General features: G+C 45.0%; 1 protein-coding gene across 4 annotated transcripts; it reads left to right on the top strand.

Moving 5' to 3' along the window:
• The first annotated feature begins 304 nt into the window (after positions 1–304).
• Positions 305–39913, top strand: LPAR3 (lysophosphatidic acid receptor 3). 4 transcript variants are annotated; one of them, XM_077333149.1, is made up of 4 exons: positions 305–514; positions 9106–9322; positions 26124–26880; positions 37377–39913. In XM_077333149.1, the coding sequence occupies exons 3-4, from the start codon at positions 26145–26147 to the stop codon at positions 37706–37708; spliced, it is 1068 nt and encodes a 355-aa protein (XP_077189264.1). In that variant the 5' UTR covers positions 305–514; positions 9106–9322; positions 26124–26144; the 3' UTR covers positions 37709–39913. The 4 variants fall into 4 exon arrangements, with proteins under 4 accessions (XP_077189264.1, XP_077189265.1, XP_077189266.1 ...); XM_077333150.1 differs by lacking the exon at positions 9106–9322 and having other exon boundaries at positions 308–514; XM_077333151.1 differs by lacking the exons at positions 305–514; positions 9106–9322 and adding an exon at positions 21001–21126.
• The last annotated feature ends 32176 nt before the right edge of the window (positions 39914–72089 follow it).

Genomic DNA, 72089 nt, shown 5'->3' on the forward strand with positions numbered 1-72089 from the left:
CAATGCCTTGCCCCACCCCTGCCTGCAGACTTACTTCTTCTGCCCAACTAACCCATGGGAGGTTGCAGGGGGCGAGGTGGCACCCCCTTCCAGCAGAGCCAGGCAGCCCCATGGGGGAACCCAATTGGCCAAAGCGCCTAAATCTCAAACCGGCCCCCTGGGCGTTAAATCTGGGAGCCGGCAGGGGCGGCAGAGGAGGGTGAGCCCTCGCTAGTCCCCGTAGCCTGGCACCTGCCGCCTTCCAAGCGAGGCTCCGGAGACGCCGCCTTGACCGAGGGAGGGCGCCTCGGTCCGCCGAAGTTCCGCTCCCTCCCTCCTCCATCTCCCGCCCGGCGCTGGGGAGAGGCAGGTCCCCGCCCCCGCCCTAGCCGCGGAGCTGTCCTGGCCGCCGCCAGACGCCTCGGGCTGCCTCCGCCGTGCGCCTTCGGAAGAGCAGAGCAGAGCAGAGCAGAGCAGAGCGCGGCGGCCGGCCGGGCGAATTCCGGCGATGCGGGGAGGGGACTGAGCAGGAGTGGTGAGTGGCAAGCGAGGCAGGGGGCGCCCGCTGGGCGGATCCAGCCATTGCGCCGGGAAGGAGGCGCTGCTGTCCCGGGGTGGGGGGTGCAGGCAGGACCCCCCCCCCCCAAATCTGGATGTCTTCAAAGCACTTGCTCCGGATTGGGAGGGAAGGCGCAGTTGTTTCCCTAACTAAACTAAAGCTGCCGCTTAATTCGGAGTGAGGGGTTTCGTTGCATGGGAACGAATTTACCAACCCCTTTGGACTCGGCTGTCACTCCTCGGTCCGTTCCTGCGTCTGAACGCACTTGTTTCATTTGGATGTCGCCTCTGCTTCGGACTTCGTGGAACTTGTTTCATGCCCTAAGAGAGATTATTTCTTGTTCTTTGTTTCCCCAGGAACAGGCTTGGTTCTGATTCGGCGTTCCCCTCCACCCCTTTGCCCCTCCCTTACCATCCGCGATTTGGAATGTAAAAGCTTCATTGTCCGCTCTAAATGCGTTTCCCAAAGGGAGGCAGGACCATGCCGCCAATACGTGCGCGCGCTCGCCTGCCCGGATTTGAGAAGGGGTTCGTGCCCTTCAGAGAGACGGGGATGCCCTGAGTGAGTTAGGCTCATTAGTGGGCAGTAGAACTGGAGAACAGCCTGGACTGTGGCAGGGTCGGAACGATTTGAAATGGGCTGCTATGGCAGTCCCAGGAGGGGTACTGCCTTCTGTAAGTGTGCCCTGGACAGGGAAGCAGGTATGCAATAAAGCCCAGGCAGCCAGAAGCGAGATTTTTGCAAACCAGGATCCCTTACGTTAAATTGCACCGTTCCAGTCCCATTGTCTATAATCACAGAGTTCAATTGAGCTGGGTTTCCTATTGTACGGTCAAACCCTAGATAAGGAGCAAACTGGCTTCTTCCCTTATCACAGACCTCCTTTCTGATAAATGGAGGGCAGCTCTTTTAAGATAGAGCTTCCCTAGGGTGACTTTTTCATCCAGAATCCTGAACTGTAATATAATTTACAGCTACATCCAATCCAGACTGTGTGCTAACCTTAGCAATTGTACCTATATTAATATGCAATTAGATAGCACTTCTGCTCACCAATGGTTTATAATGCTGTTCAATGCTGATAGGCTGGGGTATGTGATTAATAAGGAGTCACTGAGGATTAAACAGGTTTTTAAACTCCTTGAGCCTTGTAGGCCAATAGCAGCTACTGCGAGGCAAATGGCTGATAGATAAAGAAACTTGTGGCTCTTGTCCCGCCATCCATGCATACAGCTCGGAACAGTTTAGAACAAACACAATGACAAACCCTACTCGAGCAATGTGACCCTCAGTCAGGAAATCTTGCTATGCCCTTAAGAAAGGAGTCCCTTGAACAAAGCAACCTTAGAGGCTTCCTGAAGGGCTTGGGTGGATGGAGGCTTCCAGGGTCAGCCCCAGGTGCCCATTCCCAAGGGCAGGAGCAGAGGCAAAGAAGGTTCTTGGGTGAGCCTGATCCTTGCAGTGCGGTGCAGTGCAGTTGATACAAAACAGAGCCATTGGGCCTGGTGAGCTGAACTGTTTGGCTTCCGATGGTTGAAAAGAGCAACACAGAATGGGACATGAATGCTCAAAGGGCCACCTTGGCTGATCTTGAAAATAGTGATACCAGTTATTAGTACAAAGCATGGCTAGAGCCTCGTATTCCCACAGGGTGGGTCTTCGTGGGCATTTTAATCCTGAAGTTTAAATGCATGAATCTGTTGCTGCTAAATAAGATTAAGCCATCGTTGTTGCCACTATTGTAAATTATTGGATCTTATTGTTATTTTATGGTTTTTAGGGAACAGGGTTATGTAAGCCGCCTCGAGCCTTCGAGGGGAGGTGGGGTATAAATACAACAACAACAACAACAACAACAACAATAATAATAATGATAATAAATAAGTTCTACCTAACACAGAATCCAGGCAAAAGCATAACAATGCAACTGGTTTCACAAGCACACTGATTTCACACACACACCTTCTAATTCTTAGAAGGCATTGGTAAATTCGGGCAGCAGTGTTCTTCAAATTATTCTTTGTCCAGTTATTCCTGCAGTAAATTCTAATGATGGGGAACAAATTAGATAAGGCTCATAGACACCAGTGATCGAGTCTTCCTGCAGGTTCTTTTTCATTAGATGCAGCTCTATGTGCCTCTGAATTAAATTAGGGGTAGAGTTGTGGGGTAGGATCACTTTCCCTCTCTTCCGTGTCATTTTCCTGGTTCAAATCACTGGGCAAATCAGGCATGAACCACCATTCTTTTGTTCCCTTGTCAGGAATAGCAACTCACATCAGGAAAATGGTATTTAAACCTGTCTGTCTTCCCCCAGGACAATTTCTGATCAAATCGGATGTGTGTGTGTGGGGGAGCTTTCATTTTTGTTATTTTTTTTTTAAGGTATACCATTGTCACATTTGTCTGCTGGTGTTAACATGTGGCAGAATAGGTCACATGACCAAATATTTACACTTGTTTATAGCCAGTAGCAGAAGATTTGTACATATGTTTTTAAAAAGTTTCCACTGATGAAAAATTCTATCAACAAAAGGCTTTAGGGCCGTTTAATGGAACAGCCCAGGCAAGCCTGATCTCATCAGATCTTTGAAGCTAAGCAAGTTGGTCCTTGGCTAGTATTTGGGGGGGGAGACCTTCAAGGAATGCCAAGATTACTGTGCAGAGGCAGGTGATGGCAAACCTCCTCTGAACACCTCTTGCCTTGAAAACCCTACAGCAGTGGTCCACAACCTTTCTTAGGCTGCGGATCGGTGTGGTGAGGAGGGTGATCCGGCAGCCGTGCATGCGCGGCTGCGCATGAGCAAATGCACATGCGTGGTAAGCCCATGCATGCACGTTTGCACCATGCACGGCCACAAATGTGCATGCAAGGCTATTTTGCGCATGCACGTTTGCGCCGGCAGCTGCGCTTCCCTCTCCCCCCCTCCCGCAGAAAGAAGCTTGCTGGGCCGCAAGCTGATCGGCTGCTTTGGTGGCCAATTTGCTTGCGGCCTGGGAAATTTCTCACTGTGGGGGGGGGGGAGGGAGCTGCGGCCCGGTGCCGGGGCCTTCTCGGCACCGGTGGTTGGAGACCAATGCCCTACAGGATCACCGTAAGTCAGCTATGACTTGATGGTACTTCCCACCACCATTTCATTTTAATAATGTGCCAAGTGTGCCTCTCTTGCTATTATAACAAAAATTCCTTTTAGCTCGTTTTGGGGTAAAGGGCCATAGCTTGGCAGTAGAGAACGTGCGTTGTGTGTTGAAGATCCCTGACATCTCCAGTTAAAGGGCATTTTGATGACAGTGTTGAGAAAGACCTCTGCTTGAGGAGCTGCTGCCGGCCAGAGTGGGCAATATCAGATTAATAAATCTGATTTAGTCCATGGGAGCTTCATTAAGTTGGAGCATTTTGCTGGCTCCTGAGCCAAACCTAGGAAGCAATCACACGATCATTTGGAGAAGCTACTTTCTCATCCAGGAGATGATGCAAGGGTTCACTCCTTGTTTCTCCAAATTGTTGTTTCATCTAGTTTGGCAAGTTATTTCTGGAGATCTTTATAGCCTGCTGGGGATTGTGCCATCCTGAGCCATTGCAGCCATGGCTCCCTGACTGCTCTCCCCTGACTTCAGCTTCTTGAAAGGATCCAAAGTCCAATGAACGGAGATTCCCTTTCTCTCCTGCCACTCCTCAAAGGAGTCTGGAGTACCCACTCTCAAGGGGTCAGCAGACCCCTGGGAACAATGCTATGTACAGGTCTGTTCTGGGACATAGGGATCAGCAAAAAACAATCTCCCCTGGCTCTGCTGGCAGAAGGGTCCTTGCTGATGATAAATAAGGTTTGGAACCAACCCCAAAAGTTGTCCAAGTCATTGTGACCTATTTGTTTGTAGATGCTGTAAAGTAATTCTGAAAGACTTATTTGTATGTGCCATGCTGATTCACTGTACATTTAACAGTCCAAACTCTGATAATGCTTTTCACATCGATTTGTTGGGATTGATGTTAGACTGATGAAACTGTAACTTCCTGGCTGTGTTTTTGGATTGGTAACTTTAAATCAATTTTACCCTAGCTACCTTCCAGTTTTCATGTAGGGGGGCTGATTTTTTAGTGATAACTTACCTCTCTACAATCCAGTCGTTAACAAACCCTGAACAGAGTTGAAATCAGCGACTTCAGAAAGGTATGAGTCTGCTTAGAACTGTGCTGTTAGTTTGTTATCTGGTTTTAAAAATATTCTTGATGTTGCTGCTTGTCAGAGTTCTTCACATGCTTTCTCTGGAGGCAGTAGCTCAGGTGCTACTTTCCACTGTATTCTACAGTAAACTCTGGTACAAATAATCAATTAAGCCGCCTCCCCCATTTTTGCTATTATCTAGAAGTGGCACTGCCCTTCTAGCTGGTTTTTGCCTTTTGATCAAGGCATTATATGACTAGTTTTTACGAGCTGCACCCAAACTCCCGTGCTTGGAAGGACTTTGCCAAAGTGGATCTTCCCCACCATACCTTTCCCACAGCAGCATCCAACACCCCAAAAACCAGCTGCTGAAGGCCAGGGTAGTCCCCTGAGCAGTGTATCATGTGGCTATGAGGAGCTGTGGCCATAAAGGGGAGAATCAGGACTCATACTTGTGTGAGGAGCGCAAGCTATGAAAGTAGCAAAAACGCAAGAGTGTGGAGAGATAATGTTGTCCGATTTCCTCTTTCTTGTCTCCTTTGTGTTGCATTGCTGAGGAGGGTTCTATGTAAGGCTGCCAGCTCTTGGAGGGGGGGGGGAGGCTGGCAGTGTCTGAGAAAAGTGGAGTTTGGGAAGGGAGCTCAGTGGGGGATGTGATGCTGTGGAGTTTACCTTCTGAAGCTGCCATTTCCTCTAGAGGAACTACTGATCACTGTGGTCCAGCAGTTAGTTGTAATTCCAGGAGAGCTCAAGGTCCCTCCTCAATGTTGACAATAACCTTACCCCTGAACTGCAGCAATGTTTTTTTTTGGAGGGGGGGCATGCTGCTGGGGAAAAGAGGAGTATAGAAAAGAGGAGTACAGAAAAGAGCTGCAAATTCTTTCCATTTCCAAGAATTTGGATCCAGCCCCACATCTTTAGCAATTTGCTCTTCAGATTCCTCTTTTGCTTGCACAGCCTGGCCCTTCCCTGCCAGCACCAAACAAGTTAGCATAGCAGCTCAGTTCTGATAATTTGTGAGCAGGCGACAGTGGCCTGGGCTGAGATCAGTGCCTGCTACTCTCTCTCTCTCATGGTGCTGTGGGAAAGATGGAAAGGGGTTACTCCCAGAAGCTGAATACTAAGCTCTGTTCTCTGTGGAGAAGATTTATTTATTTATTTATTTATTTATTTATTTATTTGTTTGTTTGTTTGTTTGTTTGTTTGTTTGTTTGTTTATTTATTTATTTATGTGGCTTTTAGGACACCCCTCTCTGAATAGTCTCGGGGTGACTTACAACAAAGCATAAAAACAATCCGAGTACAAAACATATATAAAACCAAAAAATTTCCTGCTAAAATTATTACACTACATTTCAGTACTTAATAGCTTTGTCTATGGATACATGTGCGGAAACCCTGCTTCTTCATCCTTCTAAGCCACTTGCTACAGACCCAAAATGGCTTCTGCTGTTAAAAGTCAGAAACATGGCTGCTTCCAGGGTATTGATGATGATTCATACTATATTGTGGGTAGGTGTGAATTTATTGATATTCCCTTATTGTACTGTAATAGTTATTTTAACATGACTGCTTAAGGGCCAAAACTTTTGCCATAATTTCACATTTCATCTGTGACATTGGTTGCTGCCTGTGGCTGGTTATGCATATATAGACAAAAGGGACGTGTTTTACAACCAAAAAGAAAGAAAAACCTATCCCAAGGCTACTAGCAATGTTTCAAACTTTATATAGAATAAATAAAATAAAATAAAAGGACTCTTCTTTCTGTATGGCTTTATTGCAGGATCCAACCAAAATGGATTTCTAGATATCTCCCGTTTTCAAGGTAAATTTTCTGCTCCCGGAGCAGTTGCATTATTAGCATCCCTACACTGCAGAGCCAAAGGCCAGGGTATACTTTAAACAATTTCATTTCATAGAGGTATTGAAGTACCAATTCATTTACAAGTGAGAGGAACAACCACTGAGGAAAATGTACCTTGAAAATAAAGGTATAATAAAGGTATAAAGTTTGCAAACATTGCTAGTAGCCTTGGGATAGGTTTTTCTTTCTTTTTGGTTGTGGCTGGTTATGGACAAACAGGACCCAAACTAAGCCTTGCTTATATATTCTAATGATAGAGTTACCAGACCCCCCTGGAGGAGATGGGGGGTCCTCCACTTCCAGGCCCTGCTCATCCAGCTGGTGATTAGCTGGCTGACTGAGGACTTACCAGTAGAAAGAGGAAGGCCTAGGCCATGCTACCAGCATCACACCAGAAATGAGGTCATAGCAGTTTCTGGGTGATACTGGACAAAAATACTGTGGTAGAAGCCAGTTTTACTTTTTCTTCTGACAAATTCCCCCCTTTCCTCCACTGGTTACCAGAAAGGATCGGCCAACCCTATCTATTTCTAATAAAGAACATCCCAACATAAGAGAAACCATGGTGGATCTAGTCCAGCATTCTATATCACATGATGCCATCAGCAGTTCCACCAAGGGGCAGAACTCCAGAAACTCTTCCACTGTTGCCCCCCAAGCACCTAGAATAGAGAGCAATGCTGCCCCAGACATCGGAAGGTGTTCCATCCCCTTCCTTAAAATCATAGAATCATACAGTTGGGCCACACAGGCCATTTAGTCCAACCCCCTGCTCAACGCAGGATCAGCCCAAAGCATCCTAAAGCATCCAAGAAAAGTGTGTATCCAACCTTTGCTTGAAGACTGCCAGTGAGGGGGAGTTCACCACCTCCTTAGGCAGCCTATTCCACTGCTGAACTACTCTGACTGTGAATTCCCCCCCCCCGATATCTAGCCTATATCGTTGTACTTGTAGTTTAAACCCATTACTACACGTCCTTTCCTCTGCAGCCAGCAGAAACAGCATCCTGCCCTCCTCCAAGTGACAACCTTTCAAATACTTAAAGGTAAAGGTAAAGGTATCCCCTGTGCAAGCACCGAGTCATGTCTGACCCTTGGGGTGACGCCCTCTAGCGTTTTCATGGCAGACTCAATACGGGGTGGTTTGCCAGTGCCTTCCCCAGTCATTACCGTTTACCCCCCAGCAAGCTGGGTACTCATTTTACCAACCTTGGAAGGATGGAAGGCTGAGTCAACCTGGAGCTGGCTGCTGGGATTGAACTCCCAACCTCATGGGCAAAGCTTTCAGGCGGCTGCCCTACCACTCTGCGCCACAAGAGGCTCTCTTCAAATACTTAAAGAGGGCTATCATGTCCCCTCTCAACCTGCTTTTCTCCAGGCTGAACATTCCCAAGTCCCTCAACCTATCAATCTTCATCAGTTTAATTGCCCTTTTTGACACCTTTTCCAATGGGTGACCTTGGGCTCGCCACGGCACTGATAAAACTGTTCTGACCGGGCAGTGATATCAGGGCTCTCTCAGCCTCACCCACCCCACAGGGTGTCTGTTGTGGGGAGAGGAAGGGGAAGGCGACTGTAAGCCACTTTGAGCCTCCTTTGGTTAGGGAAAAGCGGCATATAAGAACCAACTCCTCTTCTTCTTCTCTTCTAAATGTTGGGCTCCAATATGTATTGGACGATAAGGAAGGCCGAGCGTCAAAGAATTGAGGCTTTTGAACTGTGGTGCTGGAGAAGACTCTTTCGAGTCCCTTGGACTGCAAGGTGAACAAACCGGTCAGTCCTAGAGGAGATCAGCCCTGACTGCTCCTTATAAGGCCAGATCCTGAAGAGGAAACTCAAATACTTTGGCCACCTCATGAGAAGGAAGGACTCCCTGGAGAAGAGCCTAATGCTGGGAGCGATCGAGGGCAAAAGAAGAAGGGGACAACAGAGAATGAGGTGGCTGGATGGAGTCACTGAAGCAGTAGGTGCAAATTTAAATGGACTCCGGGGAATGGTAGACGACAGGAAGGCCTGGAGGATCATTGTCCATGGGGTCGTGATGGGTCGGACATGACTTTGGACCTAACAACAATAACAAATATGTATTACTTTGCGCTTGCCCATGTTGAACCTCAATTGCCACGTTGATGCCCGCTCACTTAGTCTCAACAGATCCCTCCAGAGTGCCTTACAGTTCTCCCTGGTTTTTATCCTCCTGAACAACTTACTGTATTCTGCAAACTTAGCCATAACACTGCTTATTCCCAACTCCAAATTGATAACAAACAAGTTTAAAAGCACTGGATCTAGTACTGAATCCTGCGGTATACCACTGCTCACTAGCTTCCACTGTGAAAACTGGCCATTTATACTCACTCTCTGTTTACTGTCAGTTAACCAGGTTTTAATCCACAAGGGGACTTGTCCTCTTATTCCATGACTGCTGAGTTTACTTAGGAGCCTTTGATGAGGAACTTTATCAAAAGCTTTCTGGAAGTCTAGATAAACACAGTCTACTGGGTCACCCTTATTCTGTTCTGTTCTTGTACCAGGTGCCATGGAGTTATTATGCTGCCAATGAGGGGTAAAATAAAACCCCAATGACCATGGCAAGGTACAGTGCCATGCCAGAATCTGATGAATGGTCTGAGAGAAGGAATATATCTTTAAAGCAAACAAGGCTGAAGATGCAGACCATCAGAAACCTATATCTTTCTGGGCAAAAGATGCATACCCTCTTAAGAAACCTGGTGGCGCCTCAGAAGTCAGGTGAGAAACTTTGAAAAATTGTGCACTCTGGTACAACCACATGTATGCGCACAGCTTTCAATAGTGTTCCATTTCCTTAAGCTTCATAGTTGCTAGCAGGAAGCTAAGGTAACTCTTTCTGAATTTGTCATGGAGATGCATTATTTAGCTGATTTCTGTGAGTGTGGCCAGATAAACCCTGGGTTTGACTGCATGCTGACTTTGCAGGTATGCACAACATCTTCAATCACTGATGAGCCCATAGAAGGACAGTTTGCCTGAAATTTTAGTCACGGAGAAGGCCCCAACCTTTACAGGGGCCACTTTCTGGGGTTTTGTGGAACTCAATGGTATTTAGCGCATATTACCCTTCCTCAACGGGTGAGCAGACTAGGTATCATGGGCAGTTCTGTCGAACAGCACTGCGTGTCCTGTAATACCCAATAATATTTGGGTATCTGCTTTTGAGGGAGCCAGATGATGGGTGATGGAGAAGGTGAGGGAACAGACAGGCAGGACTGTCTTCACGACGGATACTTGAGACATCTGGACCACATTTATAGGATGCATTTAGATTAGGGTTACCAACTTCAGGTTCAGGAATGCAAGGAGATTTGAGGGTGCAGCCTGGGAGGGTGGGATTGAGGGAGGGTTGGGACCTCTGTTGGGTATAATGCCATAAAGTCCTCCTCCTAAAGCCGCCATTTCTTCTAGGGGAAGTGGAACAAGTGTTTTAAAGAAACAAATAAAGCAATCTATGTTGTTGGAAAATCAGTTGCAATTCTAGGAGATCTCCAGCATCCACCTGGAAGTTGACAACCCTACAGTAGGGTATCCGTTGGGACTTTTGGACTAGCTTGGTCCTGAGTCCCTCCGGAAAAATAGAGCTGCAGAGTAAGAGAGCACTTGAAAGTATGTAGTTATTAGTTACCCTTGTGGATGAGGCACAGATTCAGTATCACAGCGCTTTGAAGCATTCACACTCTTTACTGTGTGGTTATTTACAGAAATATATCATATTTATCTGCTTAAGAAGAGTGCAAAAGAGTAGCTAAAAAGCAGCACATTGCATGCCTCTTGTGGTTCGGCTGCACATAGACTATATCCCACACATCAGCAGAGCTGAGAGCCTTAATGGCTGTTGCCTCTTGCTTGAGCAAAGCACACTCAGAGCCTTTTCTTCCTGAAAAAGCAGCAAGTAGGCAGTGGTGCATCATCAAAAAAAGGAGTCAGACCATGTACTGGCGTTTTCCCACTGCTCATGGCTGCAATTCCCAGCACTGGCCATCTGGCACCACTAGTGAGCACACAGGTGCACCTTATCTACTTAAATAGCTTAAGGACAGCCCTTCAAGGCTAACCTCACCCAATTACTTGCTGATTGTAATTCCAATAGTATCCAATAAGTGAAAGGGGGGCAGTAGCAGGGCAAGGTTGGTAAGAACACAGTGCAGATGGGTTGGTCCTAGAGACATCTGAGGAAGGGCTAATCCTATCACAGAAGGTGACCAATAATCAGAAGCAGACCTACATGAACCCAACCTATCAGAACTGACTATGGAGCAGGAGCCCCAGGGTAATGAGGGTGAAGATCTATCACAAAACAAATTCTGAAATTACTGTTCCTGCCTCCCCTATAATTGGGGGAGAATAAGAAAACTGAATTCCTTCAATGTATTTCTCTGGTTTATTCTTGTTTTTATATGTAAAAACAAAATCTCTGCTTGGGTTTTATATGCTGGATGCTGAGACTCTGCTTGTAGATCATCTGATAGATGCATCAGTTACCCAAGTCCATACATTATCCAGTAACTCATTCTGGCTTGTGATAGTTCTGCATGCACAAATAACTCCCTTGAAAGTTAAGAAGGGGAGCATTCTATACTTATGACGGCAGCAGAGGGCCATGAATAGTTAGTAACCTGCGCTTGTCCGAAAATCTAAAAATGATGCAAAAAGCTTCATACTAACTTAAATACTGAGATTGTTTCCATATTACAGGCTCAGCTGCCAGCTTGTCCTTTAGAATCCTTCTCTTGGAGTCTTTAAATGAAAGCTTTGCTGCACTTATTTTAGTTTGGGAGACCATGTATAGACTTCCTAAACCATAATTTCAGAAGATCTTAAATTATAAAAGCCTCTAGACTCTAAATTAGTGGTAACTGGAGTTCTACTAGTGTCTGCCCTTAACAAATTTTAGCGTGGAAGAGACTGTTTTGAGCTAGAAAAGAATACAGCGTGAAATATTGTATATACCTCTTCACTTGTCAAAACATTGTCTATGTGACTTGTATTTTACAGTAGTTCCCAAGTATCAAGAAGGATGAAGGGAAGAGTGGAATTTTGACAGTTCTTTGTCTTTTACATTCTTACAGACATCTTTACAGGTTCTTCCCGGGGCCTGGGGACCAAGCCCTATGAAGAAAGGCTGGGAGGGACTTGGGAATGTTCAGCCTTGGAGAAGAGGAGGTTGAGAGGGGACATGATTGCTGTCTTTAAGCATTTGAAAGGTTGTTACTTAGGGAAGGGCAGGGAAAGATTCCTGTTGGCAGCAGAGGGTAGGACCTTCAACAATGGGTTTAAAACTAGGTAGAGAACAATATTGTCTAGATATCAGGAAAGAATTTTTCACAGTCTGAATAGGTCAGCAGTGGAATCGACTGCCTAAGGAGGTGGTGAACTCCCCCTCACTGACAGTCTTCAAGCAGTGGATAGATACTTATCCTGGATGCTTTAGGCTGATCCTGCGTTGAGCAGGGGGTTGGTCTCGATGGCCCTTCCAACTGTGATCCTATGAAATGGTATACAAAATAATCTGTGTCTGTCAGCATTATTTGTAGAGTACAGCTGCAGCTTCTTTTATAGACAAACATGAGTCACACCTATGGACGTTTAAAAATGCCACAAAGGCCCAATCAGGATTTTCCCACAATTGTTTCAGCAGTTGAAAAGGCAGGGTGTGTGTGAGTGTGTGTGCATGCATGTGCGCACTGCCTATGCTGCTGCTGCTGGCCTGATTAGTACTGGGCTCTAATGGCATTTTTAAATCAGTTTAAAATGGGGCCCATGGTTCAGACCTATGGATGCTGTTACATATAGTGGAGCCCTTCGAAGAGAGCTTGTACCCTAGTATTGATTTGTACTATAGCACTCAAGCATTTATTAAATAAGCATAATGACTAAAAATCATGCAGAGGATTTGCTACAGGAAAAGCAGCTAATGCTGTGAATGCATATTCATGTGTATGGCACATGCATTTTAAGGAAACTTGCTTGAGTTGTGCTATGAAAGGCCAACAAATAAGCTCAGAACGTGTACAGGACTCTGAAATATGTAACTGCAGCTGATTCCAGATCAGTACTGCCTGAATGTGATAATGGCCTGGTGAGAATGAAGCCAGCAGAATGGATGTGGTTTGAACTGGCCAGATAACATCCTCCTCAACTCTGAAATACCAGCTGAGTGGGAGGGGTTACAGCTCAATAAGAAAATGTCAAATGCAGAAGTTCCCAGGATGAATCCTGGCATCTCCACCTGAAAGAAATTCAGGCAGCACAGCTGGCAAAGTCTTTGCCTGATACTCTACAGCTGCTTTCAATCAATGTAGGCCAGTGATTACCAAACGTTTTTGTTGCCAGCCTTTTGGTCTACTGCAGAAAGAGAAAGAGAGGGGGGGAGGGAGAGGCTAGGAGCAAGCAGGAGAAGGCTTTTCCAGCCTCTGAAAGATGGAGGCTTTTGGGGAAGGGTTACCAATTCTGGGTTAAGAAATTTCTAGAGTTCTAGGGTAGAGCCTGGGAAGGAGGAAGGGAAGGATCTCAGTAGGAATATGATCCCATTCAGCCCACTTTCTGAAGCTTTTGTTTTCTCCAGGAAGTTAAGCAGGGTTGGCTCTGATCAGCACTGGGATGGGAGACCACCAAGGAAGTCCAGGGTCACTACTACCCAATGAGAGAGGGTCACAACTACCCCACCTTGGAATGTCCCCTGCTAGCAAAACGCAGCAGGAAGAGTCAGACTGCTGCTGTCCTTCTGCCCCCAAATTCCTCACAGTCCCCCTGGATTCTTCCATTGCCACAATGGGGGCATACTGTCCATTTGTGAACCCTTAATGTAGATCATTGATCATTGTAGATCAAGCCAATAGTCTTACATGATGTAAGGCAGCTATATATATTTAAGGGGAATGCCTGTGGTGGAATACATGCTTTGCAGAACATCCTATGTTCAGTCCTTGGCATTGCTGAGTAAAGGATCTGAGGGAGTAGGTATTGAGAGAAAGGCCTTTCTCTGCCTGAGTGCCTCGGGGAGAATTACCACGTGGAGTCAACTGTACTGAGCTTGGTAGACCAACAGTCTCATGCAAAACGAATCAGTTTCTTATGTATACATGTACATTAAGATACACAAAGAAGGTATATGAAGGTGCTGACCATTGTGTTTATTATTTGTTTATCTTGTCTTTCCTTCAGGGAAGCATAGATGCTCATTTTTCTGTTCCATTCTGAGACTGATACTCTGCTTATCAAATCATACTAATTATTTGGTAATAATCGGGGGGGGATTCCATCCCACTTGCAATTTTTGGGACGCAACACATAGAGATATAACTCTATAACTTTGGACTTTCGCAACATTGTCACCAGCACATTAGTAAACTATGTCCCAATTCACAGTCTGTTAAAGTTTTCTTTTAATAAGCAGAGAATTACCTGGGGCATAGAACAACGTGATAAATCTGCTGACTTCTGAAGCTGGAATGTTTTAAAATGTAAGATATTGAGGTAACAATGCCCCATGAAGTTTTTCAAGAAGAAAAAGCACTGAAGTGAAGTATCAGTAGTCAGGTTTTCACTGGAGAATGGGGTGGGGGGAGGGCTGTAAACTATTGGAAGGGGGAGTGGGGATCAAGCCCTTCTGGGAATTCTTGGAGGGGCCAGTGTCCCTTCAGCTGTCAGGTAGCATCATGAAGCTGCTTTAGGTTTAAACTATGCAGTCTTATCCTCTCTACTTGCACAGAGACTACCAAATCTACTTTCTTCCTCTGGGGCTTTGGGGTATTTACTTACGTACACAGGCACACCCCTCTACTACTTTACCTTAATTTTTTTTTGTTGGGATCTTTGGAAGTTCTGCCTAAAGCCCTACTTTCAACCTGTGGATCATTGAAACAGACAGCATACTGGAAATTAAGATGGTTTTGATATCTGGACCTTGCAGTGTTTACAAAAAAGAAATTGAGGGGATGGGAATATCTCTGTCTTTAGCCATATATGTTTTGGGGGGAGGGGTGAACAGTGACATGACTCAAAGTTAAGGTGTGTTTTAGTATTCTGAAACTTATAGCTTTAGAGAAAAAAACTGAAGATCTGGGAATAATCATTTTTTCTATCTGTCTGTACATGGTGAGGAGGAGATAAACCTGGGTCCATTCCCCACAACTTAAATGTAGCAGAAGTCTTACCTTTGGTAAATGCTATTAATTCAACATTCCGCATGACGTCGTACACAATCTGCAACACTCCTACAACACTCCCACAAAAATCGCTTCGTTGTAGTGCTTTTCGGGAAATCCAGAAAAGCGGATTCACCCTAAAAAAGCCGCTAGACTCTTGAGAACAACCTTCAACACATCTGAAAAAGACATGTGCATTCTCAATGTAGCAGTAGAAAGAATGTCCCCCTCTTGCTCTCGCCCCCGAGCTTTCGGAGACGCGATCGCCATTTTTCCCCCTTAAACCGGCGAAAGCGATGAACGAGCGAGGCTTCTCCAGCTAAAGTTCCTCCACAGAAGTGATTAACAGTAAAACAAAGCTCCCTACTGCAAGTGTCTTTAAAGTTCCCAAGCACAATACAATCCCCTGTTCAACACTGGCTGTAATTTCAGCCACAATTTTTTTTTTTTACTTGAAGAGCGTGTAAACGATTGCCAGCTCCTACGCCAGCGAAAAAGGTCTTTCTGAGACAATGAATGAATAAATATTCGTTGCGACTGGTGTGTTTGGGTTTTTAAAAAACAGTTTTTAAAGGGAAAGGGGCTTTTCGGGAGCACGAACACAACAGTTCATTGGCTGTTCTGTTGGTTGACGGCCAGGGGCGGGAAGAAGCATGGAAAAATATCGCTTCCTTTGTTGCGATTCCAGCGAGACCGGAAACCTGTGGGGAATGAATACAATGCTACTGGGACTTCAATATTCCACTAAAATTAATGTTTTCTTTTAATAAGAAACCGTTCAGATCCGCAATTAGCCACAAAGCACACTATGTGGCCTCGGGCCAGTCACACACAGGTGTAAATTATGAAGGGGGAGGAAATATTTCTTTCATACATTAATGAACATAGTTGTTCTCTCTTGCCCTGGAGGGACGGACCAGAACCAATAGGATGGAATTTATTCAAAAGAAATTCAGTCTACACATCAGGAAGAAGTTCCTGACAGTTAGAGCAGTTTCTTAGTGGAACAGGCTTCCTCGGGAAGTGGTGGCTTCTCCATCTTTGGAAATTTTTAAACAGAGGCTGGATAGCCATCTGACGGAAAGGCTGATTCTATGAAGCTTCAAGGGGGTGGCAGGTTACAGTGGATGAGCAATAGGGTTGTGAGTGTCCTGCATAGTGCAGGGGGTTGGACTAGATGACCCAGGAGGTCCCTTCCAACTCTTTAATTCTATGTTTCTATGAAATATTTACTCAAATTGTCTCAGTGAAATTTCCACTTCCTTTGCTTGAGATTCAGACTACAAAAAGTGATAAAAAACACACACCCCCCCCATGTTTAATTGTTGATGGCTTGTGAGTTTTGGAACTGTAAATAATTTGATATTTAAATATTTTGATATAGTTTATAATTGCAGACCTGGAACAGGTTTAGCCTCCCCCCCTCCCCAGGAATAGAAAAGTCTGTGCCCCTGCTAGAGAAGAGTGTTTTACAATGCCCAAACTTTGAACACAAGATGTTAGAAAACCAACATAAAGAAAAATAAATATAGGTTGGATCCAACTATCCATCAGCAGAAGGCGCAGAGTTGTGTATCTTCTTTGCTTCCCCCCTCCCCCAAGTCTCTTCTGACCTGAAGAAAGTTGATTCCTATCATCACTGGATAACTATGGATCAATAGACAAATGGGTCAGACTGACACAGTGGGGAGGGGAAAGGGGTGAAATTGCACTTCCTGCCTCTTCTGTCATTGCAGCTCTGTGGACACTATAGTCCTCCAACTTGCATGGTCTCATGCAGGTTTCACAACCCTGGCCTGATAGGTAGAGGGAAAAGTGGGGAAGATCCATGGTTCGTGCATGAGCAGATTTCTGGATCCAACTGGTGTTGTTAGTCAATGCTGATGCTGGGATTCTTTCTCTGTCCTAAGCACATACCTGTCTGTGGTGAGGTAGGTCATTTCTGCAGCCACAAACATGTACTTGCTTGATTGTTGCTGGAATTTGGGAGTAGTGAATATATCATAAGCACAACCTTTCCATGTTTTTCATAGTGTTTCTGGCTAGTTGAACTTGTACTGTTTGGTTTTTTTTGCAGACCAGTAGTATTAAATAGCGAAGCCAAAGTGTTGTTTAATGATGCACCAGAAACTTCTAAATTCCATGATGACTGATGACTGATCACTAGTCTTTATCTTACATTAAAAAAATTAGTTGGCCCATCCACAAAGAGTTTTTTTGTAAGAAATATTGCATAATAGTCAGGGAAACCAGAAATGTTTTGTCTCTTCATTTTTTACCAGTGATACAGAAATCTTTCCCAGTCCAATGTGCAGAGCAGTTACGTTCCTCTGTCCCTTGAGACATTCTTGACTAAGCCTGGATGTTCTGATGCCAAAAAAACAGGCCATTATTTTAGCAAACTGGCATCCAGCAAGAGAGATCTGGTTGCAAACCTTTTCACTACATCTTGGATTGCTTGTCATATTGTTGCGCTGAGTGAAGAGTTAATGGCTCATGGTCAAGTATAGAGATGCCCAGATAAATTTAACAAGAACATAATTAACCCCCTACCAGAGTATTTGTCTTTATGTGTCATGTGTGCATGTTGTTTCTCAACATTCTTTGCTCCAGCACTTTCGTGCTGCTGCTTGTTTACTTACCTCATGGTTTCTCGATGCAATTGTAGCCCTGCTTTTTTGAAATGGGCAGTGGAAGTGCTGTCTCTCCTGCTCCAACGTAATGATATGCAGAGACTAATACTGGCTTCCCGCCTCACAAGTCTTGGGAATGCTTCATATAATCCCATGTTCCTGTCTAAAACTATGGTTGAAATACAAAATATGTTTCCATCACCAGCATGTGTTACAGACCCTTTCAAGGGCATGGATGGGTGAAAATTAGAGCTGTTTAGGGGAAATTGAACATTTTGGGGAAACCAGGTGCATTTCAGCACATCGGGAAAAATAGCGTTACACCAAGTAAATAGCAAAGCGCTAAATATTATCACGTTTCCCAGACACTCTGCACTTTTTTGCTGTCTTGCTCTAGTCTGCTGCCTTTTTGCACTTCTTACCCTCTACAAGTGCTGCTGGAAATGGTGGAAGAGAGCAGTGTGCTTTATACGTGACTCTCTTCTGCCTGTCAGTCAATCCAGGCAGCCAGTCTTCTTTCTCCAGTTTTTAAAGGTCCTGCGATACCCGCTAAATTTTTTAAATTAATAGTTCTCAGTTTAAATGCATGTGCATCTTATCATAGAAGTTGGAATATAGTGTCTCCAAATGGTATGATGCTAAATTTATAGCATGCAGAACTGCCCCAGTTTTCTGTCAGAGGAGTTAGGCAACCCACGTGCTTCTGGTTCAGCAATATTGAATACAATTAGGTATCCTGAAATTAGGGTTACCAAATCCAGGCTAGGAGATCTGGGGGTAGAGCCTTAGGAGGGCATAATTTGGGGAGGGAAGGGACCTTAGTGGGATGTAATAATATAGTATCCATCCTCAAAATCAGCCATTTCATCAAGGGAAAAAGATCTCTGTAGTCTGGAGCCCAGCTGTGATTCCAGGGGAACCTTTGGGCCTCCCATAGAGGTTGGCTGCTCTACCTGGAATAGGCAAGTGCCCTTTCTCCCCAAACACCAGGTACTCAGGGACAATCAGGCATTAACATACACATTAACTACACCTTTTTGCTTGTTATTGCCAGCCCTGTTCTGCACTGGTTCTATATTCTTTAATTGGCACACAAACCTACAAGCATATCATTTTAAAAGCTGGAGAATAAGAATTGGCCAAGAACCTGAGCCTAGCAAGCCCTGAAGATGCTGGGAAGCAAAATCCAAGGAGCCAAGTGCAAGGAAAAGATGGCTGATGGACAGAGTGCTCTTTTGAAGATCTTTCCCACCCCAATCTGTTATTCCTCCCTCCAAATAGCAGTGAAGCTGGCTGGAGAAACAGCACCCATCTGTCCCCTTTGCCCAGTCACTGGCTTGGCTATTGGGAGAAGGAGAGCAGAAGTAGGTATTGAATAGTGGGTTCAGTAAGAGTAAGGCACATGTGTGCCATGACATCAGCTCATTATTGATCATACACAACTGAACTAACAACCAGCCCACCACCCAATCTTATGTACAGTTTAGAGTTCCCACCAAAGCCTGTGATTGGTCCTAAGTAGAATCCCCTCATTGGACAACTGCAACAACCAATAGCAGGCTGGATCCTGTGTGCCAGCCAATGGAAATTAGGCAGTCCCAATGCTAGCGCTGAGATTCCCACTCTCAGTCTCCACCAAACCCTATACACAACTCCCCCCCCCCCCAGTATGTTTTCATCAAGTGGCAGGGGCATGTCAAGATCCATTGAGAATGATAAGGCTCCAGAGGAGTTGGGATTGCTGTGGTCAGAGTGGGAACCTTGGGCATTGCAGCTTGTTCCACTAGTTCCAGGATGTCCATGCTCGGGCTGAAGGGTTGAGTCTCCAGGGTTGTAGGTTCTAGAGCTGTGATTTGGGAGCTGCGGCAGTCACTGGGCCAGGGTCCTGAGTGCCTGGCATGCACCACTGCATCTAGTCCACATGTTGTCATAAGGTGCAGCCATCCGGAGACTTCACTTGGTATGACACAGGACCTGTAGCCCTGGTGACCACTGTGGGAACCTAGTCTGGACTGCTCACATAGTTGTGGACATAGAAGGAGCAAAGGAGCAGGGTGCTATGACTTCCACTTGGTGCAGCGGCCAATGCTAGGTGAGATCAAGGTGGATCTAGTCCAGGCTTGTAGCCAGCCAGCGGCCCATCAACAGTTCAGCAGGGTTCTGGCCTATCATGGAGCTGGGTGTGATGTGCTGTCGGAGTAGGAAGTCCACTAGCCTCAGGAGGATCCTGGTCAGTCCCTCCTTCATGGTCTATTGCCACATGTGGGCTATTCTGCAAAATATCTAAAACAGCAGAATGGGCCCATACTGACAAAAAAGATGTTACTCTAAACATGGGGACCCTCCAGGTTGTAGCAAAATCTTAAAACTTACAAATATTTTACCTGGATTAACCCCCTCCTCCCACAATGTTATCTGCACATGTGCAAATGACTTGCCTAGGCTGCTGACACATCATCTTCCAGGGGCTCTGCTGGCTGCTGAGGTCCTGTAGCCCCTGAGCAAGGGCAGCTCAAGCAGCTGAAGAAGAGGTCAAGATAAGTAGAGGAAGAAAAAGAGATACAAGAATATTGAAAATGAAGGGGAGGGGGTAGGATTGTCAGGGAAAGGGAGGGGAGAAAGGAAGGGTGGAAGATTGTTAGAGAATGAAGAGTAGGAAGAAAGCAAATGTGGGGGATGGGAAGTACCCTTCTTCAAGTTTCTTGGGGGGTTCTCACCTGCATTTTTAATAGCTATTTGGCTAAATCTGAGGATTCTTAAATAGGGTGAATGGAGTGGACAAGACAGATTTTACAAATCCCAGGTTTGTAAAAACATCTGAAATCTATAAATAAATGGGGGGTAAAATCTTTACACCGCCCGTGGCGCCACAGGCGCCACGGACTAAATAAAGCCGTAAGGGCTGTGTAGGAGGAGTTAGGGCGGGCTCGGTCCGGGATGAGGAAGGGTGCCAATTGGCCCCTTCCTCTTGACGGACCATCGGTCGATTCCCACCCCACTCACAAGAAAGCAAGTGCGAGCCGCGCGAAGCGCGGCTCGCAGTTGCTTCCTTGCTGGCGGGCTGACGCGTCGGAGGCGCGAAGTGCCTCCGACGCGTCAGCCCGCCGGCCAGGGAGCCCCCGGCAGTCGCGCGAAGTGCGGCTGCCGGGGGCTCCCTGGCCGGCGGCTTGGCGCGGCGAGAGGCGCAAAGCGCCTCTCCCCGCGTCAAGCCGCCGATCAAGCCTTCCCTGTTAAGCCGCCTCCGCCCTCAAGCCTCCGCCGTTAAGCCGCCTCCGCCGCCGCCGATCAAGCCGCCTCCGCCGCCATCAAGCCGCCGCAAAAAATGGCCGCCATTCTGAAAACACAGCGCCGGGTAAGAAGTCTCCCACTGCCTACTCTCCCACTGCCTCCTAGCGCCCATTGTATTTAGGATACAATGGGCTCTTTTACTAGTCATAAATAAATTATTAAAAATGCCTGTAGCTTGAAGAAACAGAAGGTCACAATGGCCATTGCTAGGCAACCATTCTAGGCTTTGTTTCTTGCAGTAAGGGGAGGGCCCTTTCCAGGACTGTTTTGGCTTTTGAGGTTTGGGCCTGGCAGCCACCACCAGGCTTCCTGTAACTACACATCTTATATGACACACCAAAGCTTGCTCCTGTTTAACAGCAGTCACCATGTGAAAGCCAGTGTGGAGTAGTGGTTAGATCTTCAGGGAGACCCAAGTTCATATCACTAATCTGCCATGGGAGCTCACTAGGTGATGTTGGGCCAGTTACATATTTTCAGCCTGACCTACTTCACAGGGTTGTTGTGAGGATAACAAGATAGAGAATGATATAAGCTGGTTTTTCCCACTGTGGAGGAAGGTACAGTATAAAAGAAATAAATGAAAACTAAATATAGCTGAAAATGGAAGGGAGATAAGTTGGAGAATGGCTGAAAAAGCGAATGGGCAGAAGACAGGGCAGATAAACGTAGGTTGGCTGTTGGGTAGAAAGGAGAGAGCGAACAGGAAAAAGAAAGAGGCTACTGTAAGGTGACCAGATTTTTAAAAAAATAAAGCGGAACACCTGGAAGCGAGACACCCAGAAGGGGGCCAGCCCGGCCCAAAGGTCACGTGGGCGGAGGTGGCAGTCTGGGCCTTCCTCCGACTGGGCTCACCATCGCCACTTGCAAGGATCCATCTGGTGTGTGCCCCTCCCGAGCGCAGAGGTCTCATCCTGTCGTGCTCACAGGAAAATCAGGACTTTGTGCCGAACTCCCCCACCCCAGCAAGAGCCCTTTCCCCTTGGCTCCTTCCCCCTGCCGCGGGCCTGCTCCCTGGCCAAGTTTCCGGGAGCAGGGAACTTTTGGGTGCAGGCCGCCGAAAGCGAGAGCGCCAGCCCTTTCCTTTGTCTCCCATGATCCCATTGGTTTCCCGCCCGGTCCAGGCTGGATGCTCCACTACCGCCACTGCGGCCATGGACCTCGCCTCATGGTGAGGCAGCCAGGGCCAGGCAGAGCCGCGCAGAGCCACAGTGAGACTAGCCACTGGCTGCTAGCTGCAGCTAGTGGGACTTTTGAATACTCGGGCGGGACACGGGACAATGTCCTCAAAGGCAGGAGTGTCCTGTGGAAGTCAGGACAAATGGGCAGTTTAGGCTACTGGGTACTTTCATGGAATGAAGTGTGTGTCTGGAGGGAATTAGATACTCCGCAGCAAGCTCTGCAGATGCGTGCTTGTGATCCAGTGATTTTTAAAAGGTGACTGCCAACTTTATGTAACATGTGTACCAGGTTGAAGAATTTAGGGGTCCTAATGTATTGTAGTTACCTCATTTCAAAATTGTACATTTTAGCACGGGGGTAGAAATCTGCTTTGAAAAAAGAAAGAATCCTAAAATGGGAATTCTAGTGAACATTTGTTAGAATCTGGAGCCATGGGTGAAGGCAAGTATGCTGTGTCTGTTTGGAACAGGTGACATGTTCTTTTGACAGTGGCCAACAATGAGTCATGTGGGCAGGACCGAGCCAGGTGTAATTTACGGGATTAGCTAGAGGGCAGAAAATAATCTGGTGCCAACAATTGCTCTAATTCTGTTTTACGGTAATGTGCTGAATTTCACCTGATATCTTCTGCATGTACATTAAGGTGCACTCAGCTGAAGTAAAAAATCCAAGAGGGGAATCTCTGCTATGGTTAAAGAGTCTTTTGCTGATTTAATCTTTTCACTACAAGGCTGCATGGGAATCTGAACGGCTGGATAAAACTAATAGATGGCTGTGCTGGAAGACTAGAGGCAAGCAGTACTAGGCTTCTTCATCTGGCTATTTGCGGTTCCTGATGACTACTTTCCAATGGACACTGCAGTCCTGATAGATTCAGGTGGGGGTAGCAGTGTTGCTATGAAGCAACAGTTTGGGTCCAGTGATTTCAGCCTGGAGAAAAGGAGGTTGAGAGGGGACATGATAGCCCTCTTTAAGTATTTGAAAGGTGGTCACTTGGAGGAGGGCAGGATGCTGTTTCTGTTGGCTGCAGAGGAGAGGACATGCAGTAATGGGTTTAAACTACAAGTACAACGATATAGGCTAGATATCAGGAAAATAATTTTCACAGTCAGAGTAGTTCAGCAGTGGAATAGGCTGCCCAAGGAGGTGGTGAGCTCCCCCTCACTGGCAGTCTTCAAGCAAAGGTTGGATACACACTTTTCTTGGATGCTTTAGGATGCTTAGGGCTGATCCTGTGTTGAGCAGGGGGTTGGACTAGATGGCCTGTATGGCCCCTTCCAACTCTATGATTCTATGATTCTATATAAGCTTATATTCAAAATTAAACTTTGTTGGTCTTAAAGGTGCCACTGGACCCAAGCTTTGTTCTGTTACAGTCCAAAATTACTCAATCCAATAACTTCAGCCAATTGTAATTTTTTTGCAGAACAGAAAGATAAAAGGTTGCTTGTATTTATCCTTATACCCTCTTGAGTAGTAGAAGGAAGGAATATGGATGCTGCAACTACATACACTGGAGGGATAAGACACTTAAGCTGTAATGAAGCACGTTAAAATGTCCCAGGGGCTCAAATGATTATGCTATCTAAAAGGACTTTGCACTCATACCAGTTCTCTCTAAATATACACAGAGCTAGTTTGTAGTTTAAACAAGGCTGATTTCTGCAAATTATACAATGCTTGTGAACAGTGGTTGTTTGTGAACAGAGATATAACTTCTTGTTGTTGATTTATTAACATAAAATTGTAATGTGTGTTTAGTAGCGGATCTGTGCCCAATCCATGATGAAGCTACAGGCACTAGACACATTAATGTTTTTTTAAAGACATCATCTTTAAAATATTATAGGAACTTTGGAAACAGGACTAACAACCGTGGTTTGCTTTCCCTTCATGTGTGTTCAGTGTGGCAGGGCTTTTAAAGACAAAGCTTATAGTTGCTACAGTACATCAGTTGCCACTAATATCTTGTCTGCTCACTGAATGCTAGTTTATAAGTAACAACCAGCCTGTGGTTTGGCTGTTGGTGCCTGAGATGTAGGCTAGTACACGCCTTCCCTTCTCTCCTCTTTGTGCTTGGATTTTCTTGCCTTACTTCCTCTTTCCCAGAAAACCACAATTTGTGCATAATGTGCACACGGGGGATGCCTGTGTGGTGTAGTGGCACCTGGGTTCAAGTATCCACTTACCATGGAATTTACTGGCTTATCTTGGTCCAGGCATTTCTCTTAGACTACCCTACGTTACAGACAGAAGCCATGCAATTAATTTGTATTTATTTGTTTGTCTGTTTGTTTATACATACATGCCCCAGTTTATACTGCCCAAATGAAATTCAAAATGGCCTACAACATCGTACCCATCTCCATTTTATCCTTACAACAACAACAAGAAGAAGAATAACAAGAACCCTATGCTGTGACAGTGACTGGCCTAAGATCACCCAGTGGTATCCCATGGGGGTTTCCCAGATTATCATCCAGTATTCTAAGCACTGCACCATTTCAATGAGGTTAAATAGCACTAGTATCACTGGAATATGGCCTGGTCTTTTAGAGCAATATTTCTGATGTAGAATACCTCTGTAAAGCATAGGGATGCCAGTCCTCATGTGCGATCTGGAAACCCCCTGGAATTACAGCTCATCTCCAGACTACAGAGATATGTCCCCCCCCCCATAGAAAATGGATCCCTTGGAGTGTAGACTCTAGGGCACAGTACCCCCCTGAGGTCTCTGTCCTCCCCAGGCTCCATCCCCTAACCTCCAGGAATTTTCCAACCTGGATATGGACCCCTATCCCCCCTATCACCCTATCCCCCCATCCCCTGTCAGTGGTCAGGGACTACCTGGCAGCCATATCTCATGCTGAATGGTTCCTTACTAGAAGCCTCGGATGTTAATGCTATGGTTGTTTCTGCCCAGCCAGATAGCTGTGATCTACAATCTGCTAAACAAGATAATAGTTTGTTTTGAAGCTGCAATACTTTGAGCTACCACATGTCATAGAAAGCCAAAGGTTCTCTTTACTCCTGGCTAAAAACTACCTGTGACAGAGTTTAGTTTCCCTGGAGAAGATTAAAATTGGGATATCTTTGCAGTCATTCAGTAGTTTCCAAATGTGATGCAGGAATTGTGGGTGAGTGCTGAATAGAATTGGTCTAAATGCAACCTGGTTCTCTTTTTGTAGTTTATGCCACCATTTATTGCTCTGTTTGTTCTGTAATTTTATTGGGGGATTATGGGGGTTTATTGTTATTTTTATTATTTTTATATTGTAAACCGCCAGAAGACGGCTGTCGGCATGAGTGGCAGTATATAAATTAAAATATAAATAAATCTAAGAAAGGGGGAAGGGTTTGCAGGCCTACTACAATATGTTCTGTGTACAAATGCCTAGCAGAACCAAGTGTCATTATAGCAATGCATATAAAAGGAGACTAATGTCAAATTAGAGAATGCCTGCAGTAACTGAAAGGGGGAAGTTTTTTTTCAAGCCCAGCACAATGTTCAGTATACAGAGTGAAAAGCAAGACCAAGTGCCACTGTAACACTGGAAGCTTGAGGACTGATCTGAAAGCATAGTGTCACAAGAAATCCAAATGTTGTGCCAGAAAGTGGGAAGGGAACTTGGGCAAAGGGAGGGTGAACCCCTCTTGAAACTGACAAGATTAGTTTGAAACTGACAAGAGTGTTTCCAAGACTGGATAATTTCTGAGCCCTGTTGCTTTGCAGTTTGGTAATCATTTTGTCTGACCAGAGGTAGTCTGTCTGGAAATGTATCCATTGATGAACCTTGACAAACTGGTAGAAAGATTGTGCTGGTTGACCTGCTAAGAATTTCAGTTTGTAAACCATGAGCCAGTCAAAATTTATAACAAAATTTTGTTCATGAGCTGGTTCATATCCATGCCTACTTCTCAAACTGGAGTCAAGAGACCCCCACAGAGCCCGTAAGGGTATTACAAGATATGTCAAATTCTGCTCAGCAGTTTATGTTGGATCCCCAACAGGGCAAATAACAAACATCAGGCTATTTCAGGTCGGAGAAACAGCACTGAGGCTGTATGTGTCAAGACCTTTTTTCTGATGCACTGCAGTCCCAATTCAAATCAGACCCCATACTCTTGAGAATCAGGAACTCCCAGCACACATCTGCTTGACAGGACTTGGGGATGGACTTTGGAACAGTGTATCATGTAGTTAGGGCCTAGTGGAGAAAAAAAAGGGGAATAGTTCTAACCTCCATTTTCATCTTTTTCTCCTAGGATGCAATACCCTCCTCCAGGATGAATGAGTGCCACTATGACAAACGGATGGACTTTTTTTACAACAGGAGTAAGACACACACAGCAGATGAGTGGTCTGGAACAACTCTGGTCATTGTTTTATGCTTTGGCACTTTTTTCTGCCTCTTCATTTTCATCTCAAATTCATTGGTCATAGCTGCTGTGGTCAAAAACAAGAAGTTCCATTTCCCCTTCTATTATTTGCTAGCCAACCTTGCTGCTGCAGATTTTTTCGCTGGCATTGCTTATGTATTCTTGATGTTCAACACTGGTCCAGTGTCCAAAACATTAACTGTTAACAGGTGGTTTTTGCGCCAAGGACTTCTGGACACCAGCCTGACGGCTTCACTGGCCAACTTACTAGTAATTGCTGTTGAAAGGCACATGTCTGTGGTGCGGATGAGTGTTCATAGTAACCTCACAAAGAAGAGAGTCACCTTTTTCATTTTGCTGATATGGGCTGTCGCTATTTTCATGGGTGCAGTGCCCACCTTGGGATGGAACTGTCTCTGTGACATTTCAACATGTTCTTCCTTGGCACCTATTTACAGCAGGAGCTACCTGATATTCTGGACAGTCTCCAACCTGGGAGTGTTCTTCATCATGGTGGTTGTGTACATCAGAATCTACATGTATGTCCAGAGGAAAACAAATGTTTTATCTCCTCATACTTGTGGATCCATGAGCCGCAGAAGGACTCCAGTGAAGCTTATGAAGACTGTTATGGCTGTGTTGGGTAAGATAATAATATCATCATTATCGATTTGATCTAATTGTTCAGATTGCTGACTAAGGCCTTATCAGTTTGAGAGACTCTCACATTCCTAACTAGATATTATTGTATAACTGGGAATGTGAGACATAGCAACTTCCTTGAATGCTCTATGTTGTCATGGTAACTTACACTGGTTCTCTTTGGGACTACATCACTTATGCTCACAGGATCACCCCTCCCTCCCACTCACCTATGTTATGTGGACTGTTCTAGAATAGGTAGTGGTCAAACCAGATGCACTGACTCAGCATGTCAGAATTAGGAATATTTATTTATTATTTGGACACTGAGTGTGATAGGAATAGGAATAGTAGTACTACTAGTAGTCAATATATATATGGGCTTTGGCACATTGCAAGGGTCATTAAACTATCAAGCTGAACTTTTGATAGTGATAACATAGAAATAGAAACCTGAATTCTTTTCTAGCCCCTGCCATTTTCCAAACCAGTATCTCAGTGCTATATCCTCTGATAATTTAGTGATTTTTCAATGGATATAAAGTTATCAACTTCATTCCTACTCTTTCTGGAGGACACGCGGGTGAGGGGAGCAGAGGGGGATATACTTACCTGGCAGACCTCCCAGCCACGGGATGAGCTCGCCAGACGCAATGCAGACCGAGGATCCTGTGGGAAGAAAGAGAAACAACCTTACCAGCCATGGCGGGGGCCCTCGAGAACGCCGAAGATGGGCAGGACCGGAACGGCCGTGAGGGAGGGCGGGTTTAAAGGCGGGGGCGTGGACAAGGTCAGGAAATATAAGGAAGGAGGAGGAAAGAGCACAGGGTCTCTGTGTGATGGGTGTGCATGTGACAGAGGACTGGAGACAAATCGTGGTGTCTGTTCCGGGTGCTTGTAAGGTGGAGGTCTTTTGAGTAAATAACCTATCTGCATTCCGTGAGTGGTGTGTTGTTTGTCCTGGTGGCCGGGGACATCTGGAGGAGCAGTGGCGGGCAGGGCGGAGGCCCGGAGCGGAGACCCTGTGGCCTTACACTCACCATACAGTCCTTGTGGAAGAAGGATTGCACTGGTAGTCTATAGTTGGTTAAGAAAGTCAGATTTCTTGTATTCTAAAGTTTTTCCTCGCCAATTTTGGAGTTATAGTTGTGTAAATTGGGTGAATTCAGCAAGGAAAAGGTCTAGTTATTCAGATAATGGCCACTTTTGCAATCAAATCACAGCTGACTTATGGTGACCACATAGGGACTGCCAAGGGAAGAGACGTTCAGAGGCGATATGTTACTCTCTGCCTCTGCATAGTGACCCTGGTATTTGTTGATGGTCTCCCATTCAAATACTAATCAGGTCTGACTCTGCTTAGCTTCCAGGATCCTATGAGACTGGGCTAGCCTAGATGGCCAAATTGGAAGTTTTCCAGAGTGCTTCATTTATATTATTTAAATTGCTGTTTTGTGAAAAGTAGAACCCATGCTGTTCTTCTCATATTATTTATCTGTCTAGTATATTTTTATCTCACCTTTCCCCCCAAGAACTTCAGGGAGGCATATATTGTGCTCTCCTCTCCATTTTATCACAATAAAGGTAGGTTAGGCTGAGAGTGTGTGACTTCCTCAAGGTGACCCACTAAGTGTTCAACTGATTTCCAAAAACACAAAGTTCTCCTGGAGAAAATGACTCCAGCGAGTGACCTATTTGGCATCATAACTCCTTCTCTGAACCCTCTACTTCCTAGCCTGCACCCCAAATAGCTCCAAGATTTTCCCAAGTTGAGTTGGCGGTCCTACTCAGTCTTTTACAATACTGACCAGGAGAGCGTGTAGAATGAATGGCTGATAAGCACAGCTTTATTTAAATAAACAATAACTGCAAGTGCCTCTGGATGAAGGCTTTAATGCATGTATTTGCACTGCTTCTCTGCCATTGGGCGAGAAAGGAAAGCTTGGTGCTGTGATCTGCTTGTAAAATGACACATTGGTATGACTTCATACTGAAATTCATGGTTACATTTTGAATTATTTGGCAGAGCCATAGGAGGTTTTAATTAGCAATAAGTTATAACCTGTTAATTTGTTCGGGTCAGTGGCTCTTTTCTCCACTGGGTCATACGTCATCCTGATTGCTTTTCAGATGTTTGTGATTCCTTTTGCTATTATGTTAGGAGATTAAAATCTCCCTATGTATTTTTAACTAGTTATTTCCACTCTCTGAATTTACGTACTTTTTGGAGGAGGTGGTTGAAAAGTCATTGGATATTATGTTTTTGACACATTTAGACTGCTACAATGCCTTCCAGTTATTCCAGATGACTCCTCTCCCCAATAGTAGGCATTTATTTGTAGTGGATTGCCATTGAGAGAGTTTCTGCTTGCACAAGCATTTATTTGTTTTATTTAAAACTTTTTCAATGTTGCACTTATACCCAGCTTAGGGTCCTCAAGGCACAATACAAACATTAAAACAAGTGTCTTAAATTACATGGTATAAAAACAACAATTAAACAGATCCCATACTAGGGCTGCCAAACCCCCACTGGGATGAGGTATCCCTCAGATCCCATTGTCTGCTACCACTAGTAGTGGTGAGAGAATATTAAAAAGAAAAATAAGGCCTCATTCAGTTAGAGGAAGTCCTTAGAGTTTCTGATAATTCTTAGAGCCACCAGTAAGTGCTCTAGAAATTGACAGGAACTCTGTGGTGAGAACTTCCTGTAAATTGATGAGAACCAGTGTGGTGGTGGTGGTGGTGGTGAAGAAGAAGAAGAAGAGTTAGTTCTTATATGCCACTTTTCTCTACCAGGGGTCTCAAGCGGCTTTCATTTGCCTTCCCTTTCCTCTCCTCACAAAGAAACCCTGTGAGTCGGGTGAGGCTGAGAGTGCCCTGATATTACTGCTTGGTCAGAACAGCTTTATTAGTGCTGTGGCGAGCCCAAGGTCACCCAGATGGTTGCATGTGGGGGAGTGAAGAATCAAACCCGGTTTTCCAGATTAGAAGTCCGCACTCCTAACCATTACACCAAGCTGGTTAAGAGCGGTTGCTTCTATGTAGAACCAGATTTGATTCCCCACTCTCACATGCAGCCATCTGGGTCATTTTGGGCTAGTCAAAGTCCTGTTAAAGCTGTTCTCCCAGAACAGGTCTGTCAGAGCTCTCTCAGCCCCACCTATCCCACAAGATATCTGTTGGGGGGAGAGGAACATAAGGCAATTGTAAGCTACTTTGAGACTCCTTCTGGTAGTGAAAAGCAGGGTATAAAAACCAACTCTTATATTTGTTTCTTTTTACATTTTTCTCATTGGAACTACCCCCTCCCACAATTCTCCTGCTGACTGCCAGGAACTGCCTAGTAACCCTACCACATACACAGGTAAAACACAGAGTGACAAACACCAGACAAAACAGATAGGTCTTCACCACTGGTGGAAGACAATTTCCATACCAGTTTCCCAGACAAGAGAAGAGGGATCGTTTCACATTTTGGCCTAGGGCTGCAACCTTCAAGTTGGGCTAGAAGTTATTCTGGAATTACAGCCGACATTAAAGGAACAGCTAGATACATAGGGTTACCATGCTTCTCCCCTGGGATTGCTCAGCTGGCTGGGAGACTTACTAGCAGCTAATGGAGGTCTTGGCTGGCATCGCTGGCTATCCAATGATGTTATTTCCTGACAAAACCAAGGGGAAAATCACTATGACTGTGGAGGTTTTGCTTAAATACCAGAGCCCCCCAGTTTTTCTGGTGACATGATGACATTAGTATCAGTGTAGGATGCCAGCCTAGGCTTCCATTCTATGAGTCCCCCCATTCCCCGCTGGCTTCCATGGAGTACCTGGCAATCCTAAATGCGTGAGTTTGAAAGCTATAAACATGTAAAGGTTTCCACCTGCATTTTGAAACTGCATTCTGTCACCTCAGTTCTCCTTCTCTCTGCCTTACTTGACTTTCAAAAATGATTGCATGCTTTGTACCAAAAATGAGAGGTTCTTAACTTCCTTGCTTTTTGGAATTTATGAGGTTCATATTTTTGCCAACCTTCTGATCATAGTATTAGTATATTTATGTTATATTTATGTTTTACAGGGCATTATCCTTATCCATGGTTCCTCTTAATATTTGTGAAACCGGCTTGGGGGTGGAGTGGGTCCGGGGTGTCTGAGATGGAATAGGGCCAATCGGGGTGCGGCCAGCTGTATTGAGAATACAGCGGGCTTGACAGCTAATATTATTATATTTATGTTATACAGGGCAGATGTCTCAGGCACTGAGACTCATATGCCTGAGGGTCATCAGCCAACTCCTTAATGTCTAATTCCACATGGAGGATTTTGTCTGTTACAGCCACCTGACTTATGTACTGTTCTTCTGTTTCCATGTGATGTCCTCCATTCCTCCACAAAACATGTACAGCTGAATCTTGATTCAGGGGTGATGACATCTTATCACATGTGATTCTCACCCATCAGTCAAAGAGACAACTTCTCTATTAACTGGGGGTCAACCCACTTCCAAGTTCATTTCCTACCTTATCAGGGCCAGCAGGCTTTTTGCCTAATGAAACTAATTCCCACAATATGGCTTAGAATTGAGAAAAGGAAGGGGGAAATGTCTTCATGACAGACATTAGTAACTTATTATTGTGTGATGTGGAAATGATCCCTATGTTTCAAAAAGCACTTGACAGAGGTTTCACCATTAATTTGTCTGTTTAAGATCATAGTCTGATGAAGAGTGCTTGCACTCAAAAGCTCACGCCCTGAATAAATATTTGTTGGTCTTAAAGGTGCTACTGGACTCTGATTTTATTTTCCCAGTTAAGTAAGTTCTCTGTATATTAACTGTATGCTTCTTTGCAAGACACTAGGGTTGAATATGGGACAGCCAATGGGCTATGCTCATGAGTTTCCAGGCATCTAGTCAGAACCAAAGAGCGAACCCTTGCTAGGATCCTGCAAGACAGTCCATATGGTCTAGAGTAGCGATCCCCAACCTGTGGGCCGCAGACCACATGTTGTCCGTTGAGTAATTGGAGGTGGGCCGTGAAGGACGCCTTCTCCCCCCCCCCCCCGGCCCTTTACTTCATCAACGATCTGGCAGGCACACATGTGCAGGCTCAGAGGTCTGTGCCTGCGCTCGCTGGCATGCCGACGGCTGTGCCTCCCTCCCCCGCCCCAGCCACCCCACCTCCCTGAGCAGAAGCGCCTCCTCGGCTTCCCCGCCCCCCCCCACAGTCCCAGCACTTAGGAGCGCTCACTTGATTGCCAACGGCTGTGCCTCCCTCCCCCACCCCAGCCACCCTGCCTCCCTGAGTCGCCTCGGCTTCCCCGCCCCCCCGGAGTCCCAGCGCTTAGGAGTGCTCACTTGATTGCCGACGGCAACCCCCCCCCCACTGGGCCTCAGTAAAATTGTCAAGCATTGAGTGGTCCCCGGTGATAAAAAGGTTGGGGACCACTAGAGGCCTCCCTCTTGAGGCAGCATCCTGACTACCATGTGAACTAACTTTTGAGAGGGACATATCTACCATTCCAGGCAAGTCAGCACATGATTTTCCATTTGTTAAGTTGAAGAGTGTTTGGTAATCTATCCTAACGTTCTTATATTTGAGCAGAAATATGACTCCTATACAAAAAGAAACTTTTCAAATATAGCTTAACTTGGTAGCTGTACGTGATTTTGAATGAAGGCTGTTAAGAATTGTGCTTGCTTTGTGTGCAGAAATCGGAAGCTAATTATCAGCTCTGGAGAACTCATTGGCAAGGATATATAGGAACATGTAATATGTGGATCTCTTTTTAGAGATCTGGATCTGGCTGCAAACAGAAGTAATGTAAGTTTCAGAAAAGTGATTTGTGGCTCAGTTGACAAGGGGCTGGCTGTGAACAGTCCGGTGATTACAGCTCATCTTGTATCTGATCTGTCAAGTCCTTATCTCAAATGCTCTTCTCATCCTTCAGCGTTTCTTTTTTATTAGAAAAATATGTAAAGAATACAATATCCATATGCATAAATATAAACATAAATGTTGCTATTCTCATGCAAATTAAATAGACAATAAACCAATCTATCATCACCTCAATCTAGCCAGTCAGACATGGTCTAAAATGTCTTCCCTTGCATGCTCACACACTGGAACACTATTCCAGTACAGACAAAAAAGTTGCCAGGTATTGATTGATAAGATTCTTACGTAAATCCTTTTCTTCCCCAAAGATGGTTGGATGCTGGTGCCTTGTTCAGCAACATGGTATACCACATCTTACCCAGCCATAATTCAGTTTGGGGCTCTCCTTGCCTTTGTCCAGTGCGGAGCTGCTACCCTTGTGGCTGCCAACTTGCATCTTTTTTGCACTGCCACATTCCTCACTTCTGCTGATTTTTCCTTTCCAAAAAATTAATCACATCTCGAGCCTGGTCAGGATGGCTTTCTGCTGGCTGACCTTCTTCCAAGGCCCTCATCATTCTGAAGGAGAATCCGGAACAAATCATTCTGGTCTGAAGATGCTGAGACCTAATCCTGAGCAACGTAGCAGAGCAAATTTCTTTGCATTTTTTCCCTTTTAGGATCTCTTCATATGTGGGTGTAATGGGCATCTGTTGGTCTATGATGTCATGCATGCCAGATGTTTTCATCTGAGTCATTGTGTGGATTGTTTAAATTGTAGAATTTAGGGCAGAGTATTTCCCCTGTTGTACCATAAATCACTCAAAAGCTCACATAGTTGCAACAATATAAGGCTTGCTTCCCATTCAACAATATTTGCCATTTTCAGCATCTCTCTATATTCCTGAGGCTTAGTGGTAGAATATCTGCTTGGCTTGCAGAAGGTCCTAGGTTTAGTCCCCAGCATCTCCAGTTATGAAAACCAGGAAGGTAGGTAATGTGAAAGACTTCTGCCTAAAATCCCTGGAGAGCTGCTGCAAGTCTGAATAGGCAGAAGTGATTTTGACAGGCAGCATAAGGTAGCTGCATGTGAATGCAAGTGCTTAGTGTGTTTAGTAAGGTGTGGGTGGTCCCTACGTACCAGAGCTGACTCAGCAACTTTGAAACAGTGAATGGCAGTCTTTGTTTAAGACTATCTCCTGTCTGTTCTCACCATTCAGCAGCACAGTTGACCCCATATACAACCCTGCGTGTGTACATATAATTTAGTTGCCCTTTATTGGAACATTTCACAGTGTCTAAAATGTGGAACACTTTGACCAAACTTCTGCACGAGTCCTTCAAGATGAGGCTAAATTTGGTGCCAGAGACCGGTTTCTGTGCTCAGTGGGGTATATATAAACTTGATCAGAATAGATTTCTTTTCTGATTCCCATTTTGCAGGCAGGGCAGTGGAGCTGAGAAATGGGGGCTTCTCTAAAGAGCAGCAAGTTCATGACTGAGCTGAGATTTGATCTCTGGTCCATAGCTAGATATCCCATACAGATAATGCTTGCCAAGTCGTATGATGCAGCATGGTCTGTATGCTGCAAAAGGCTACTTTTGAAGGATGCTCGAATCATTATCTTTGTCTGGTCAAGAGATGCTCAGACCACCAGAGAAGGCCTCCCTTTGTTCCATAGGCATAATTGCTGGAATACTTACTTATTTGGAGGCCTAGATGGGGTGGGGGGGTGGGGCGGCTTCCCAAAGTGTATGCTTTTAAAATAAATGAGCAGCATTTCCGCCAAGTATCTTCTACCATCTTCCTTTTCTGTGCAGAGCTGTAATTTTCTATTTTTGCATGACAAGCAGCAATTGTGGCTTCAGCTAAGTGCATGTTGGTTTGTGACCAGCTTCTCTGCTTTTTTGCACTGAGAAGCACCGAGTGACAAATGGGGATTGTTGTGGGGGAGGGGAGCATGGGTGGTGCAGTGCTGGCTTAACTCTTCTACTTTACACACTGGTGCTGCATGACTCATCTGCCCAGAGAAGAGGAGAATTGCCCTTCCCTGGCCTGGATGGACAGTGTAACCTTGCTTCTCATTTTCTCCAATCTCCTTTCCTCCTTTCTGTCCCACATCGTTACTAAAATAAGCCGGCCGGTTGGTGATGTCAGGCGGGAGAAACCATTTGCTGTGTGCTTTAAGAGAAGTGGTTATGAAGCAGCTCTGGAGACACTGGGAGAGATATTGGAAGGAGGGAGGCTAAGGATGGTCTGAAAGATGATCCAAATTTGATCCCGTCCTGATTATTGAAGTTGGTAGTTATGCATGGTGTGTATTTGTGTGTGTGCCACATGCACAAGACAGTCATCTCCATCTAGGAATGCCAACTGGTTTGGAGATCATGGATATTTCATATGTGGAAATGGGCAACAGAAAGTTTTCATGGCATGGACGTAAACATATCCTGGTAGCCCTCTAATAAAGAGACAGGACATTTTTCTTCGGTACTGTTAAGAACCTTCCTTCCATCCCTGCTGCTCACTTGTCATGCCAGGCCCTGTAGGGCTTGGGTAGAGTGCTTCCATCAGTACTGGTACAGTGTTCAGCTTCACAAGGTCTTTAACAAGGAGAAGTATACAGTGAGAGCAGAGGGCCATTTGTAATAGTGGCCAACATATCTTGCAGCAGCGAGTTCCATAACTAAACTGTGCTTTGTATGCACAGTTTACTGTTCATAATGTTTATTTTATATTTACCAGCATTGCATAGGGGCTGGTGAACTAGGGCACGGGAGACCCTCTCTGCCATGGAAGCTCGCTCAATGACCTTGGGCAAAGAATTATCTGTAAGGTGAACATTCCTCACAGGTAGGGTGCCTCCCAACCAACCAGGTGGTGCTTGGAGATCTCCTGGAATCACAACTGATCTCCAGACAACAGAGATCAGTCCCTCTGGAGGAAATGTCTGCCTTTGTGACATTATATCCTGCTGAGGTCTCACCATGCCCTCCCCAAATCCCACCCTCAAAAAACTTCAGGAATTTCTCAGTCTGAAATTAGCATCTTTCCTCCTCACAGGGTTGTTCTGAGAACAAGATGGAGGAGACTTGAATGATGTTGAGATCAGGCTTTGGGTTGCCCCTGGAGAGAAAGCCGGCTAGAACTATCTACAGATAGAAAGGCTGCATTGCAATGCAAGTATTCTCAAAGCAGTTTGCATAACAAAGAAAACCCTCATAAAGCCTAAAGGCCAACAACACAGAAGAATGAATAAGAGCACTCTTTATAGATGGGCCTGAGGCCAGGCACAAGTGGGAGCTGCCGGGCTTCTGCTTTCCCTCCCTCTGGTGGCCTTGGCTGGGGCCAAGGCTGAAAACTGAAGGAAGGAGGGCCTCAGGTGGGGCAGGATACAAGCACTGCAGAGAGAGAGCTAACAGCTTCCTGCCTCTAAGACCTGCTAGGGCCCACTGGAAATGCAGGAGGGGTACTGAGTTCGAGCTGGAGGTACCTATGCTTGCATGGGATCTACGGGGCTCGATCAGGGCCAGAACTCTCAATACAAATGCACTTAAAACAGAATTTCTTTAACTCAAGACCCTCCACCAGACAGAACAATACAACACAGACATATACCCTGAAACACCCAGGCATCACAGAGAACAGAAATATCATACAGCACTTCAGTTAAACATGAGTTAAACTGGTTCTTGCTGGTGGTTCTCCAGTTCTCCAAAATGCTGGATTTCTCCCATGCACTCTTCTTGCAAAAAGTGTTAACCTGTTTGGACGACACGGAGGCCATACTGCAACCAGCAGCTTGAACAACACATAACTTTTTTGCAAGGTGTTAAAAATCTCAGCCAGGGCATGTTGCGCTGCCTCTTCCCACTCCTGCATGGAGGAGCTTTTGGCCCATAGCTCCTCATCTGCCCCGGATTTGTGCTCCCACATGGCAGCTGGGGCAACGAGATTCCGCCAGGATGGCCCAACACTTCCCTTCTGGATGGCTCTGGCCTGACATAGGCCCTGTTGGCGCCCCAGGCCAAAAAGCGAATGTGGATATCTGCATTCCCTTGCCGTGGGGCAACTGAGGGCCTGAGTTGGGCCATGCCTGGGATAGCTGGCACCGACATCATATGGAGCCAGGAATTTGCCCCGCCACCAGATGAGCAGTGAGTTGGGGCAAATTCGTGGTGTGGAAAGGTCCAGGAGGCTGATCACAGGGGTGTAACTGTTAATTTAGTACTGTAAACCATCCAGTCCCTGCGGGAGGGCGGTTTACACAAGCATAATGGAAGGTTTCCTGGCAGAATTGCCAACCTGGGACTTGGGAAATTTCTGAAAATTTCGGGTGGTGCCTGGGGGATGGCAGAATTTGGAAGAAGTGGAGAGCTCTCCAATGGCTACATTGGAGGGTTATCTCCATGTGAGACCACACTAAAGAGCTGCCGTTTCTTCCAGAGGAACTGATGTCCAGTCTGGAGGTGGGTTCTTCCCTCCCTTTGGACAAAATATTTTGATTGTCTTAAACTTCTATATTTTGTAATGTTTGCAGGCTGCTTTTAAGGATTATGCATACATTCCCATAGCTTGATTTCCCTCCTAATTCTTCCTTTTCACCCCTTTTCCTAGGTGCCTTTGTCGTGTGCTGGACTCCTGGTCTCGTAGTTTTGCTCCTTGATGGCTTGAATTGCACTCAGTGTGAGGTTCAGAATGTAAAGAGATGGTTCCTTCTCTTGGCTCTGCTGAATTCTGTCATGAATCCGATTATTTACTCTTACAAAGATGATGAGATGTCCAGTACCATGAGGCGCATGATCTGCTGCTTAACTGAGGAGAAGAGCCAGGAGCGACATTCTTCCCGGATCCCTTCCATGGTGCTCAGCAGGAGCATAGATTCTTCCAGCCAGTACCTAGGGAATGGCATCAGCCAGGGGACTATCTGCAGCAAAACCTGCACATGAGCTGTTCTGTTCTGGACTGCAGCAGCGACAAGTGAACTTGGATCAGCTGAAACCACTGAACCCTGAAACCACAGAAGAATTTGTTCTCTCTGTACCAACCCCCCAATCTCAGGGTGACTTCACATCCTTGTAAATAATTACCAGATGAAAAAAAAGAGGAACTTGGAGAAGTAAGGATATGAAAGTACTCTTGTTAGATGAAGAGTGAGTTTATAAATCCAGAAACATAGCATGAGCAGCGCGTATGGAACTCCTGTTCCTCTCAGCTAGGCAGTAAACCTGTGCCTGGCCTGTTCCATTTCAAACTTTGAAATAGGCTGACATGATTAAATACTTTTACACACAGAAGTTGATCCCAGCTCATACACACTAGGATGTAATGTGAAATGGATCTCTCTGACATTTACCACATGGAGGACGTTGCACCAGGCTGCCGCCTTTTGCCACATGGGGGAGCATTTGGCCCACTGCACCTTGTCCGCTCTGGATTTGTGCTCCTGCATGAGGCAGCCAGGGCAGCGAGGTTCCACCATGCTGCGGGGCGGTGTGGACTTTTTTTTTTTGGGGGGGGGGGTAAGAACTTGTGGTTGTGTTGTTAGGCAATCACACATTCTTACAAATAAACAAATGTCCCGGGTGGTTCCACTGTGCTGCACAGTGTGGTGGAGCCACTGGGGCATTTCTTTTTATTTTGAGGAACATGGTACTGCAGACAGATGGGGGGAGAAGCCATGCCAGGACAGCCCGATCTTTTCCCTTCCAGGTGGGCCAAGCCTGAAATATGCCCTGAGGAGCCTGTGGAAAAAAAGGGAATGTGGATTTATCGGTGTTCCCTTGCTGTGGGCCGACTGAGGGCCTGAGTCACGTCAGGCCTGGGACTGCCCTGACCAAGATCACCTGGAAGCGGGAACTAGCCACATAACTGGACGAGCAGTGAGTTGAGCCAAATTCTGGGTACAGAAAGGGTCAATGAGTCTTTTCCCAGATGTGCACTGTGTGAAGGGGATTCCTTGGGCTTTAGAAGAATCTTCAGTCATGACAGCACCTGCCTGAGATTGCACCACCCCCATAACTTAGCATCACAGCTGCAGCCTGATCTTAATAATGTCTGCTTGAAGGTGCACCCCATTTTGGTTACAAGGACCTGCTTCCAAATTATGAGCCTGGGAACAGACCCTATCGAACTTGGTGAGAATTGCTTCTGAATGCATAGAAGGAGGCTTCTGTGGATACTCTTCAATTAAACTTGTTGATAAAGGTCTTTCAGGATGTAAGTGAGTCCTAAAGGGTTTAAATATGTCCCATTTGTTTTTATTTTTTAAAAAACAGTATAATGATCTTTAAGCATGCTACCTTCCTTTCTAAAGGGATAGCTGAATGCATTTCTACAATACACGTAAGCATGCAACAAGCATTCACTTGGCCTCTTGGCAACAAGTCATTCTGTGTATATACAACTGCTGTGGGTTATTAATGGACAACATTTTTACTCAGGAAGAAGCAAGCTCCTTCTGCCGTGTGAGCTAAAGGAGTCTGTGGGTGGGCTGGCAGAAGCATTTTGAAGCCTCTCTCTTGTCTTACAACCACTATAACGCTTCCTGCATGCCTTATTAATCCAAGAACATCAGAAACTTAGTTATTACATTGAGCTCTCATTCACTGGCTTTTAGAAGTATGAGTTGAGTAGATTTTATGATAAATATGACTGGAAAAAACACAAACAGGATTATCTGTGTACTTGTGGTTTATGGATTTAAATCCTTTCATTTGATACTTGACCTCTGAAGACTCCTGCAAAACCATGGGATTGCACATAATTTTATTTCATTTTATAAAAATTTCTTAAGCAACATGTACAGAACAATTTTCAAACTGTATTTCTTAAGTGGTTTCATCATCTGTGGACTGTGTGAGAGATCAGGGGTATATTTAGTGTGGTGGTCTGATATTTTTAAATAAATGCTTTGTATCTGAATTTTGGATACCTCTTTGTTTGGGGACCATCTTGAGGGATTGGGATGCTTTAAAAAGCGGTCTTGAGATTCTTGTACAAAGTGCCATTGGATAACCAGATGAAGATTTGTATCTTCCCTGTTGATCAAAATACCATTGTTCACTTGCATGAACTAATTTATTCAAATGCTTGTATATTTTAAATTATGCATTACCCAATACTAAGAACTAGTAAAACACTGGGAAAAGAGAGAGATTTTTCGGTTCCTGTCTGTGTTCTCCATATTCACATAAAAGCCACAAATCTGTCTGTCTGTCTGTCTGTCTGTCTGTCTGTCTGTCTGTCTGTCTGTCTGTCTGTCTGTCTGTCTGTCTGTCTGTCTGTCTGTCTGTCTGTCTGTCTGTCTATCTATCTATCTATCTATCTATCTATCTATCTATCTATCTATCTATCTATCTATCTATCTATCTATCTATCTATCTATCTATCTATCTATCTATCTATCTATCTATCTATCTATCTATCTATCTATCTATCTATCTATCTATCTATCTATCTATCTATCTATCTAATCCATTTGCAGCCATGGAATGCAGATGGCTACCTATATTATGTCTGATGCCCAATAAGCAGCATTGATCCATATAATATCAACACTCTGACCAGCACTTGATGTCAGTCCTCCTGGGCCCAATTGGTAGGTTACTAGGATATAACACTGGGGCCTTGGTGTATCAGTGTGCTGCCATCCTGCTTTGGCCCACTTTGTAATCTTGAGTTGATAGCTATGTATATTTTTGCAAACTAGCCCTCTGAAGTTAAACTCCAAAGACCATGATTTTGTGTTGAACCTAACTGCAGTATGACCTCCTTCTACTCAGTGGTAGCATTGGCTGATATCAACTGAACTGGAACCAAGACCTGTCTATCTCTGTGCTCCGTGGTAGGTCTGCATCCACCTGACAACCCAGGTATATGAAAAAATGTATATGGCAAATACAGTGCTTGTATATTTATCCTGACAGGGCACATAAAAACTCCACAGGTGGCTGTTTCAGGTTGGGAACACAGCAAGAGGAGATGGAATGAAGTCCCCTCCTGCTTAGAGTTACCAGCCTCCAGGTAATCCCCATTAAAATCCAGCATATCAAACCCACAAGATTAGCGGCAAATAATAACCATCCCCGCATCCCAGTCCAGCAGCCTGCCACCTGCCATGGGGAGGGAGTGGTGACTCACCTGATGGGCTGGCATAGTCTGTTGAGCTGGTCCAGCCTCAGGAGGGGCCTCTGATCTGAGGAGGGGCCTTCACTCCCCAGTCTCCACACTGTTTTCTTGGAAGTGTGGATTACAGGACTCACTGCCTCATGTGTTGGTTAGTCTGAGGCCACTGCAGGACTAGCATAGTTTAGGGTTGCCAGCAAGCCTGGAGAAAAATAACTTGTCCTTTTAATAGCAGCTTAATGTTTAGCTATGGACAATGGGAGTTTTTCATGGTATGGAGCTACGTAACATCATCTGGTTACAAAAACATCCTATAAGCCTCTGTTAAAGGGTCGGGGTGTTTTCCTCTAGGCCTGTTGGCAACTTTCACACACAGGTGGCCTAGCCCAGGAGTAGTCAACCTGTGGTCCTCCAGATGTTCATGGACTACAATTCCCATGAGCCCCTGCCAGCAAACGCTGGCAGGACCTCATGGGAATTGTAGTCCACGAACATCTGGAGGACCACAGGTTGACTACTCCTGGCCTAGCCTAGCCAAAAAGGATGTTTCTAATTTGGCACTTCAGTTCTGAACCAGGTGCACTGTGGCAGTCCTCGTGAATACTGAGCAGCAGTGCTTAAAGCATCCATCCGTATTCATTAGAGCTGTTTTTTGCTTGAAATTCTACCTTTGCTGGAGGACCAATTAAAAAAAGATCTATCAATTGCAAACAAAACATTGTCGCAATGGAAAGATTCACACGTATTCAGCGTTGTTCTTTTAAGCAAGGCCTCCTGCTTAGGCGTGGTATCTTGAAACTCCTGGAAAAGGGAGCTTTTTGTTTGCTGAGGTGATAGCACGGTAAAATACCAGACTGAAGTACTTCTTTGCCACTTGATGCTACGTAAGAACCATGCCTGTAATATTTGCTCCTGCAGCCTTTGTGAGATGAAGCCAAAGGGGACTGAAGTGGAGAACAAACAAACATTACTTACCTGAACATGAACTGAATCCTTACAGCAACTGATCTAAGGGGCTGCTGCCCTCTGTTTCAGTTCTCAGCTGGTATCCCCCTACAACGGCTTCTCTCGCTCACGTGCTCGTACTGCCTTGCTGGGCAATGATGCTACTTCAAACTAAGGTGAAGGGTGGAGAGATCTGGCCATGTTGCTGTTTTATACTGCTGGAAGACCACAATTTGTTTTTATCAGCCACTCCCCACACCATGACCCACAAAGTCACAGTTTAATCACAAGAATAGTGATTAAAGTTATCATTTTAAAGAATATTAAAATAGTAGTGAGAACAATGTATTTGCTAGGGAAATGTGAACCATGCTAGCCTGATCAATCTTGCTATAGACTGTATACAAAAGTGCTTCCAAAAGACCATATTTCTGCTTGACATACTAAAATTTCCAGGCCACCATATATTATTTCAGAATCCAACTGCATTGAAGCTCGTGGGATTTACTTATGCTAAAATGTGCATTGGATCAGCCTGTGTAACTATAGTCCTAGAAAAGGGCCAAGCCAAGTGTTTTGTGTGAGATTTGTGACTGGCTCTTAGGGATGCCATTCCCAGGGAGGACCTGGGGATCCATCGGTTTTATAGTTCATCTCCTGGAGAAAATGGCTACATTGGAGGGTTATCTCCATAGTATTATACTCCACTGAGGTCCCTCCCCTGCCCAAATACTGCCCACTCCCAGCTCCACCCCCAAAGTCCCCAGGTATTTCCCAACCCAGAGCTGGCAACTCTACTGGATCTCATTCTCTTGATTGTGCTTTTGGCAGCTGGGGAAGTCCCTATTTGATAAGAGATGATAAGATGATTTGACATAGGGGTTGCCAGGTCCCTCTGGGCAGCTGGCAGGGGATGGGGAGCCCTTACTAGAGGTTTATCCCACATGTCAGGGATGTGCCCTCGTGACTTCAAGTGCCTCCAAAATAGACATGTCAGTGGTGATGGGACAACACTCTTGTTTGGGGGCAAAAACTCTAGTAGAATTAATTAGCTTTCTACCATAGAGTTTTTACCCCCAAACTAGAGCATTGCCCTGATATTCACAACATATCTACATCACTTCTGGGTTACATTGAAGTCATCTAGGTATCATACTGAACTGTCCAGTGTTCCTCCCTTTTGGGGGGATAAGTCCCCCACCCAGCCTGTTGATCAGCAGCAGAGAGGTGAGGCCTGGCAGTAGGGCGCCCCCACCAGGGATCTGACATCCCTACTTGGACAAGAGAAGTAGAGGCATGTTTTACCTTTCTAGATATCCCCAGTAATTCTTCTAACCTAGATATCCCCCTCCATTAGCTTTGTGTAGTAGTCAACTCTGTTAGGAAATTCCTAGAGATTTAGGCGCAGAGCCGGAGAAGGGCAGAGTGTGGAGGAAAGAGGGCAGCAAGGATATGATGCCAAAGCTGCCATTTCCCCCAGTGGGACTGATGTCTGTAAAATGATGTCAGTCTTAATTCTGGGAGGGCCCAGGCCCCACCTGGAGGTTGACAGTCCTGCATGGGTGGAAAATACAGCTTTAGAATGAAGCTTTACTGAATGCAGAAAGACTCGACTTGCTGTAAATAGGCACAATCATTATTAGATTGCAAGAACGTGAACCGCTGCTAAGCCTACTTTCCATTACAGAAGGCTTTTATTTAGGGAAAGCCCACTGTGTGTTTTTAAGGTTTGTTTCACAGCTGACCATACATTTCTCCATGCTGGACCTACAGGAAGGCATCCTCCTGGAGAGTTGGTGTGCTGCAAGCTACTCCAGAATGACTTTAATCACTAGAAGCCACAACTAGGCACAGTATTCCCAATAAGCGTTAATGCTTAGATTTCTATGGCTTCCCCTGCTATGCCCCCCTTAACTGCACCACAGACCCCTGAGCACACCTCTGGCCCAATAAAAGCCTCTTTGTTCCTAAGGTCTATATTTGTAGGTGTGTCTTCACCCACCCCTGTCAAGACCTTAGTGTTAAAATATGGTCATGGGTCTGTGCAGCGAAAAGATGGTGAAACAGTTTTGCAATGACAGACTAGAGGATTCTTTTTAATCACTAAGGAAGGAGTGCTGCTTGTTGGGTAAAATCAGTTTGGTAACTCTCAGGTCCATTCCGCACAACTTAAATATAGCAGAAATCTTACCTTTGGTAAATGCTACAAATGTAAGGTTCCGCATGACGTCGCACACAATCTGCAACACTCCTGCAAAAATCGCTTCATTGTAGCGCTTTTTGGGAAATCGGGAAATGTGGATTCCCCCTGAAAAAATCACTACACTTCTGCGCACAAGCTGTAACACATCAGCAAAACACAGGTGCGTTCTCAATGTAGCGGTAGAAAGAATGTCCCTCCCCCGTTCTCGCCCCCAAACTTCCAGAGAAGCGGTCACCATTTTTTTCTCTTAGACTGGGGAAAGCAACGAATGAGCAAGGCTTCTCCGGCTAAAGCCCCTCCACAGAAGTGATTAACACAGTAAAACAAAGCTCCCTACTGCAAGTGTCTTTAAAGTTCTCAAGCACAACACAGCCCCCTGTTCAGCACTGCCTGTAATTTCGGCCACAAATCGCGCTCGTGTAGGGGGGGTTCTACTTGAGGAGCGTGTAAACGATTAATCGCCAGCTCCTACGTCAGCAAAAAAGTCTTTCCGATGCAACGATTGAACACAGATTCGTTGCAACGGGTGTGTTTGGTTTTAAAAAAAACAATTCTTTTAAAAAAACAGGAAAGGGGCTTTTGGGGAGCATGAACACAACAGCCCATTGGCTGTTCCGTTTGATTAATGGCCAGGGGCGGGAAGAAGCACAGAAAAAAATCGCTTCCTTTGTTGCGATTCCAGCGAGACTGGAAACCTGTGGGGAATGAATGAAACGCTACTGGGACTTCTATATTCCACTAAAAAAAAGGTATGCTGAATGACGAAATTCCACTATTTAATATAGTGTTTCTGCATTCTGTGAACAATTGGCAACATTGGTCCTTGTGCGGAATGGCCCTCAGAGTTCATCCTAGAGACTACTTTAATTTTTGGTGGGCTGTTTTTTGTGGACCTCAGTCAACGACAGCCTTGCAGTTCTTCTGGAGTCATTAATTCCATAAGAAAATGTGCCATTGTTGTAATAGACAGAGTTCCTCAACCTTTTTGGCCTGGTGAGCACTTTTGATTGGCACTACCACAGGGTGGTTGGCACTTCCACAAAATGAGTGTCATGGGAGTCAGGGGCATACATACACACAGAGGAAGAGCAAGTGTGGGGGAGAAGAGGGGCAATTTTAAAAATACATTGGGAAAGAGGAGTAAGAGAGAATAAAGCCAACAGTGGCAGCAGCTGCCACTAGAACAACATTATTTTAATCTGCAGAGCCAATCAGCTCTCTCGTTGCCTTTCAGAAGCTATGCTGGAAAAACATCCCACTTGACTCCGCCCACTTTCTGAAAACACTTGGCAGACACCAGGTGAGTTGTCAGCGGGCACCGTGGCACTCACTGGCACCAGGTTGGGGACCCCTGCAATAGACCCCTGCAACAGTCTGTCATAGATTAACATGTTAGAAAGAGACAACAGTAAGGAACAAATGGAGCATATTGATGGCATATCTGCATTTTCTTTTTTAAATGTTTGTCTAGTACATTTTCTCTTGTCTTCTTACCACTACGATCTTTAAATTCTACTATTTTCCATGCGTATAACGAGGTCCATCAATGAGCAGTACATGAGCGTATGTAGAAAGAGCCTCAACTCACTTCATGGCAACTCCAGTTAAAAAGCTGTGCCATGAGGCTCTGGGACCGTCTCAAGGACTATAAAGTCATATGAAGCACTTTGGGCCCTGCAAGTGATGCATAAATGCTAAATAGTATTTCCATACAAGTGGTTTAAGAAAATTGCTCTCCGCGATGGGGACTCTCTTCCCTCCATTTGCAGCAGAAACGGTGACTGGTTCCGTATTTGTAAACAGAATGACTTGCTTATTCTTAATGTAAGCATTTGCATAGCTGTTGTTTAGCTCCAGGATACAAATATATATCCCCTATATAAATCTGCCTTGCAGTGCTGGGTGTATATATAGCTGCTAAAGGTGCACAGCTTTACAAAGAATAAATCTGAAACTGGCGGTGCACTGAAGAAGCCGTACTTTTTGAGGACAGTAATTCAGGAGTTGCCATCTGGACTGCTCAGTTTGCCCTGGCAACCTTAATGTAAAATAGGCAGCCTTTTGATGAATGTTTCTCTCTCTCAGGAGCCTGTGGCAAAATCACAGCTCACCAGCTTCTCCTGTGCCATTTGAGGGAGTGCTGATCTCAATGGGAGGAAGCTCTGAAATGAATGTCTTCTCTCGCCTTCAGCCCTTCCTCTGGATCTTCTCTTTCGTGGCCTGCAAACAGTGCACAGCAGGACTTTGTTCATGCCATCCAATTTGGCTGAATCTGGGAAGGTCCTGCCTACAGGCAGGGAATCCTGTTTTTGAAGGCTCTCCTGTGTAAACCCGTTAGCTTTAGCAGTGAAAGGATATGGTTATTTTTAAATTGTTCTGCTGGTTTTCTGCTTTCAGGGAGGCTTCTTGTTTGACATGAGAGGCCATTCTGCTGCAAAAACAACTCCAACAACCAAACAATTCAGCCCAAATATCTGGACTACAATCCATAACAATTGTGGTGTGTGTGTGTGGGGGGGAGGGAGGGTTTCTCTCCTAAGGTCCAATGCTGGCCTTGTGACTTTAAATGGAGAGAGATTTATTTCCTCCTGGAGGGTGTGGTTTTAGTTGTACATTTACTCCACTGACTGGTGTGAGGAGGGGGACTGGTGTGATAGATATGCTTCTGTATTCCTCAGGCGATGTTATGTAGAAACTAATCATCCTCCATTCTAGGCATCAGCCCCAAGAATGCATTCTTAGGATTTGTTCCCACTGGATGAATTCGGTGGGACTTTTTTTTCTGAAGCAATGTGATGAAGATCAAGCTTTAAGTGTGAGCATGGGGCACTGACGCAGTCTCATTGTACAGTTAAGTCTGTTGCCTACTTTTGCCTTCCACTTCTTACTGCAGGCCTGTGCTTTTCTATGTGTCATTGTTCTCACTTTGTTTGCCTTGAGAGCTCGCCAGAATCAAACCCTCTCCAATGGACCGGACTCTTCTGAATGCAGTGCACAGCCAAGGTTATGAGGTGTGGGCCCTGTTGCCCCTTCCCACTTGACAGATGTTGTGATCTCCATGTGGGATTTATAAAGTGCCTTCATTCAGTTACCCAGCACTTTACCAAGGCTTCTGCTTAGGTCCTTGCTTCCCATTATGTTATGTCATTGTTAGCCAGGCCCAGTTTTGGAACTTGATGCATGCTTCTGCTAGCACTGCATGCCTATGGACATTGTTGGGGCTTGGCTAGCTATCCATCACACCCGGTGAACAATAGAACCAGCCCACTTACAGGCCAGTAACATGAAGCAGGGATTGGATTTCTGGGAATGCCATCTGATCAGTGACTGGGCACAGCTTTACTCAGGTTCCCTTCTTTACCCCTGGTGCTTCATGAAGTGTAAAGAACAGCAGAGGTTGGAACTGAGTCAAACTTCCCAGCATTTATAACACACGCTGTGACATGCTCACTCGGGAACTGTATTGTTACCGTCTACCCAAGTGGGAGAATTACAGGATTTGAGGTGTGTTTTTTGGGGGGGGGGGAGTGGGGTCATGTTAGTCTGCTGTAGTCAGAACAATAGAGTCTTCTGACACCTTGAAGACAACACATTTAGTGTGGCATAAGTTCTAGAAGCCAGATTTTTTTTTGTTTTGATGACCAGATTTAGTACCCTTTAGTACCCTAGAGAGAGCTCTAGACTGTGTGAGACAGAGTGATGGGCTGGGTGGACCATTGTTCTGATTCAGCATGGCTTCTCTTATGTTCTTAATGGTGTCTTTGTAACATTTTCCTTACTTATAGAGGGAGAGCCTGCTGAGAACAAGCAGATGCTTAAAAATGGAAAGCAGAGCATTGGAGAAGGCACATAATGACAGATGGGTAGCCCTGTTACCAATTAAATGGGTATTGAGGCACCATAAAGACTAACGGAAGTTATTCCTGTATAAATGTTAATGAATCAGAGGTCACTTCTCCTGTTTACCTTTGATGTGTCAGATTATGTGTGCTCTGACTCACAAAAATTTGTGCTGGAATAAATGTTGTTAATCTTCAGAGTGCCAGTGGACTTCTGTTTTATTTAGCGAGAGGGAGAGTGTGCGTCTGAAGATAGAATTTTAAAAGATTGCAGAGCACCAAGCTATTTAAAAGAATACAATTGTTTTATTAAAAAGAGGAACAAGCTGTGCATAAAAAACAGGAGAGTTGTCTTCATTCTGTTGAGGAGGCAAACAGGGAGGAAGTATGCTCAAAGGAGCAGGAAGTCTCCCATTGAAACCATCAGGACATAAAAGGAGATTATTTGAAAATACCAAGAAGTTCCTAGTCAAACTATGCTAAATACATTTCTCCTCTGATGCTTCCTGCAGGGCACTCTTCATATCAATCATACCCACTGCAGATCTTGCATGCTGTAGCACTGAGTCAAGGACTTTTGCTAAGGTTCAGTTTGCACTGCAGCCAATCTCTCTCTATCTTACACACACTGCACGAACCCTACTGCAGCGGTCCCCAACCTTTCTGAGGTCAGGGACCACTTCCGGGGGTGAGGGGAGAGCGGACAGCCCGGGTGCTGCGCACACACGGTGGCACCAGGTGGCACTAACGTGCATGTGCGCAGTGGCAGCGCATGCACGTTTTTGCCACCGGGGGCGCAAACACGCATGCGCGGCAACTGCGCACATGTGCATTTGTGTCGCCGGCATGCCGGTGGCTGCGCCAGCCTCTTTCCTTCCTTCTTGCTGTGGGGGGGGGGGGAGGCAGGTGCGGCTGCCAACGGTCCGGTACCGTGGCCTTGGCGGGCCGGTACCGGGCCGCAGACTGGAAGTTGATGACCCCTACCCTACTGTACAGCCCTCCTGTTTCCATGTTCCACAACTCATGTATGCTACTTTATCTTTGGGAACTTTGCAGCTGTTCTTCCCTGTATCTGACCTCATTACTCCAAATATGTGCCTTTGACTGCTCGACTTTGATCTCCTTTAATTGATTGAAATGGAGCAAGGATAAGGTGACCAGGTTGTTCCACTTTTGGAGGGACATCTGGGGGTACCTGGCAAATTGTACTTATGTTGAAATTTATATATATATATATATATATATATTACAATACTATTTTTGCATTCTATGCATTCTTTGAAACTTTTTGTTGCTCCATATAGACCAAATTTTAAATCAAGACCCCCCCCCCCTTCGGTCAATGGTGTCCCGCTTTACCAATGTTAAAATCTGGTCACCTTAAGCAAGGAGCCACACGCAGATTCCCCCCACTCTGCAGGTGAGGTGAGCATTCAGGAAGCATCCCCTTGACCAAAAAAATATTGCAGTCCCCTGATTCCTATCAAACAGCAATCCAAAGCTAGGATCCAACTGGCCCCAGTCATGAGAACTCCCAATAGTACTTTTGCTAAAAATGGCTCATGGAAGAGCTTGCTCCTTCTCATGATGTAAGTGACACAATGCCCACAAGTGGTTTATTCAAAGTGTGACCTCTGTGGAATGTTTGTTTTTCAAAACATATATTCCACTTGAGGACTAGTATAACACAGCTGCTAAGCATCCAGGGAGATGGGACCAGTAATCAAATATTTCCAACAGGTTACAAAAGGCAAATAGTGGTTGCACAAGACTGGTCACAAGGGGAAGTAGGGTCTCTCTCCCCCTCCCCCCAGACTGTTTTGCCAGTCAGAACTGCACTCCCCAGCTGTTCTTAGGTCAGGAAAAGATGATGGGCAAGCATCCTCTTATTGTCTTTTCTTTCCTATGGTCTTTTCTTGCCTTTCCAGGGAGCCTAGGGCTGAGGCCGAAAAATGACATTGTTCACCCTGTAGACAAACCCTCTAAGGATTCCATAAGGACCCCTCCCCATTCAGTAACTACATATAAGTTCCTCCGTAGGCTTTGAATCAGCTGAGTTGATCATTAATTTTAATTACTGATTTTTAGAATGTTAAATTTTAATATTTGATTTGTTGTGTATTTTAAACCTTTTGTGAGCCAACCTGATCCTCTGTGGAGGGCTAGAATATAAATGTTAAAATAAATAAAAAGCCATTGCTTGTGGTGGTTGTCATTGGCATAATGTTGTGGGGTTGGAAGGGCTAAACTATTTCTGCCCAAATATCTGAGACTTGAGTGGAATATATAGCCAGTGCTGCTGCTATTGGACTTTTTGAAAAATGCTAGGATCTAGTCATAGATCTCTCAGGGTTTCCTCAAGGGTCATCAGATATGCAGACTTCTTTGCACTTCTGGCAAATGTTCTTCTGCATTCTAGGCAAGTCCCGTCTGCAGTCAGTACAGCCTGGTGGTTTCTGTTCATACGGATGTGGCTGAGCACTGTCGATGGGTGCTTTCTTATGTCAGTGGTAGAGATCATTTTTTTTGTCTTGTCAGCCTGTAAAGCAAGTGCCTCAATGGACCCTAATCATTGTGTTGTGTTTCCAAGCATGCATCAACAATCTTATTTAGAAACACAAGTGCAGACCTTAAGACTGAGCTTGAAATGGTGGTATAAAAGTGATGGTGGAGAGGTCTGTGGAGGGGGGGAGAGTCTAATGTAGGATAAAAGGATAGCATGAGAGAGGCAAGAGATTGATTCTTGAATGTTGTGGGAGTGTGGCCAGGAAAAGCATAAGTAATGATGAGAGGAAACCACTCCCATAATATTTTCCTCTGGGGTGGAGAGTAAAAAGTACACACCTACCATATAAAGTAGGCATCAGCAGCGCTTCCATGGCAGAGTGGGGATTCAAACCTGGGTCTCCCAGATCCATCAGACATTTTCACCCTATACCACACTGGCTTTCACAATGTTTAGGCTGATCATAATTATTACTGAGAGAGCAAAACCTTGTTGTTGCCTCAGACAGATTGGCTCCTAGGCTGAATCTGCATGGAGCTTTTATTTCAATCCCAGGTCAATTCAATCCCTGCAGTCTACGCTGAATTCGATTTCCATTTTGATTTTGGCCGATTTAAATTTTCCCTCTGCAACAAGCAAGATTGATCCAGAGTGACCCATGGAAACCTTGCAATATCCTGTAGTGTATATAACCCTTGATATTTGAAAAATTGGCATGAGAAAGTGTGCAGCCCTCTGTTTGTCCTAAACTAACTAGCTGTCTCGAGCCTCTAACACTGTGCAAAGACCTGATTGGCCAGGATGTCAGTTCAAAGACTTCCACGTTGCAAGCCTTCCCTTAAAGGGGAAGCCTTAACTTCTCTCAGCAGAAGTTCCATAAGCCCTAACTTCCCTCAGCAGAGATTTTCCTGCTCCTCTGCTTTCTCCAATTCTCTCCCCCACCCCCTTTCAAGAAAAGAAAGAGGCTCCTGCTGCACTTGGCTTCCCACCCCCCTTCTGAGCTTTCCTAATCACGTGCAGAATACTTCCTGTTTCAATTTGGGGGGGAAAGACCTGAGTACAAATCAATCTGAATTCAAAAGGATCCACAACGGAATAAACAAAGTAAGTGCAGAATCAACCCTAATTAGTCCACATAATGTGAACTTGGAAAGTACCAGATTCAAAATCTCACCAAAGGCACATACATATTCACAGGTGTCCTTAGGAAAAGCTGCTCTTTTCTCTACCTCAGGCCCACAAACTCTAATATGATAATTGTAATGGCCTCCCCTCCCACAGGGCTATTATACAAAACATTGAGTTAGGATATGGAGAGCCCTTTGAAAACTTGGAAGTGCTTTATGCATATTAATGATAGGTAAATACTGAAATAATCTTCCAAAAAGTCATGATGCTGTACATGACTCCATCTCTGAAAGAGACATCTCAGGTTGAACAAGCTCCTCATTGCCTCATAGTCAGGACCATATCATTGTTTGGTGTAGTGGGTAGGAGTGTGGACTTCTACTCTGGCAAGCCGGGTTCGATTCTGCACTCCCCCACATGCAGCCAGCTGGGTGACCTTGGGCTCACTAATAAAACTGTTCTGACTGAGCAGTAATATCAGGGCTCTCTCAGCCTCACCTAGCTCATAGGGTGTCTGTTGTGGGAAGAGGAAAGGGAAGGCGACTGTAAGCCACTTTGAGCCTCCTTCGGGTAGAGAAAAGCGGCATATAAGAATCAACTCTTCTTCTTCTGTTGGTAAATGGTCTGTGTGTCAGTCACATTCAACATTTTTTCCTAACCATTTCCTCTCAAGTCATCTATGCTGCCATTTCAAATCCTTTAGAACATCATTAAGCTAAGCTGCAAGTTGCCCTGAAGTGACTTAAGCTACCACTAGCCACTCATTCCAGGAAGCGGACCAAAATGTCGGCTTTCTCAGTGGTATGGATGGACACACCTATTAGCCACCCATACTAGGAATTCTCCACTTCAAGGCTACAGTCCTGAAAATTCTTTCCATGGAATGGAATGGAATGTACTTTTGAGTATACCTGGTTAAAACTGAACAAAGTTTGAGTCCATTAGCCCCTTTAAGACTAACAAAGTTTTATTCAAGGTATAAACTTTTGTGTGCTTCATTAGATACACACAAAAGTGTATACCTTGAATAAAACTTTGTTGGTCTTAAAGGTGCACTGAACTTTGTTCTGCTGTTACAAACCAACATGGCTAAACAGCTGAATCTGTGCTTACGATGGATAAGTCTTGCTTGGAGAAAGGGAAACATGAAGCCCTTCAAGATGGGAGAGAACTACTGTGGTCTGAGCCGTGTCATGGAGAAAGAATTGTGTTTGTTCAGAGGAAGCTACTCAGACATGTCTTTCCTTGCCAGTGAATGGCAACAGAGCTTTCCCTTTGTAGTACATGCTGCTGGTGTCCATGCAGCCCAGCCTCAGGGCCTCCAGGTCTGGACCTTACCTTTCCAATGGGCTTGAACTTCCATTGTTTGTCTGGGTCACTCCTGTTTCCCACAGGCCTTGCAAGTGTGCAATCCCAAACATTTTTACTTAGAGAATTGTGGAGCAAATTGTGGCATTTATTCCATACGCTTGAGGGGATTCTGTTTTTCCTTAAGGGCAGGGGGGGCAGTTTGGTGGCTACCAAAACTGCCCCCCTACCAAAACTGTGGAGTTAAGCGGATAAAACTTCTTGTGTCCTTACCATCTGTATTACAGTGACAGCAAGTGAGTAAGTTGGTGATTATATAAATGTTTATTAAGATGTTCAGTTAAGATCCAAAGGCAACATTCAGCAGTCCCAAACTCCCAGGACATAACTAACCTATGGGCATGTCTGTCTTCTGAATGTTGTAGGCGATGCTTCTGATTATTCTGGACGAAGGCTCTTTAATGCAGCAATGGTTTATAAAAGAACAAACACAGAACCCTCCTGGAAACTCTCAGCTCCTCAGCTGTTTATATGCTGTGCACGTTATCCTCTTATCTACATCTTCAGGCTTCAAAACGTGCTCAGCCATCAAGTACACAAAGTATTAATCTGCCCACAAATTGTTGATTGTTTTCAAGATTACATGGTGAGACCGTATGACTCTGTTGCTGCAGGTTTATATTATGAGGGCTTGTTGTGACTTTTGATCTTGGCAAATAAATGGGAAATATCCTTGTGCTTTATAGTTTGAACTCTTAATTAGTCTGGATTCCTAAAAAGACAAATCTAGGAACAGCCAATGGGTAAAATCCACCAGAGACTTCTCCTGTCTGGGCATAATTGAAACAAATGGTGTGTAAGCGTACTAATGTGCACAGATTAATAGTTAATGTACATTTCAGATAGATGGATTGTACCCCATGTACATCACTCATTGAAGGTCAGGGTGCTCTCATAGCACAAGCAGGACAAAGAATGGCCTAAACTTGCTTCTTTCTGCAAGACCCATTGTAATCAGGCAAGGCTGGCTGAGGGGCAGAGCAACTGCTTGATACGGAGCAGGTCCCTGTTTCAGTCCCCCGAATCTCCAGGAAAAGGATAGGGATAACTTGAAAGGCATCTGTCTGAAACCCTGGCAAGCAGTTGTAAGTCAGAGCAGACAATACTGAGGAAGGTTCTTGGCATAGGGTAGCATCATATATTAATTTAATCTCAGGCATTTGCAAATCTAGAAGGGAGGATAGGACAGTGGTTGTGTGGAATGTGAAAGAAGGAGCCATTGTTTGCAGCAGTTGCCTTCAAAAATTCTTGTCCTTGGGAACTCTTTCCCACCCACTGGCCTGCTGGTGTACTCCCTTAGTACGTTTCTCGGCCACGTTGTCCCTTCTTATGGGGTGCCAACCAGGCCAGGTTATTGTGACCATTGCCTTGTGAGAATAGAGAGAGTATACAGGAGATGAGCATAATTTCAGCCAAATTATGCTTTCATCTCTGGTTTCAGTTCAATGTTTTTTGTTGATAGCTATGGATTTGTTTGAATTACGTGCGTGCAAATTCTACATTATGACATGAATTTACATGGTATTATACTTACAAAATGCATTATTTACACTTGTACTGCTTATTTGAAGAGCCTCTTGTGGCACAGAGTGGTAAGGCAGCTGTCTGAAAGCTTTGCCCATGAGGCTGGGAGTTCAATCCCAGAAGCCGGCTCAAGGTTGACTCAGCCTTCCATCCTTCCGAGGTCGGTAAAATGAGTACCCAGCTTGCTGGGGGGTAAACGGTCATGACTGGGGAAGGCACTGGCAAACCACCCCGTATTGAGTCTGCCATGAAAACACTGGAGGGCGTCACCCCAAGGGTCAGACATGACTTGGTGCTTGCACAGGGGATACCCTTACCTTTACCTTTTACTGCTTATTATCTAAAAGGGCCCTGGCAGCCATGGGTTGGACCTGTGTTCACCATAACATGTAGTTTGTTCCTCTGGGTTTGGGGCAGTTGTTGTCTTTCTGCCCACAGAGTTGGCATGGCAATGAAACAGACAAGCACAAAACAGTGCACATTGATTCGAGCTCCTTGGAGAAGAGGGGAGTGATAGAAATAAAAACAAGACAAGAATGGAAGCAAGTGACTTAGGTCCCTTTCATATGGTTTCTTTAAATGCTATTTGGCTTCTGAAGGTAAATGGGTTTATTTTAAGGTTTCACACACATATATAAAGAATAAAGTGCAAAACAATTCAGATTAAGCCTTCATTATCTGCTGCAGGACAGCATTTTATCCTTAAGGCACGTAAAACTTTTTAAAAAATCGTTTGTGTTCGGGACCCAGAGTAGGCTAAGGATCCCTACAAAACGGACCTTAAAAGAAATGTTTGTCTCTGGAGACTTTTCCAGCCTCCACCACCAGATGGCTCTGTCACCTTGAGAAAGATCATGAAAAGTGTTGAGTTTCTCTCTCACAAGCAGGTGTCACAGTATTTTTTCCCCTTTATGTCATAAAAGGTTGCCCACACACTGCAACTTCCTCCGCGCACACAACCCTCTACTCCAGGGGATTGTGTGCATGGGGGACATTGCAGGCAAGCATCAGGCAAGCCAGACAAGCATCAGGAAGTGCTTCTTCACTTACACATTTGCCATAGCCAGCAACTAAGTCTACAGATCTAGGCTGATGCTACACAGGTCATGTCCTACTTCTGTGTCAACTCAGGCATGCTTGGTCAGTGAGCAAAGCTTGCAGTTGCATGTTTTCACTCCATGATCTGATGGAAACTCTGGGTTTCTTTATGCAAACACTAGCTGAATTTTATTATTATTATTATTATTATTATTATTATTATTATTATTATTATTATTATTATTATTATTTAATTTTTAGACCGCCCTTCTCCCAATAGGTCTCAGGGCGGTTTACAACATAAATAGTTAAAACACAATAAAATCCCCATAAAAACCCCAATTAAAAGTTACATATAACATATCACATAACATATAGCGGCGGTGGTCACAATTCTGATCTTAGTTCAGCCTGGTGGAGAGAATAATGTTCAGAAGAGGGTGGCACCAATACAATACATCTAACCATGATCTCGGTGTTAGAGATCTCAATATTGGAGGGGATCCTCTGATGGATTAGTGGGAGAGCTGCCCTGGCCTCAACCATATGCCTGGCGGAAGAGCTCCGTCTTACAGGCCCTGCAGAAAGCTGGTAGATCCTGCAGGGCCCTTAGCTCTTCTGGGAGCTCATTCCACCAGGTTGGGGCCAGGACTGAAAAAGCCCTGGCCCGGGTCGAGGCCAGGCGAACATCCCGTGGGCCCGGGACAACCAGTAAATTCATACCCGCTGAGCGGAGTGCCCTGCGGGGGGCATAAGCAACCAATGTTGCTTAGGGTAGCTTTAAATGTACATGATTGAAATTAGGACTCTTTCTCTGTTCTCCTTTACTTACAGAGTTGTTTCCCTTCTTATTCTAGGCTCTTCTTTTGCATATTTAAACTTTGCTAACACTCAAAACATTTTTGCACAAGTAGTTATGGGAAGGGTGAAATTAAATGTACATTTTCTCTTTTCTGTATCTACTTTTAAATCTAAAAAGGGTTTGTTCATCTAAATAATAAACATTCCCATCAATTATATGCATCTTTCCTCTTGCTAGAAATGGAGAACAATTCCTGGCAATATGGGCTGAAGCACAATTCAGTTTTAAATGACTGTGTAAACAGAAGCCTCTTGGGAGCCTTGGTTCATTAGGCCCATTAGAACTATTATAGATGCCAAACAGCGGATGGCTGAAAAGGCATTAGCTCAAAGAGACGTGTCTGACAGTTGCTCCATACATCAAGGGACACCAGAGAAGGTTTTGTCTACTTTGGCAACTCATGGCATAACAAAATAATAAAATTATGATGGGTCATAAAGACCATTATGGTAATAAAGGCAGATAAATCCATTGGTGGCTTAATAGCTTTGAACTAAGTTCTAATTACCACACTTTTGGAGAAAACAAAACATCATGAGGTGACTGTCAAGAAACTGGTCTCCTTAAGCAGCATCTTGTTCAATTCAAAACAATGGTTCATGCTGAGGCCTAGAAAAGATGGAAGTTTCTTTCTCTGAGACATAGCAAACTGCTTGTAGCTTCAAAGACTCCGATCAGGCAGAGGGGAGGTAACCCAGCTGCTGGTCACACTGTTAGGCCTAGTAGTTTGAAGCATGCAAGAACCGAAGAGGGTGCATTCCATCTCCTTAGCACCTAAGCTCATGGGCAGGAGACGGAGATTGTTCAGTTAAACCAATGCAGGGCATTCAGTTAAACTGGCAAACCCACCTGATTGGTTGAATTACCAGCTTAGCAACAGACCTGATGGTCAAGTGGTATCATATGCACTTCTGATTCTTTTTTGTGTGTAGAGGGGGGCTTTGTTTGCTGTGGTATTCATTTTGTGATTGATTCCACCTCCTAGTGCAGCTATTTTGTGGTTCTGCTCTGCACTCTGTGTCAGAATTAGAAAGGTGTCAACTGGCTCAAAAGGTTGGGGATCCTGCCTTAGAGTATCAGACTATCATCTGGGATGAATCCCTAGAATCATAGAATCATAAACTTGGAAGGTACCTCCAGAGTCATCTGGTCCGATCCCCTGCAGAATGCAGGGAATTCACAACTACCTGCCCACCCACAGTGACCCCAGTTCCATACCCACATAATGCCCCCTTCCAAAATACCAAAATATGTGGGCAGTCTGGCCTGGAGAAAATTCACCTTCCAACCCCAAAATGGCAATCAGCATTTCCCTGGGTAACAAAGGGACACAAGAGCCAAGTATGGCGTCCAATTCCTTCTGCCTACCCAGAATCAGCACTTCTGTCAGGTGGCTATCTAGCCTCTGCTTAAAAACCTCTAAGGCAGGAGAACCCACCACCTCCCGAGGAAACTTATCCCACTGAGGAACTGCTCTCTCAGGAACTTCTTTTGGATGTTTAGCCGAAAATCCTTTTGAATTACTTTCAACCCATTGGTTTCGGTCCAGCCCTCTGAAGCAACAGAAAATAACTCTGTTCCATTGCCTATGTGACAGTCCATCATGTACTTGAAGATGGCTATCATATCACCTCTTAGTCATCTTCTCTCCAGGCTAAACTGACCAAGCTCTCTCAACATTTCCTCATAGGTCTTGGTCTCCAAACCCCTCACCATTTTCATTGTCCTCCTTGTCTCCATCCTTCTTCAACTGTGGTGCCCAAAACTGAACACAGTATTCTAAGTGAGGTTTAACCAGAGCAGAGTAAAGCAGTACCAACACCTCGCCCAACCTGGGCACTATGCTTCTTTTGATACAACCCAAAATCCCATTTGCCTTTTCAGCCACTGAGTCACACTGCTGACTCATGTTCCAGTGTCTAGTCTACTAAGACCCCTAGATCCTTTTCACACATACTACTGCCAAGACAGGTTTCCCTTATGCTATAATAATGCATTTGATTTTTCCTACCTAAATGCAAATTTTTCACTATTAAAATTCATTTTAGCCCAGTTTTCCAGTCTGTCAAGATCATCCTGTATCCTGATTCTGTCTTCTGCTGCCCCTCCCAGTTTAGTATCATCTGCAAATTTAATAAGCATCCCCTCTATTCCTTCATCCAAATCATTTATGAATATGTTGAACAACACAGGGCCCAGGACAGATCCCTGAGGCACTGCACTTGTCACTCCTCTTCAAGAGGATGAGGAACCATTAACAAGTACCCTTTGGGTGCGATCTGTCAACCAGTTATTGATCCACCTAACAGTAATAGGATCCATACTGCATTTTACCAACTTATCAACAAGAATATCATGTGGAACTTTCTCAAAAGTTTTACTGAAATCGAGATGAACTATATCCGCAGCATCCCCTTATTCCAGCAAGGTAATAACTTTCTCAAAAAAAAGAAAAAAGAAAAAAAGAAGATGTTAGTCTGACAGGACTTGTTCTTGAGAAAGCGGTGCTGACTCTTAGTCTGCTTTGCCGTGGAATCTTACAGGGTGACCTTGGCTCAGTCATACCTTCCCAGCATAACTTACATTACAGGTTTGTTGAGAGTATAAAATGGAGGCGAAAACAATGTAAACCATTGTGGATCCCCATTTTGGGTCCCCAAAATAGTCTGTCCAGAGTGAAATTTGAAAAGTTTTAGGGACACATGACAAGGGAGATTTATGTCATGAAGCCTAATATTTTGGGTTTCATTAAAAGCACAAATTACCAGGTATTCAGTACTCTATCTCACCTAGCGAATATCCTCTGTTCTAAATTTGGAGTGTTCTGAGTTGGCGTATTTTTTTTTAAGTGCCTCAAAAGCTGTCGATGATCAAGTCCTTACAGCCCTCTATCATCATCTAGTTGAATGACACATGGATGAGAAACAACAGGCTGAAGGTCAATCTAGATGAGACTCAAGTGGTGTGGGCAGATGTGGTGGAAAGTGGAAAATATGGTGATGCCGAAATTTCCTGCTTCTAAGAGGGAGGATGTTTGCCTGACATTTATCTCTTGGATAAACAGTATGGAAGGAAGGACAGTAGACAGACCTTGACATCTGTTGGAGATTCATCATGCAGAGATCAGTGGTCCTGAATGTGGCCTTTGCCTGGAGGTATTCAGCCTGGAAATGGACTATCGCTTCATGGTAGATATTCATGCTGGGAGCTATGTTTCTTTGAGCCCAAGAGGCAATGTATGGTTATTCCTTTCCTGTGTGCTTTGTAGTATCATCCCCTTGATATTACTGCGTAACTTGAGTTTGATATTATAGATATCTATAGATATGCAAATCCACAAAAACTTTTTTTTTCAGAATTGAATTTATTCTTTGCCTGCACCACTGATGTGCCTCAATTTCCTTTGCTGAGGAGGAGAACTGAGGAGGAGATCATTCTGGGACTAACATTTATATTCTGTCACTAAATGGCTATATTATTGTTGCTGCAATTATTTTAGAGTCCTTCTGTTTTTTTCCTTAATTTTAATTAAGTACTTTCTTTTCTCTCCAAAGGACCCAAAGGCTCACAATAACAGAACAAATATATAAATGTTGTGTGACGTGAAGAAGGCAAGAGCAGCCATGATGGATCAAACCTGCCTGATGCAGGCCTACAGGCTGGGCATGGACTCCAAAGAACTCCAAAGCCTCTTGATGTGGTTGCCTTGGAGCTTTGATATTCAGAAGATTAATGCTTCTGACACAGAGGTTCTATTTTGTGAAGTTTGGTACCTATGGAGAGATGCTTTCCAACAATGGGGGGATCTGCAATCATCCAGAGAACAATTTGTTGACACAGGGAAGTCAGCATTGATTTGTCTCCAACAGGTCCTGCCAAACCAAACTGGTTTCCTTCTTTGACCAAGTGATGGGCTTATTCGATCATGGAAACAGTGGATGTTGTGTAAGACTTTTACTGATGGGTAAACTGGAGGATTGTAGACTTGATTTTTGGATTGGGAACTGTCTAGAAAACTGCACCCAAAAAGTGCTTGTCAGGCCTATTATGCACGGAGGGGAAGGTCTGCATTTGGGGTGGAATGACGTCGACTAAAATCGCGATAACGTACGGCGCCAGCTGCAACCGGCCGCAGATTTGGTGCATGCTGCTGAAAAAGCTGCATTAGCGAAATGCGGAAGAAAGCGGAGCTTCCGGGCGACCAGGGTGCGACCAGAAGTGTCGCCGGGGGCGCCATGTGCATAATTGGTTACTCTGGGTTTTGCTGCCATTGTGTCCCGTCCCGTGCGTAAGCGGTTTGCTTCGCGTCTTCCCACTCCGCGTTTTCCATGTGACCCGAAATCGCCGTTTCGGTGGCCTTGCATAATGGGCCTCAGTGGCATATTCTCAGAGTTGTGGGAGGCGAGCAGCTGAGTGCCACAGGGCTCAGTCATGGCTTCAGTACTTTTCAACATTTTTATCAATTATCTGGACAAGGGGGTAGGGGGACTCCTAATTAAATTTGCAAATGACACCAAACTGGGAGGAGTGGTGAACAACCCAGAAGATAGAGTTGAACAAGTTCTGAACACACTGGAAAAGTGGGCAAATGAGAACAAGGAGAACAAGATGCAATTCAATAAGGAAAAATATAGAGTTCTACATCTGGGTCACAAAAATGAGAAGTATGCGTACTGGATGGGGGATATACCTCTCGATAACAGTGTGTGTGAATGATATGTTGGGGTACTTGTGGACGGTAAGCCAAATATGAGCAGACAATGTGATGCAGCAGTAAAGAAGGCGAATGCAGTCTTGGGCTGTATGAACGGAGGCATTACATCAAAATCACGAGATGTCATAGTCTCACTGCATACTGCATTGGTCAGACCCCAGCTGGAGTACTGTGTGCAGTTCTGGAGGCCTCACTTCGAAAAGGATGTGGACAAAATTGAGAGAGACAAGAATGACCTGGGGACCAAGCCCTATGGGGAAAGGCTGGGAGATGTGGGAATATTCAGCCTGGAGTAGAGGAGGTTGAGAGGAGACATGATTGCTGTCTGTAAGTATCTGAAAAGTTGTCACTTAGAGGCAGGGAGGGGAAGGTAGCAGAGGATAGGACCTGCAGCAATGGCTTTAACCTACATGGAGAACAATATCAGCTAAATATCAGGAAAAGTTTTTGCACCATCTGAGTAGTACAGCAGTGGAATCGACTGCCTAAGGAGGTGGTGAGCTCCCCCTCACTGACAGTCTTCAAGTAACAGCTGTACAGATATTTATCCTGGATGCTTTAGGCCAGTGATGGCAAACATATGGCACATGTACCAGAGGTAACACTCAGAGCCCTCTCTGTGGGAACGTGCGCCATCACCCCTGAATGAGGTCCAGCTTCCCAGCACCCAGAGGATGGGTAGGACATTTCCCATGTATTCCATGGCCCGGGAAATGATTGGCTGACTTGGGTCACTCAATTGGGCTGGCATCTGCAAGTATCCGAGGGAGTAGGAAGGCTGCACCAAATAGAGCCCGGGGAGAGCAGAGCCAGGACAGACCGTGCCGGAGACACCATACACTGCTGCTCACCTGCATGCGTGTTGGGCCTGGCCACCTCCCCTCAATGGAGCAAAGGTGAAGAAGGGAGGGAAGGAAATGATGTGTAAAAAAGCAGGGGGGGGAAAAAGAAAATGAACCTAAAAATAAATGGCCCAACAACAAAGGGGCAAAACGAGGGGAAAGAGGGGGGGGGGAAGCAGCCAGTTTCTCCAGGGAAGATGATCTCTGTTGCCTGGAGATGAACTGTGATTCTGGGGGAACCCCAGGTCCCACCTGTAGCCTGGCATCCCTAAACCTCAGTGGGGGTACAGTGCTACTGAGTCCCCACTCCAAAGCAGAGAGCCAAGTCTAAACATTAGTATGAATTCTACTACAGTCCACAGGAAACTTTCAGGAAGGGCATGAGGGGTGACTGACAAAATTGCTTCCCCTCTGATTAGTGTAATATTTAGTTGGGTCCTAACCCTGTATTAGAATGTTATCTTACAGGAGGAAAAAGTTTCACTTGTGATGTGTACAGCAGTGCCTCTGAAGCTTATTTGCCCTGTTTGTTTTCTCATTTCAGGTCCTGGGCAGTGATATTGTGTAACTATAGCTCCTGGCTGCAAAGTTTGGACTTTGGAGAGGCTTGTGACAGAGCAGACATGGTGTCTCTGGTATGGATTTTTAGGGGCAACTCCCTAAGTTAGGAAGAGAGGTTAGAAAGGAATTCTGTTAGAGATGCTGGTTGAATATTCAATACATGAGTTTATTCTCACAGGATGATACTGACATGGGGCGATATGGACAGATTCCAAAAATACATTAATCAGCTTCAAATGTCTGAATATTAAACTACGTGCCTGTCTATGTAGAAACAAAGAAAGCTCGTTAAAATTTCAGGAATTAAAATGCAGTCTAATTGCAGACAAAGCTAAAGGCCATCTAGTCACTAAATGGTGTTGTGATAACTTCCTGGCAGCAGGAATTAAATTGCCGAGCCAGGGAGAATAGGTGGGTTATTTCCATTCTCCTTTGAGAACTTTTCAACAAAGAAACAAAGGACCAGTTCTCCTGCCAGCTTAGCATTCGGCATTCAGTGTGCTTTTTTACATTCCATGGCACATGTTCTCTCTGAACTGAGGTGTATAGAGCCATCTGCTGAAGGCCATTTTATCTGCTTTTCCAGACTGGGTTCAAGTACCTATGGAAATGAGACAAAAGGTGAGCGGGTGTCCTAAAATACTATTGGAATAGACTTGATGGAATGAACTGAAGCACTGTAGATAGTTGACTTAGGACACAGATGTCTTCATATACCTGTAAACATCTTCGTGTTAGAACAAAGGTGTAGCATTGACAACTCCAGAATGGGAAATTCCTGGAGATTTGGGGGTGAAGCCTGGGGAGAGCAGCATTTGGAGAAGGAGGGTCTTCAGCAGGTTATAAAGCTGTAGAATCCACCCTCCAAAGCAGTCATCTGGAAATCAATTGCAATTCCAGGAGATCTCCAGGCCCCACCTGAAGGCTGGCAACCTTAATATGGTGTCATATTACTCAATTTACTTTTGAAGAAGTTTCAAGTGGTTGGAAAGCATATGTTGTATTTTCGCTCAGTGCATACTAGGGGCCATTCCGCACAACTTTAATATAGCACTAGTCTTACATTTTGTTTTTGCCACTAAAACTGCGTTCCACATGACTTCGTGAGCAATCTGCAACACTACTGCAACACTCGCGCCAAAATCGCTTTGTTGTAGAGATTTTCGGGGAATTGGGGAAAAGTGGATTCACCCTCAGAAAATCACTACACTCTTGCCAACAACCTGCAGCACTTGCAAAAAAGACATGTGTGTTCTCAAGAGACAGTTTGGTGTAGTGGTTAGGAGTGTGGGCTTCTAATCTGGCATGCTGGGTTTGATTCTGCACTCCCCCACATGCAACCAGCTGGGTGACCTTGGGCTCGCCATGGCACTGATAAAGCTGTTCTGACCAGGCAGTGATATCAGAGCTCTCTCAGCCTCACCCACCCCACAGGGTGTCTGTTGTGGGGAGAGGAATGGGAAGGCGACTGTAAGCCGCTTTGAGCCTCCTTCGGGTAGGGAAAAGCGGCATATAAGAACCAATTCTTCTTCTTCTTCAATGTAGCAGTTGCAACAAAGTGCCTCCCCGTGGCTCTCTCCTCTGAACTTCCAGCAAAGCGATCGCCATTTTTTTTCCTTGGAGCGGGGAAAGAAATGAACCAGCAAGGCTTCGTTCATCCAGCAAGGCTTCTCCGGCTACAGTCCCGCCACAGAAGAGCTTTAAAGCTCCCCTAAGTCCCCAAGCACAACACAGCCCCCTGTTCGCCAGTTCCCTTTAATTTCAGCCAAAAATCGCACCCGTGAGGGGGGGAAGGGATTTTTTTTCCACTCAGGGGGAGTGTGGTAACGATGAATCTCCAGCTCACACACCAGCTAGATGGGTCTCTCCGTTGCAACGAATCAACGCATATTCGTTGCAACGTGTGTGTGTTTGTTTTTTAAACCTGTGCTTAAAGGGAAAGGGGCTTTTCGGGAGCATGATAACGGCCGCCCATTGGCTGTTCTGTTTGATTGACAGCCAGGGGTGGGAACAAGCACAGAAAAAAAAGGTCCTTGTTTCCCATATCCTTACAATTTTTCCGACTAATATTTACGAAAAGCCCCTGTGGGCAGAGTGCTGTCCAGGGACACGTCCGGTGTCCGGACTGTGCTTTCGCCCACATGGGCCAACCTGGGTGCACCCAGCAAAGCCTTGCAGCCAGACACTGGCTCACCACCTCAGATGGTGCTGCTCCGCTTCCAGCCTTACCCACTGACCCACCATGCCACCCAGCAGCCACGGTGGCCAGGCCACCTCTGCAGCCATTGCCCCAGCATCCCCCAGGGCAACAGACTTGGTTGCCGTGTGTTGTGATGCCCTGCAGCCTTGCCTTCGCCCCGGCCACCAGCACAACGAGCGGCTTCAGTGTCAGACCCCCTGCTTCTGGACGCCTAGCCCCAGCCACCATATGGCACTCTAGGTAAGCCGCCATCCGTCCCCTCTATGGGGGCCCTCCACTAGAGCCCGTTGCATTCCTGGATGCAAGAGGCTTTCAGGTTAGTCCCTAAATAAATGCATTGATTTTAATTCTTTTATTTCTTTGCCTGTATGTTGGTCAAAGGTCTCATTGCTTACAGTGACATCCATGTGTTAAAAAGAGTTGTATGTTAGGCAGCACTGCCTTAAATAGATGTGAGTGAGGTGAAAGGGTTTACTGAAAGAAAGGTTTATTAGCTGCAGAATTCTAGGGAAATATAGAATCATAGAATAATAGTGTTGGAAGGGACCTCATGGGTCATCTAGTCCAACCCCCTACACTATGCAGGACACAACCCTATCACTTATCCACTGTAACCTGCCACCCCCTTAAGCTTTCACGGAATCAGCTTGTCAGATGGCTATTCAACCTGTTTAAACATTTCCAAAGATGGAGAACCCACCACCTCCTGAGGAAGCCTGTTCTACTCAGAAACCACTCTAACTGTCAGGAACTTCTTCCGGATGTTGAGACGGAATTTCTTTTGAATTAATTTCATCCCATTGGTTCTGGTCTATCCCTCCGGGGCAATATGAGATCACTGTAGGTGAAGTAATGCTTGATTCATACATACATATATGTCATTCATTGCTCATTTACTCTGAATGACTCGCAGCAGAAAATGAGAGCTACCTTCATTGTACTAGGGATATGGTGAAATCTCTGTGTATGGGTATTTTACAAATCAAATTATACTTTTAAATCAAATTGTCATTTCAAGAGGTGACTATGGGGCTGTAGTGGGTGGAATGCTGGACCCAGACTAAAAGCACATATTGCATATTCATGTGTTTTAGTAATCACCAGGAATCATCTTCTGCTTTAGTTTGTATGTATTACTACTGAAAAAATTATGCTTTCTTCCTTCTATAAGTCATCAAACCTCCTTCAGTTTGCCCACACTCATCTGCACAAAATAATAGACCATCCTTCCTTGCGACTACATTCAGATGCAGTCTTGTCAGGGAGCCATAGGTGACAGTCTGAGCAGCATCCCTTCCAGGGCCCTTTCTTTCAGCCATTCCGCACTCGTTCAAAATTGCACAATGGTTGCAAATTGAAATTGCTACTGATTTGCTGTTATGCACAATGTCGTTGACAATCTGCAACACTCCTGAAACCGATCCGCAAAAAGCGCTTCATTGTAGCACTTTCAGGGAAATCCCAAAAAGTGGATTCACCCTCCGGAAAGCGCTACACTCTTGCAACCAATCTGCAACACTAGCGGGAAAGTTCTGTGCGTTACCATTGTTGCGGTTTCTACAAAGTCCCTCCCCCTGGCTCTCTCCTCTGATCTTCCGGCGAAGCGATCGCCTTTTTTTTTTCTCGGAGCGAGCGGAGATCAACGCACTGGCGAGTCTTCGTTTACCCAGTGAGGCTTCCCCGGCTGCAGTCCCTCCCCAGAGCTGTTTAAAGTCACCAAGCACCAAGCAACACACAGCCCCGTTTGCTGGTTTATTTTCCCTTTATTTTTCACTCTATTTTCGGCTGAAAATTGCGCCTGTGCAGGGGGGAGGGAGGAGGGTTTTTCACTTGGGGGGAGCGTGGCAATGATGAAACGGCAGCTCAAACACCACCTGCTAGCTAGATGGGTCTCTCCGTTGCAACGAATCGACGCAGATTCGTTGCAACGTGTTTTTTTTTTAAACCTTCCTTAAAGGGAAAGGGGCTTTTTGGAAGCATGATAACGGCTGCCCATTGGCTGCTCGTTTGATTGACGGCCAGGGGTGGGACAAAGCTCGGCAATATCGCTCCCTGGCTAGCGATTTTTGCTGAGACCGGAAACCTGTGGGAAATGATAGAAACGCAACTGGATTCCACTACAAAGGCAGGTATGCATAACGATGAATTCCACTATTTAAAATGGTGTTTTTTCATTCCGCAACCAATTTGCTACATAGATCCTGGTGCGGAATAGGCCTTTATATCTGCTTCCCCATTGCTTATCCCAATTGCACCTTCGCCCTTTTGCTGGAACTCACAAAGTCACCTGTTCCCCCGCTTTTCAAAAGGGCACATATGAATGTCCCGACACTGATGCGTAGTAATTTTTAAAACCAAATGCTTTAAGGAGACATTGGTGAAATTCTCATTCTCACAACTGTGTATTACACAGTCTCATAACTGTGACGTCTCTGGTGAATGCTGTTATTTCCTGCTGCTATAGAAACAGCCATCTGACTGCTAAGAACATGATTCTGGAAACAATATATATTTTTTGTCAAAGCTGATAAACATAGATTTTTGGTAGTGTGCTCCTCGAGGACAGTTTCTGTGCTATTTTTAATCATGTTTTTTATGCCTCTCCTCTGTCTGTGACTTATCTGATTTATTTAAACACATATGTTGCACGTCACGATGGGTGGATCACCTAGAATGACTGTAGACAGAAGTTACAAAGTACATGGATGAAAATAACTATTGCTCTCAACTTCTTTCATTATTTTTAAATTTCAGATAGCCACTTTTCCTTGTTGGTCATAGATTCCCTTTCTAATCCAACCTAATGCCAGTTAAGTGCCATTTGCTCTGTGTTATCTTGCTAGAAAATAGACTGTTCTCTTTGATTTATTTTTTTAAATATATTTATCTCCCATACTTTCAAATCTGCTGTAGGGGGTTAACAACATAAAGTGAATAGTAAACAGTGCAATTGTGGATAAGCAATAGTGAGGAATATATTTATAAACATTTGAAAACATTTGTTGGAAAGGCTGTTCAGAAATTGGCTAGTATTTTCATATCTGTGGTCTTGAGTTAAAATGATACATGTCAACATACAGAAGAATGTTGGGTGGGTATTAAATTTTGATCTGCTAACAATGTTGCTCGGACATATAAATGATGGACAGGTAATATACTCTTGCAGGAAGCTAATCCAGAACCTTTAAGCTGCTGCCTGCCTGATTATGCAATGGAAAAATTCAGAACCTCCATCTGAATTGGATCCAAAAGGTTTGGAACCTCATAATAATCAATAAGTTGTCTCAAAAAGTCAGAACCCAACAAGGGAGACAAAAAGAGAATACAATTTTGGGAGATTGGTGGCCTATCATTACATTTCTGGAAGAAAAACCTTTGAACTGGAAGAAACCAGAAAAAAATATAAGACAATCCTTTTTTATTGATACTATGGAAAATGTTGTCAGTTAGGTTTATAGGCAATGGATTGGTGTATTTCTTTAAAAAATTCAATAAACTCAAGTGACAGTAGTCAGCATCTGTATTTTAAACAGCAATGATAAAATCAGCATAACAGCAGACATAAAAGCTGCAGGGTGCAGCTAGGGAGGGAAAAGGACAAGGTGATATAATTCAGTTAAAAGCCTGGGTCAATTTGCCCATATTCTTTTGCATCTGTTTGCCTTTAGCCTGGGATTTTAATTTCTAAGCTTTATTTTTTATTTTTAATTATGCATGATCATAAATTAACAAAACACAATGAATAAAAAATTCTATAAGGGCAAATATAAAACAAGATATTAATAATTTGGAGGGAGAAAAAAGTATTTCAGTTATTTCCATAGCTTTGTCTTATACCTTCAATGTGACATGTTTACAGCTCCAACACTTATGTCTGCATTATTTGTCATATCACATCCATATCCATGGTTCCTCTATATATTTGTGAAACAGCCTGGGGGGTGAAACGTTTCCGGGTGTCCGAGTTGGAATTGGCCCTGCCTCTACAGCTCCCACCTTCCTTCCCTGGACGCTAGTCACATTCCTCTCAGATGTGCCAGAGACAGAGAGAGACACACAGAGTCCTGCCAGACTGAACACAAGCCCTGATTCCCTCCTATCACTCCTGCTGTGAGTGAAGCAGAGAGAGACATAGAGAGAGCTGCCCCAAGCTGCTGACCAGCCCTGCTTCCCTCCTAAGAATGAGACCTAATTAATGAGCCCTATGGCTCCTGCAGCCATGGAAAGAGAGACACAGAGAGAGCCACCCCTGCTGCGATAGAGGGAAAGAGAGAGATACAGAGAGCTGCCCCAAACAGCACACCAGCCTTGCTTCCCTCCTACTAACCAGCCCTGATTACCTGCTATGCCTCCTGCTGTGAGGCACACCAAGAGACACGCTGCAAGAGAGAGGGGGAGAGAGACACCCTGGGTCCTAGCGCCCATTGCATTCCTGGTTGCAATGGGCTTTCTTGCTAGTCTTTCCATAAATTCCTAGTCTTGAGTGGAGCATAAAGAACTGTTGTGACTAGCAAAAGATATACATACTTAGATTTTTGAAAATTTTGTGCAGATGGTGCACAAAAGTTTGAGTCAGAAAAACATTAATGGCTACCTTCCACAACATGAAGAAGTCCAAAGAGAGACAGTAAGATGACCTGCATTCATGCTGGGTGTCTAGTTTGGCTCTAAGAATGACATACATTCATGACTATGGCCAAATGCGTCAGTTTAAATACCCACTTTCATGTCTTGAGTTTAAGCCTGGGTATCTAGCCTCTTAAACAAAGAAGTTAATGTGTTTATTAGGGTGAGGCAAAGAAATAGCTCTTCTGTTGCCAGGTCAGGGAGGACACCAATGATTGCTTCAGGAGGAACACTGATGGGTTTCCTAAATGAAGACAAAAGAATGGCAAGCAAAAATGTCCAGGTATTTGACTCTCCAGTAATTAAGGAAGGGAGATGACTGAAGTAGGGGTGAATTAACTAAGGGAAAGAATGACCACAGGTATGAGAAAAGTACTTTAGGTGATCAAAGAAATGAACAAACTCTTTGCTGTCATTATCCCATCAATAAGCCTTATTAACATGGGGTGAGGGAAAGGTCAATAAGAAAGGCCCCTCATGGTAACAATATTGCTACTCTGACTACTCCAGAGTTCTCCCAGGGGTGTGTGGAATTCACATATTTTGTTTGCTGTGTGTTCATAAACAAGTATGTGACTGCTTTCTGGGTAAAAATGTCATAGTATATTTCTTGCCACATGATATTTTGCTAACAAGATGCGGGCAGCATTGCCCAAAAGGTGGTGTCATGCCTGCACTGGCTGCATATCTGGCTGAGCCCCCAGAGGGTGCTCCAGAGGCCATGTCCAACCCATAGAATCATAGAATCATAGAATCATAGAGTTGGAAGGGGCCATACAGGCCATCTAGTCCAACCCCCTGCTCAACGCAGGATTAGCCCTAAGCATCCTAAAGTAAAAAGGTAAACACGAATGGTGATGGGGGGGGGAAGGGAAGAGAATATGTCCGTGTTTGTGCATGCATATTTGCTAGGGAGGGAAGGAGAAAAGGGGAGGGAGTTGGAAAACTAACAGGTAAGGGGAGACGGGAGGGTGGAATGGAAGGGATTCTCTGTGTGTGTCTCTCTGTGTGTGCTTGCAAGGGAGGGAGGGAAATGCGGAAGGGGGTTGGAAAACCAACAGTTAAGGTGGGAAATGGGAGGGGAGAAGGAAAGAGGGTCTCTGTGTGTCTGTATGTTTGCTTGGGAGGGAAGGAGGAAAGGGAGGGGAGGGGGTTGAGAACCCAACAGGTATGGTGGGAAATGGGAGGCAGGAAGAGAAGGGGGTCTCAGCATGTCTGTGTTCATGTGTGTTTGTGAGGGAGGGAGGGAGGGACGGAGGGAGGGAGGAGAAACCAACAGGTAAGGTGGGAGGAGGAAAGAGAATGGAGTCTTTGGGCCATTCCGCACAAGGACCAATGTTGCCAATTGCTTTCACAAAGCGGAAACGCTATTTTAAATAGTGGAATATCGGCGTTCCGGATACATTCATTTGTAGTGGAATCCAGTAGTGTTTCATTCGTTCCCCACAGGTTTCCGGTCTCACAGGAATCGCTAGAAAGGAAGCGATTTTTTTCTGAGCTTGTTCCCGCCCCTGGCCGTCAATCAAATGGAACAGCCAATGTTGTTGTTATGCTCCCGAAAAGCCCCTTTCCCTTTAAGCACAGTTAAAAAAACACACACACACAAACACATGTTGCAACGAATATGTGTTGATTCGTTGCAACAGAGAGACCCATCTAGCTGGCATGGGAGCTGGCATTGTTACCACGCTCCCCTGAATGGAAAAAAAAATCCCCTCCCCGCAGGGGCGCGATTTTTGGCCAAAATTAAAGGGAACTGGCGAACAGGGGGCTGTGTTGTGCTTGGGGACTTAGGGGAGCTTTAAAGCACTTCTGTGGAGGGACTGTAGCCAGAGAAGCCTTGCTGGGTAAATGAAGCATCACTGGTTTGTTGCTTTCCCCGCTCTGAGGAGAAAAAAATGGCGATCGCTTCGCCGGACGTTCGGAGGAGAGAGCCAGGGGGAGGGACTTTGTTGCAACTGCTACATTGAGAACACATATGTATTTTTCGCAAGTGTTGCAGGTTGTTGGCAAGAGTGTAGCGATTTTCTGAGGGTGAATCCACTTTTCCCGATTCCCCGAAAATCGCTACAACAAAGCGATTTTGACGCTAGTGGTGCAGGAGTGTTGCAGATTACTCACGACGTCATGTGGAACGCTATATTAAAGCCGTGCGGAATAGCCCCCTCTGTATGTGTATGCGTGTTTGCAGGGGAGGGAGGGGGCCCTGACTAAGTAGCCACAGAGCAAGTATGTGTCCCATATATACCCTCTGAGAGTCAGACTCTCAGGAGAATTTTTATTTATTGAATTTCTATACTGCTCTCTAGGAACTGACTCAGGGCAGTGTACTGCCAGCTACTAACTACTAACTAACTACTACTCCTATCTCATTACTGCCCCCCCCCCCATGAAGTGTTTCTTTCTTTTGGTTGTTATAGAAAGTTTGCTTTCCCTTGTTTTAAAATGCAGACTTTCAGTCTCTCAGTTGTAGGAAGGATGCAATAAATCAAGTAATTACTAAATATATCATTTTCTTGTTGACTCCCTTGCTACTGTGATACTTTTAGTTATGCTAAGTGACCACAGGATGCCACTGTTGCTTCAGGAAAATACATCTTACTTTAAAGTCTGCCCAGTACCATGTGTCCAATCCAGGGTTCTTTCCCAGATGACAACAAAATGCTACCAACATGCATTCAAATGCAGCATACTCGTGTTATAAGCTATTAATATAAATTCCAGTTTCCATGATGGATCAGGTGTAGGCACCTTTGTTGAACCATTGCTAACTCCCATGTGGAGTGCCACAAAGAATGGACATTCTATTCTATTTAACATCTTTATGCTCTGTCTTGCCCACCTGGT

The sequence above is a fragment of the Paroedura picta genome, chromosome 4 (assembly GCF_049243985.1).
Source record: "Paroedura picta isolate Pp20150507F chromosome 4, Ppicta_v3.0, whole genome shotgun sequence".
NCBI lineage: Eukaryota > Metazoa > Chordata > Lepidosauria > Squamata > Gekkonidae > Paroedura > Paroedura picta.

What these genes read in the sequence shown, in the direction of transcription:
- LPAR3 (XM_077333149.1), top strand. Translation starts at nt 26,145, where the DNA reads ATGAATGAGTGCCACTATGACAAACGGATGGACTTTTTTTACAACAGG. An exon ending in GACTGTTATGGCTGTGTTGG is followed by an intron (nt 26,881 to 37,376) that starts GTAAGATAATAA and finishes CCCTTTTCCTAG; the next exon opens with GTGCCTTTGTCGTGTGCTGG.